The sequence below is a fragment of the Populus nigra genome, chromosome 6, assembly GCF_951802175.1.
Source record: "Populus nigra chromosome 6, ddPopNigr1.1, whole genome shotgun sequence".
Classification (NCBI taxonomy): Eukaryota; Viridiplantae; Streptophyta; class Magnoliopsida; order Malpighiales; family Salicaceae; genus Populus; species Populus nigra.
This window is the reverse complement of record NC_084857.1, coordinates 8,595,256-8,664,184: the sequence shown is the minus strand read 5'-3', so window position 1 is coordinate 8,664,184 and position 68,929 is coordinate 8,595,256. Positions and strand designations below refer to the sequence as shown.

Genomic DNA, 68,929 nt, shown 5'->3' with positions numbered 1-68,929 from the left:
GTTTTTCAATTTTATAATTTAATATTGAGTTAATTGAGAATTGAGTTTAATATTTTTTTTTAATTTACTTTATTCAGGGTTATTAAAGTCTTATGTTTTAGGTTAAAGATCTAACATGTTAACTTGAATTATTTCGAGTAAATTAAAGTCGGTCAAAGCAAATATATGTAAATTTAATATGTTATCATCTTAATATTTTTAAAAAGATGTTATTTTAATTTTTTTAGTTAATTATATTTTTATTAATTGTCCGAATTATTTTTTGAACTTACAAAGTTGGTTTTATCCTATCAATTTATTTTTATATAATTTTTTTTTTATTATTAAAAAATCATGTTAATATTAACTGAATATTATTTTACACTCAACAAAAATTATATCCAACTCACCGCATAGCGTAATTAATTATAGTGTTTCCTTATCACTCACGGTTTTACATTTTCCTTCCCGGCTTAAGAAAAAAAAAAGAGTAAATATAAATATTTCTTAATCAACGGCTACAAATAAGATTCCTAATCATCCAACGGTGGCTACTCAAACCATCAGCACTCTAAAACGACGTATTACCCGGGAAAACCCACATCTTTGCCCTCCCACACCTCAGCGCATTTTAGCACACATCAATTCTCAATTGTCATTACAAAAACACCCTCACACACCTAAAAAATCCCCACATCCCGAACGTTAAAACCGCCCTCTCCTCTGTTCCTCTTTTAAGTATCTATATCCTCGACTTCGTATATAAACTTCCTCTTCCCGGCGAATTCTAAACTTTTATTTTTCCGAGAAAATTCAAGATTCCTGAGAAACAAACAGAAAGTTAGGGGGAGAGAGCTTGTGATCGGAGCTCGTGAGAGATAGAACGATTTTTTTCGATCAATGGTGTATTCTGTTGAAAGAGAAGAGAGAGTTATGGCCATGGGACAAGAGAGATCAAAACCGCCGCTTCATAATTTTGATCTTCCTTTCTTGAAGTGGGGGAATCAAAGGCATCTCCGTTGCATGAAACTTCCCGACTCCAGTACCGCCGCCGCCGTTGTTCGGGACAACAAGAACGAGACCAGAGGAGGCAGGTTCCCAGTTGAGCGACACCGCAGCAGCAACCGATCTCCACCGACGAATTTTGGCAATTATGATGCCCGGCGGTCCAAGGCTCCGAGAGAGAGATTCGGCGGTGTGGAGGAAGGGATTGATGCAGTGAGGGAGAAGATCATGCTTGATCTGAAAACGGCGGCGAATAAGATGAAAGACAAGATTTTGAGGAAAGAAGTGTCCGATGATGATAGTGAAGTCGAAGAGGAACAATCTCTTCAATCTCAGTCTCAAACTCCGCCAGGGGCCGTGGTTACGGCGGCTGAGGAAGCACCGGCGGAGCAGGAAGTGAGGCCGTGGAACCTGAGGACGAGGAGAGCGGCGATTGGTGGAGGTGGGAATCCAATTTCAGGGAAAGTGAGTGGTAATAACTGTTCGCCTTTGAGAAGCGACAGTGCTAAATCGCCGAGATTAAGAGGAGATAAGAGGGATAGAGAGGAAGAGGAGAAGGAGAGAGTGGCGTTTTCGGTGCCGTTATCGAAGAAGGAGATCGAAGAGGATTTCATGGCGATGTTGGGCCATAGACCTTCTCGTAGGCCTAAGAAACGGCCCAGGATTGTGCAGAAGCAGATGGATGTAAGTAAATTCAGAGAATTTATTCTGTGAAGCATTTATTTTTGTTTTCGGGGATTACTAATTCGGTGTGTTTTTTATTTTGGCTGCAGGCTTTATTTCCTGGTTTGTGGCTATCGGAGGTTACTGTTGATAATTATAAGGTGCCGGAGTTGCCGGAGAGCGGAAAGGTACAGTCTTTGTGTTTAATTAGCATTTCCAGTGGTTGATTCTTTGATGAGAGAATGTAGGATGATGGAAGGCAGATTTTGAATTTTGTATCAATTTTTGAGTTTATTTGATTCTTGAAGACGAGGGTGGTGTTAAATCAGTCATTTTTTTTGTATAAGGCTCAATTGGTTGGTGGAATTTAGTTTTCTTAGCTCTGCAACAGTGAAATTCAAAAGTTTTGTTCTTGTCTGCCTTTTCCTGTTCTTTCTCAACTACCATTTTGAAGCTTGTAAATTTACACAGTTCTCGTGTTAATTAGTTTAAGAAGATGAAATTTGCTTTAAATCAGCTAATTAGTTGTTTAAATCTCAGTTTGGGTGGTGGGTTTAGTTTTGTCTTCACTGTTATTGGTGAAGTTCAAAACTTCTGTTCTTTTTTTCCGCCTTTTCCCATTCTTTCTCTACTACCAAACTGGGTATTTTGATTTTGCTACATTTAGAGTGTGTTTGACAGTGTAGCTGCGGGTGTTTTTTAAATAATTTTTCGTGCCAAAATATATGTCAACAATATTTTTTTATTTTTTAAAAATTATTTTTAATATCAGCACATCAAAACGTACAAATCATATTAAATTTTAGTAAAAAAAAAAAAAAAATTCAAATTTTTTAGAAACACGGCTCCCAAAAGGTGTCTTAGTGAATGATTATTTTGATTTTGCTTGCGTGATTTGATTGATTTCTTCAATTTATTAAGCTTAACACTTCTGTCCTTTTTTTTTTATTGCAGAGGTAGCAATGCTAGTGGTGGTCTTTTGCGAGGTTCAAATTTCAAGGCTTCTTTTGCTGACTACTCTGGGAACTTTATGAACCTAGCAAGTGGTATACAAGAGCAGCCTTCATCCTTGTGACTTGGGGATTTCATAATAGAGTTGATACTCCTGGTGACTCATTGAGATGTTAGATCAGTTGTTTTGAAATGCTAATATTGTTTTCATTAATTATAATCTTTTCTGTCGGAATAATGTCCTGTAAAGAAAGGGTAGTTGGATGTTCTAAAACGAAAGGAATGCCTTGTTCTGTGAGCTCCTTTTTGTTGAGTACACTTACAAGTTGATGATAATGAATGGGATTTTCATATTTTAACTATAGTGTTGCTGGTTTGCATTTTAATTTTGTGAACATGCACCTTTCCTGACATGCTCTCCATAGAAAGTTGACGTGGATGCAGCAAAATATGTCTGACGAATGAGGGCATTGTTGCTTGAGAGGAACGAGCTTGTTGTCAAAACGATTTTAGGGCTTGACGAAGCTCTCCTCACATGAACTGCTAGCCTCAGCAGCTGCTAGATTTGAAAATTGTATCTTGTCTTGAAAGCATGTTCAGTCAGCAGGTGCCCTTTTCTGCTGCATCGACCCTTGAACTGACAGCTGATTGTTACTTCGAAGTTTGATCCACTAATGTGTGTGCAGCTTTCTTGTTTTCACTAATTCGTTCAGCTTATATCTTGCTATTAGTTGTCGACCAACTCCGGTTTAGACTTGCGCTCTCATTTGATGGCCGATGGGGTCCTCCTTTCAGCCTAGGCAGCGAAGTTGTCGTTCCTTTTCTAATTGGAAATGAAGATTGCAGAATACGTGATGTGATGAAATTCGTCATTGTTTGATGTTTGATGTTTGATGTTGGATGCTCTGGTACTGTGACCTTATCTTATTTTTCTTCCCTTCCTCCCCGAAGATAGCGTGAAACCATCCTCGTCGTTCTTTCTACATTTTCCACAGTCTAGGAGTTGTCCAGGTGATTCTGAGGGGTTGTGCAGGTTTCCTCGTCCTCCTCCATTGAATCGAATGATTTCAAAATAAGCAGTTTTTAACTTTGGATTTCTTTTTTTAATGCTATATGATGCTTCTAAAAATGTGTTAGTTTATGAAACAATGTTCTTTGAATGAAAAGCAATACTCCTGCTATTTGAAATTATACTTGATAGATAGTCTACTGGTCTGGCCTGACGTGGGAGTAAGGATGCACGGGGTACAGATTCGTTTCTCGGCTAGGGTTACTTGTCCAGACCTCCTTGACCGTTAGTAAAACAAAGAAACTAGACAGGTTCTCTTTCTTTTCTTATTTGTTTGTTTATTTTGCTCTCTACTGTCGACTTTTTGGTATTAAAAAAAAAAAAAAGTCCCATGGTGAATTTATTGCACGACTAGATATAGAGACAGTGTTATGTTCCGGATATGCATTATTTTTTCTAGTAAAATATTTAAAACCTCATAGCCCAAGTTACAGTTTTGATTAATTAAATAAACTAATTTTATATGAATCATATTAAAAAAAAAGTAATGTTGGGATATATATATATATATATATATATATATATATATATATATATATATATGATAGCATGGAAAAAAATATTTGTCCAAGATTAAAAAGACGAATTATTTAACTTGTTGTATTTAATATATTTGTCTATGAAAATTCATTTGCAAAAAAAAATCAATACACATAAAATTTATTAATAAAATAAAAAAATATTATTGAATGTTGCACATATTAAAAATATCATAAAAATAAATATTTAATGTATATAAAATATAAAAAGATATTACAAATAAATTATATTAACCTCTTAAACAATTAAACGCACCAAATATAATAAAAATTAATTGCTATTTAAAAAAGGTTAGAAAAGAAAAAAAATCAAAGAGATATTAATTAAAACATAAGATTAAAAATTATTTAAAAAAAAATATTAACTAAAAGAAAATTTTTTAAAAAATGAAACAAGACCAGAAGTTATTGGGCCTGGTAAGCCAGGAAAAAACGGCTTGTGTGCACGAACATTTAATTTTTTTTTCAAATTAATAGGAGGAATGACATGTCATCTGTCCCATTTATTTTTTTAAAAAATATGTTATTTATCTCAACAAATGATGTATTATTTAGAGCTCCCCACCATCTAGCAATTGGGTTACCTAAAAATAGAGTTTCTGTTTTTCTCATTTACAAATTTATTTTTAACCTATTTTTACCTAAAACATCCTATAAATCTGATTAAAATCTATTTATGGCATTAAAAAACACAATGAACAGCCTCAAAACTCCACCAAGCTTGTTAAATATAATTGAATCAACAACCGAATATTATTTTAGCTTTATTAGAAATGCTGGTGTAGTCTCAGTATTTTTTTTTTTTTTGTATGTTAGGAAATTTAAGATGGCATGCGGCATAGCACTTGCCCATATTTTTTTATTTATTATTTTTGTGCTAAGCATGGCTGATGGACCGGCAGCAACAAGGGCGACTCATTGACTCTCTAGTTGACCATGAATACGCGGCTGTTAGATGTATTGGTATGGTTCTCTTTAATCTAGGGATCTGGTGGCAGTTAGCACATGGGCTTTAATTTTCAATCTGTATCCAAGAGTGGCCCACCTTTTTTCTGATTAAATATTTCTTGCGAATCTCATTTGGAGGAATTAGAATCCAGTTACGACGCTTTAAATTTTGAAGGACAACCGTGTCTGCTTTGAGTCTTTTAGATTTTTTCAGGTTTTCTTGGGCTATTTTTGCTTATTAGCATGCTATTTTAAAAATAATTAGTGAAATAATATAAATTCAAATTAGAAGAGATGATGGGGAATAAAAAAATATAAAAAAAGATCTTAGACACGTCAAAACTCTGATTATAATATATTCAATATCAATAAAAAGATTTCAACAAAACAAATACAGTAACAATAAGGAAAGTCACCAAATAGTGACTTATATGAGCCATATTTGCTATCAAAAAATGGTAAATGACTCACTTTCCTTTAACAACAAATGTGATCCGCTTCAGTCATCGTTGATGATCTTTTTTGAAGATGTTTAATTCGTTTTGTCAAATTTTTTTATTCTATCAATGATATCGTAATTAGAGTTTTGATGTATCTTCAGGGTCTTTCTTTTCTTTTTTATATGTCCCCTCTCCTCATTGTAATTTGAGAAAAGAGATGAGAGATCAAAATAAAGAAAAAAGAGAGAGAAAGACCATAGAGGCACATTAAAACTTCAATTACAACACCATCAATACCATAAAAAATTATTTTGATAAGATGAATCAAACGATACAAAAAAAATCACCAATTATGAATATAGTGGGTCGCACTTGCCACCAAAAGCAAGCAAATCACTCACCATCTTTGGAAGACATGTGTGACACAAGCGAGTCACCATTGGTAACCTTAATTGTTGTCATTGGATTCATCTCACTGAGATCTTTTTAATGATTATGGTGGTGTCTAGTCAGAGTTTCAATGTGCCTCTAATATCTATTTTTTTGTTTCTCTTTTCTCTCCTCTTTCCTCAAGTTAATTTGCACAACCCATTCATGTCAAGTTTCTGAATAATGACAAGTTAGATTATTTTATTATACTGATTACTTCAATATGTTTGTGTTGATCTTCGTGATAATAACTTTGTGTCATAGCTCAGTTGGTTAACGTACTTATTTAAGCCTAAAGACCATGAATTTGAGAGCTGATGAAGATAGTATTTTTTTCAAGATGACAAATTAAATGACACGTTATTTATGTTTTTTTTTCTTTAAAAAAATAAAGGATAGACAACATATTATACGTCCCTTTAATAATAAAAAAAATAGAGCAAGGTTAAATGTGCAAGCTTGCTACCACTGGTTCAAATGCTAGGTCTGACCCCTTTCTATCATATTTTTTTTCTTTGGTTATTTTTTGGCATCCCATTAAAAATTACCATATTTAATTACTTTTGAGTTTCAACATGATTCTTAAATACTATTATAAATTTTTATTTGAATTTTTTATATTATTATGTATATGATAGGAAAATAACAATACTAATAATAAAAATTTTAAATAAATTTTTAACATGATTTTTATCATATTTATGATTTTTTAAGTTTTTAATCGTATAAAATATAAATATATTATTTTGATATCTTTCTAACTTGTTGTAATAATTATTAAATATATTTTTTAAAATATTATTCTAGATTAAAAACCCTGCATTTGTTGAGATAAATAAGAGATATATTAATAAAAAAACTATCTTATGATTTTTTTTCCCAGAACCACTGTAGTTTTTTTATTTAAAAACAATGTAAAGAATTCTCTTAAACTTGGATATTTTTGCATATTTAAAAAATCCTGGTCCCAAGAGCATAGCAGGGATATACAAAGTTGTTCAGGGATAAAGAAAATAAAAGGCATTAAACCATTTAAGAATCACGGGAGATGACTTTGTAGGAATATTATTATTGTTATTTTCTCTATGAGACGACAGGACTCCTTATTGTTCCGTTATGAATTATGATTTTAATATATTTACGGGTTTTATGCGAGGGGGACTTAGGACACTTGCCTACGTCAGTTGATATCGTCCAATCATCATCATGAAGTCTACACGCGGATAAAATTAACTAGTCAACATGCCCAGCAATAAAATTAATTGCAAAGGCAAAACAGGAACCCATCTTCGAGGAAGAGGAGGAAGTTGGACCTGGAGGTTTTTTGTTTTTGCCTTGCATTGCCATTTTGATGAACGGCAAGGGTCAACTTATATAATCGTCTATTGTTTGACCTGAGATGAGCTACCTCCATTTGTAAAGGCGACGCCGTATAATTGAAAATGTTTGGAAATTAATGTGGTGCCGTGGTTTATCTCAAATATAATTTTAAAATTATTTAAATAATTAATAAATAATATTTTTATACGGATCTTTTGAAAACTTTATCTTGATATATTAATTAATTTTTTTATAATTTATATTTTATTATAATTTATTTTTTCAACCCATAACTATAAAAACTATCTTAATATTAAACATATACTTTACCGAAAGCTATACGGTGCTTGCTTGGACGTCGCAGTGGGTCTAAATTCCTATGCGCGAGAGAGAGAGAGAGAGAGCTTGAGGTCAGCGATTGGAAATGGTCGTGGTTTCTTCGTATTCAGTGCATGGAAGACTTCTGACTCGAGCCGAGCTTGCACAATTTGACCTAATCCTCGGGAGGTTATAAATTATATCATGAAATCACCGTATCCACTTCGCAAACCCATGTTTAACCTTGTGTTGGATTGCTTTTAGTTGTGATATTTTCTACGTGCTTTCCGTTTCAGGAAGGAAGACTATGCATCTCTACCAGACCAGAGAGTTGCCAGGAAGCAGAGAGGTCGGACCAAAAATGAAAAAAAGAAAATACTGAAACGATTTCTTCGTTTGAAAAATCCAAATCAAAGATGATTAGCTTCTATTGAAACTGGGCCTTTCTATCTAGGCCAGGCTGTATAATGGACCCTTGGTCTAAACATTGCTCTTGATTGAACCCCTGAGGCCCATGGGTTGTCCTCTCCTAGTGACATAAAAAATATGTAAAGTTTTTTTTTTTTTTTTGTATGGGTTGTTATGATACAGGAACATGTTTTAAGTTAGTTCACTGTAGAATTTTTATGTTTTAAAAGTATTTTTTTAAAATAATAAATTTTTATTTATTTTAAATTATTTTGATATGTTTATATCAAAAATAACTTTTTAAAAATAAAAAAATATTATTTTGATATATTTTCAAAGTAAAAATATTTTTAAAACAACCATTACCATACTCCTAAATATTATTTTCTTCTCTTTCATGTTGACTCTTAGTCAAGCCACAAACTAACATTACTAACATTATATGGGGATACCATAATAGAACTAATGTTAAGCAATTTAAGAGGGGTTAGAAGGAAAGGCAATTAAAGAGGAAAAAATAAAATAGAATGTTGGTACGTAGCGCTGGATCTCCAAGTATTTTCGAGAGCTCACTTGATCCTCCTGGCCGGGTGCGCGCGCGCTAAAGCTAGATAACATTTGCTGGAATGAGCAATATCCACTGCATTGACAACTAGATTTTCATTTTCAAATTCTCTGAAAACGATAGTGGAAGCCAAGTCCATGGAAGGGCGAAAAACTTCAAGAATTTCTGTATTAAAAGAGGAGAAAGTACACAAGTACGAGAGGAGGAGGTGGATTTACAAATGAAAGCTGAAATGTTCACCAATGAAATAACATCTACAGGGGTTAATTTTCAAAATACTTGCCAAATCCTTTTGACATATTTAGATAATGGTAGATTTAGATTTTATTAAAATTAAAAGGGTATTTGAAATTGTAATGAGGGTTATTTTTAAAATATTTTTTATTTAAAATTACATCAATATAATATTTTTATATTTTTTAAAAATTATTTTTATATCCGCATGTCAAAACAATTCAAAAATATAAAAAAATAATTATAAGTAAAAAAGAATTATTTTTTTTAAAATACTGTTTAAAACACAATTTCAATTAGCCGTTAATTGGCTTTAATAATTTTCTGAGCTGGTAGATAGAAAAATATCTAACAAAGTATATTATGGTACAGCAGATTCGATCCAAGAGGGGGACAGTGTTAAGGGTAGTTAAGAAAGCAAAGCCAAAACTAACAAGAGAAACAATTAATCATTAATTTTTAATTCCTGAAACCACTTCCTTGTAGCAGCTGTTTTGTCTTGAATCAATATATATACAGAGAGCGAACAAAAAGAGCAGAACGAATGGACCCAGTAATAGTGTGGTCAAATTCAAGCATCTCCTATATTTTTTACGCACATATGAAGAGACCTAAGGAGGACTCAAATCAAATTCAAAAGAACAAAAGAGAGCCACGATTAATTAAATTATTGAAAACCAAGAAAGAAAGAAAGAGAATCTCGAAGGATGAAAAGAAAGAAAATCATGGATATGGACAGCAATGAAAGAGAGGAACACCTTGTTCATGTCTCCCAAAATGACCGCCATGTTGATAGCTAGGCGTCAACAACAGTCACCATCATCCATTTCCAATATTACAACTCCTCCTCCTCCATAATACTGCTGTTTTCACTTTCCAAAAGTAATTAACCCATGTAGTAGTTGTATTTCTTCTTAAGATCTAATCATTTCTTTACTAGATTTTTCTTCCAATTTACAGACTAATCACATGCTAATCCATGAACCGGAATGATAGACAGCTAAAGACACCTGTACTTGAAAAGATTCAGTCATCAACAGAACAAAACAAACAAATAATTACCCCTTCTTCCTTTTAACCTTACCGTTACAAAACAGTGAGCCAAGACCAAAAGGATTGACAGCTCCTCTGGAAATGTAAGGTGGTGGTATATTCAAGACAGGACTGATTCTGAATCCATTCCCATGAGAACCACACTTCCTTAATAGAGGAGGCTTCTGCTGTGGATTGTAAGAATAAAATGCAGCAGAACTAGGCACCGATGGTTTTCGACTTGGAACGGAAGCTTGTTTCTGCAATTTAGGTTTTTGAGTCTCCTTGGATAACATTGCTTGTTTTGGAGGATTTGGAGCTGACCCAGTAGAGTTACTTCTGGAAAGAAACTGTAGCGATCGAATTAGGCCTTTGCTTCTAGTGCTATCGCAATTCAGACTACTGCTTCTCTTGAACTGCCAAAAAGATTTCGATGCAGGTTTTTCATCTGCATCAAGACTCTCTGACAAGAATTCTTTCAGTTGCTTCTTCTCTGTAGTCCCGGTACTGGTCTGATGCTGAGGTTGAGAGGTCAAAGACTTCGGCTGATGATTATTACCTTTAGAGGAAATGGAATGTTTCTTTATCTCAACAGGCAGGATCTTGCCATTAGAGAAGAGCTCATCAGCAGAGGACAATTCTTGAACGAAACTGTTGCCAATGCAGAAATCGAAATCAGAATCCAACAGAGATGAGTCTAGTCTGCGATGGTGATGATCTTCGATGGAAACAGCATCTGTTGTTTGGTTGAGATCATGGGAGAAGGAGATTCTTGGACTAATTCCTGCGCTTGAAATCTCTGAGCAGACATCTATAGCCATATTGGGATCAATTCACTTATTCTTTCTGAGGTAGCAAGGGGTTTTGCGAGTCTAGTTTCCCATTGCTTGAAAGCGGGCAAAAGGTTCAAAAAAAATACCAAGAAGCAATAAATGCGATCGATTTGGAGTCAAGAAAAAGCAAAGGAGAGAGAGGGAAGGAATTATGGGGATTCAAAGTCAGAAATAGCAGCTTTAGCTTTTGCTTTTTGTCAAAACTGAGAGCATCGCTTTTCAACAGCAGAGGATTGATCAATTATAGATGTGCTGAGCAAAATTGAAGCAGCAGTAAAACAATTGATCATGCCATGGAAGAATAAAGAGAGAGAAGGTAGAAGAATTTAAGCACCGAAAGGCTACAAAAGACTGCCTCTCTAGGATGGTTTCCAATGAGGCAAGAACACTTTTAGAATTGCCTTTAGCCCAAATGAGAGTGAGAGACCATCTTCTATACAGTAGAAACTTCTCTGTGGAGTACGATACATACACAATGGTACACTCACAATACAAGCCTGTATATTTGAACGTTTAGGTAACTACAAATTATGATTAAATATATATAAAAAAACAACTGTGGCAGCCATCTTGTTATCATAGATTTTTGTTTAATTGTTTACTGGGAAATTATGCCAGGGATTGACCTGGTAGCTGGATTCGTTAACAGTGAAACTGAAGTAGTTTATTTAAGATCAACTTATAATATTTGACCTTACAATCTGATAGTATTAATTCCCTCTTGTTGCAAGAACAGTTTACCACACCAGAATTCAATTTTTTTACCTAATTAGATCATTTCAGTTTTTTTTTTCTTTCTTTCTTTCCAAGCAGGTAGTATATCGAAGATGTAGTTGTGAAGTTACTGTCTAATGGTTGGAGACACGAGGAGGTGATACTTGAGAGGCTAACAAAATTATGTGGCACGCGAGGTAGGGTCGATTGGAAAAATAATTGACTTAGGGAAGCATTATATCCTTCAATATTTGGAATTGCTAGGTATGATTGTTACCCCCAACTTCTTTTTTCGGAGGTACTATCATGTTTTGCATCTTATATATATATAGACACACACACTCGATAGGGTACTCACCTGTGCATGGGTTAAACTCGTTTTTAATATAAAAAAATATATTCATGTGATAATAAGTTGATTTATTCCATGTTAATTTGACTAATACATGATCTGGAATATAAAATCAAAATAATCTTATATAAACAATCACAAAACTCAAAATCCAATAACTTAATGTTAAATGATAAAATTAAAAAAAAATCAATTTTAAAAAAAAACATTCGAGAAAAAACTCAAGTCAACCCGAGTTTACTTGGCTAACATGTGGTACGGGTCATAAGATTGAAATAAAAAAAATATTAAAAGGAAACTACAAAAAGGACTAAAGTTATATCAATTAAAAAAAGATCGCAAAAAAATACTCGAATAAACCCAGATTAGCTCGATGAAGTCATGACTCGTGATAACCCAACATAAAAGAAAACAAAATAAATCACAAAGCTCAAAGCCTAATAATCTAATATCAAATGATGAAATGAAAAAAAAAATGAGTTAACCCACATTAACTTGACTATCTTGTGACCTAAAATATGTTAAAAAAAATAAACAGACCTAGAAAAAAAACAAAGATAAATTAGAAAAAAAAATGAGTCAATTTGAGTTAATATCACTAACCCGCAACCCAAGATAAGCCCACATAAAGAGAGCGAGAAAAATAACAAATTTCTATACTCAATAATTTAATGTTAAAAGATGAAATTAAAAATAAAAATTAATTAAAAAAATCAAGTAAACCCGGGTTAACTTGGCTATCCCACAATCAGGAATATAAGATTGAGACAACCCAATATAAAAAAAGTGGAGCAAATAATGTCCAATGATGAAATTGAAAAAAAATATTTAAAAATGATCTAAAAAAGACTGATATTAAATTAAGATAATCTTCAAAATTAGTGATTCGGGTTACAAGACCAATACCTGTATAAAAACTAAATGAAAGAAAATAACCAGACACTATACTAGAAAATAAAATAAATTGAAAAAATGGTTAGGAAAATGAAAATAAAAAGATTAAGAAAAGGATTGAAAAAAATCAATTAAAAGAACGATGAAAAAATTAAATGAAATAAAATGTATAAGGAGAAAATCGAAAAAAAAATCTTCGAAAAACATTTAAAACAAAACAAATAACAATCAAAATAACGAGAATCAAAATTGAAATAAACAACAATTGGAGGACATATTTAACTTTTGGAAGGGTCAGCTTGAAAATCTAGGTTTGGAGAGAGAGAAAAGAATCAACCACGCCTCCACCATCAACAAACATCATACTATCATGTAAAGAACAACACGCTGCTTCCAATGCTGTCGTGGATAATAACATTTGAATACTAGGAGACGTTATACGCACCGTCCAAATAATTTGGGTACCTTCTATTTAGTAGCACGCGCCAACTATTTTTTAATTTTTTTTATATTTATTCAAAGATCTAATTGTATCTTATTTAAATACACAATAACAAAAAGAATTGTAAGGAGAATATCCAATTGACCCTAACTGCAAGTTTTATTTTTTATAAATGTAAGGGCAACATGGTCAGTTTACTATGCATTTGAAGCTTAAAAATACCAAATAGCCCTTATACATATCTTTATTTTATTTACTTTCAAGAATATATAAGTTATTACATTTCATTTAAAACGTAAAAGGGCCTTTTTAACCCAAATTAATCCGATGATAAAAAATAAATTCTATTGAAAATACTTTTATAACCTTAAGACCATGTTATTTAGGTTTTTTTAAACAGGATCAAAATAATATTTTTATCGCTTTAATATACAGTAAACTATGTCTACGTGGATATGACAGCCTCATAAGATCCAAATAAGTTTGTTTTTTCGCGAAGGCAGAAACGTGATGTGTCCCTAAAAATCACCAAAAACCCAACCAGAGTTCTTCCAGGAAAACACTTGTGCAACGCAGACAAATTATTTCCCATCAAAACTCATCCTCAGCAAAATAACATCATGTTACCGATACAGACGCTAAGGAGTTATTTTTTTTTAAAAAAATATTTTTATATCAATACATTAAAACAATTCAATAATATAAAATAACTTAATTTAAAATAAAAAAATTAACGCTGCAAAAATAAACTACTCCTTAGTAATATGCAGTATTAGAGAATAATATAAATCATATCTTGTGATATCATCTAACAATTTAAACTACTGGGTTGAGATGGTTCTTCGACATGGTATCAGAGCCCTAATGACCAAGCGGTCACGAGTTCAAATTTTAACATCCTCATTTATTTGATAAAAATTAAGCATATGGCTTGTGCAAGTTTCAAGCTGTGTTAAAAAATAATATAAATCATATACTGAGACTTCACCTATCAATTTAAACTATTAAGTTGAGATGATTCTTTAACATGTAATAATTGTGGATTCAAGTGCCCGTTTGAGGCTACAGTTCATCTTGTTTTTCATAAAAAATAATTGTACTACTTTTAATTAATTTTTTAAATATTTTTAAATTATTTTGATATATGTTGATATTAAAAATAAATTTAAAAAATTTAAAAAATATTATTCTATATATTTTTAAATAAAAATACTTTGAAAAACAACTTAAGAAACTTTCCAGTAATCCAAGCATCGAATATACCTTTTCAAAGTCCTTGTTTTATCCTACATTTTACTAAAAGGTCCTCTCTTTATTCTCTCCCATCACCGTTCATTTTCTCTTAATTTTCCTGCAAACAGGTTAATTTTGAGATCCAGAGGCAATGAAGTGCAGAGGGGCAAAGAGAGGCCCTTGTCAGCCTGTCCGAGTATTATTCATTCCTCTGCCACATGTTACATGTCCGATCAGGTCAGACTCTGCTTTCTGCACACATTTTGGCATCTCCTAGGAAGTTTTACACCCTGCAAGTGCAATTATAAGGGCCGGTCCTGTCTGCCCAGTGCCCTTTGCACGTCGACATAGCACGAGCAACATGTGACGTAAATAATAAAATTTGAGAGGTTGTTTCGAAAGATTTTTATATCTTTCTTTTTATTTAAATAATTTTTTTATTTTATATAAAAAACATAATTTTTTTTATTGTAGATATAAAATAAATATATTAATAGATTTCTAATTATACATTAAAAAAATAAGAATTTCTTCTAGTATTTGTACATTTAATTTTAATATTAATAATAAATAAAAAAATAGATTTGTGCACCAAAAAAAAACTTCTGATTGTCTTTTTATAATATTTATATTTTCTGAACCTTGTGTTTACACTTATAATTTATATTTGATTTTTAAATTAAAACTACTATTTTATATAAAAAACCATAAATTTTTTTATTGTGGATATAAAATAAATATATTAATAGATTTCTAATTATACATTAAAAAAATAAGAGTTTCTTCTAGTATTTATACATTTAATTTTAATATAAAATAATAACAAATAAAAAATAATAATTACACGCACATGAAAATTAAATCAACAAAAGAAAGACTTCTGATTGTCTCTCTATAATATCTATACTTTCTGAACCTTGTGTTTATAATAATAATTTGTATTTGATTTTTAAATTAAAACTATTATTTTTAAACACTTAAAATTAATTTTTTAACGGCCACATAACAACTATATTTTCCTAACTCTTGAAATAAATACACTTTTTTAATTATTTAATTTATTTTTCACCCTTGTTGTTATAGACTAACAGCTTGTATATACCATGCGTTTTTTGAATTAGAGAATAAATAAAGCCAAAATATCTTCTCACTCGTTTTAAACTTGCTAGGTATTTTCTTATGATTTTTATCTTGTTGTCTCTGCATCCCTGAAGGAAGAACCTATTGAACAATCTTATGTCGAGGAAATATTTTTGAGAATAGTATAGATCGCCTCAGGTTTTGTTTACTGTATTTTCTTTTGTTTCTGACCAACAATCAACAACAGGTATATCATCAGATTCCAATCACCAATGCTACTAGCTAGCCAGTGCCCTCTTGCTTGAAAAAGATTAAGGGACATCGAGGGAAGACCTGGGAAGTTTTATGCATTTCCAAGTGGTGAGAGTAGGAGAATATACATGATTAACAGGAATTAAAGTCCAAGATATATTGACACGAATTTTGAAAGTTCCAGAAACTGGGACTAATCGGAATTTATATAATTTTTTAAAACATTTCGAATTTGAACTCCCTTTTTATAAATTAAAAAAAAATGTTAAATGATGTAATTTTTTTAAATTATGCATCAATTAAGGCAGTTCAGTGACTGGAATAGATTTTTCATATCTTGAATGTCTAACTCTCGTAGACGGGAAGATTGCTTGTATTAAACTTGCCATTTAATTGGTAACCCTTCTTGAGATGTCATATCAAGAACTTTGGACTGGATTTCCACCTTCAGCAAAAATGGAACAAAGCCTTGTAGAAAAGAAGAGAAGATAACAGGTTTCATTATTTATTAGAAAATAATATAAATTATATTCTAAAATCTTATCTAATAATTTAAATAATTATATTTAATTAATTTTTCAATATAATATTAAAATTTTGATGATCAAACCATTATAAATTTAAATTTCACTATACTCATTTTTTTTAATTAACAATACAAAACAGTGTAAACATATATAAATATATAAACAATATAAATCACATCCTCCAACTAATAATTTAATTTAGGAATTGAATTAAATTTTTTATTTCATAAATGAATTAATTATATGACCTCAACAGGACGGGACTGACACATGATTATATGGCCTGGATGCCCTGCCCCATTTGTGGGACCTGATGCTTCGATCTCTGCCCTTTCATTTTTCTCTCTATTCTTTTTGCCAGCTGAGGAAAAAAAAATCTCAATCAAGAAGGAGAAAAGTACCCTTTTCAAACAGGTAGTTTTATTTTTGTGTATAGTTTTGGAAGGTAGATTTAATCTCAGATTTTCTTTTCAGAGAAGATGTGCAGTCGCCAATTAAATTGGAACCTTGATCACTGTATAATAGTTTTTTTAAAAATTCTTTTTGTCATTATAAATCAAAATTTACACGTGTCTAAATTAGGAATATTTCATATAATTATGATAATTATCAAAACATATGTATTTATATTAACAATGCTTTAAATCAAAGTTTAATGGGGCAACTTATTGTGTGATAATGTTTGCACTGCTGCTTGATTTTCAAGAAAATAACAACGTGATTGTCACAAAAGAAGAAGAAGAAGAAGAAGAATACGAGGATACTAGCTTTCTTTAAAAGGCATCAAATTTTATAAAATGAAACAAGCACGTCGTTACTGCATTATCTTTGCTGTAGGGAAATTACCTCGAAGATGGAATTTAAAATTTAAAATTTATTGTAATGCATTGGACTTGAGTTTATAAATTTAAAAATTATTGTAACGGCTAACCCACGGGTTAGGTTCACCTAATTATTATTTTTTAGTTATTTCAAATTCGAATATGTCCTTGTTCCTTCCCAAAAAATATGGTAGATATAGCTAGCACCTAGCTACATATGTCCTTCTCCCTCCCAGAAAAATACCTTCAAGCTCGAATCTATCCTTTACAGAACATAAATCAAACAAGGAGTAAATTACAATAATATAAACGCTTGCCTCTTTAATTTCTGCCGGGTTTGGAATAAAACATCTGGTGGTTACCTGCTATTTGCTTCGAGTGTGTGTGTGTGTGTGTGTGTGTATATATTTATTAAGATGTTTGTTCCTTCTAGCTGTAGTGCCATTTTTGTTGTGCATCTACGCCTATCTTTTAGTTTAGGTGTATCCTGCGATCATATCAGTCTCGACGGCGGGGTTTTTACTCGTATTTAATTTCAAGGTGTCGATGGAGGGTTGTAATGTGATTTTGGTTATTTTTAAAAATATGTTTTTTTAGAAATATATTAAAATAATATTTTTTATTTTTTAAAAATTATTTTTAATATCTGTACTTTAAAATGATTTAAAAATATCAAAAAAATATGAATTTAAAATAAAAAATTTCAAAATTTCAAAATTTTTAAAAATATAAAAATAAACAGACGACATTAAAAGCTTTATGACTCGCAATTACATTCTCTTTAAAACAAAAACAAGGCTACGAATTGCTTTCTTTTATTTTTTTTTTGTATTGAGTTGGCTATTAAAAAAATAAAATTCAAATCACATGGGGATGCATATTTGGCTCCAAAATGTGATTATGAAAAGTGAAGAATGTTCCAACTATATAAATAAATAAATAAATAAATAATGGTCTAATATATTCGTTAATCTTTTTTTTTCTTGTTTGTTATTGTGATATAAAATATTTTTTTTTAAAGTTTTATTTGATAATATATCAAAATATTTTTTTTATTTTTAATATCAGTACATTAAAATCATTGTAAAATATTAAAAAAATATCAATTTAAATTTAATAATTTTTCATGTTAAATATATTTTTAAAATATATCCAAATATACGCTGGAATACAGTGCAAAACATCCTATTCATTTGCTAACAACTTGAATCATGGCGTGATAAAACTTTGGATGAAAGGCAATAGGAAGGCTCATACCTTGACGTTTGTAATCTGCAAAGAAATTAAGAGGATGCACGACTCTAACCATGCGACTCTGCAATAAACAATTAAGAGGATGTATGTATACAAAATTATAAAATGAAGTCGTTAATTCGTTTTCTCCGGCGTATTGGATCCGCCAACAGTGACGTAAGGGCCCAACGGAAAACAATCGGTCGAAGCCCAAACGTCGCTTGAAACCAGTCCAAAGCTGACCAGTCCACTCCCTGTAGCCTGCCCTATAAGATATTTGCTTACTGTCCGAAAGGCAAAAGGATTTTAAAAAGAGAGGAGATAATCGTACCGTGCAACCACCCATACTTTATTGTTCTGCTATTTCAGTACACGCATTGGAAAATTGTTCCGTTAAAGTGTTTATAGTTTTAAAATTAATCAATCGAGTACTTCTATTTAAAACCGTTAGAAATTTAACGAGCTGTCCATCAAGCATCTATTTTACAGAGTAGTTGAAAATTCGAAATTTTATACTGTTTCTAATGCATCTTAATAGAATAACTCGATTAATCAATTTTGAAAGAATAAACACCCTGGAAAAAAATCATAAACTTTGGGTACTGATCTTGCCATTTTCTCGTAAGAAGTCAAGTCACTATCCAAAGGCAAAAGATTGATCGCAGCGCGAATGAATTATCTATTTCTATCGAAAAAGGCTACTTCCAATAGATATTGGTACTTGCGACCCAAAAATCTTAATTGGAAAATATCCAGAACCGCTAGAGAGCCAAGCAAATACAGCCCGCCCCAATTCCTTGAAAGGACAGGTAACTGATTCCCCTCTCATTCCATTTTCGACGGTGGAGATGAGACTCATAGAATCATCTAACGGTTTTCAAGTTTGCGCCATATGGGTAGTGGCATGAGCCCGTTTTACATGATATTTTTTGCCTTTTAAATTACTTTGCTTGAAAATATTAAGATACAATTTTTTAATTTTAGTATATTAATAAAAATAAAAAATATTAATTTAATATATTTTTAACTGAAAAACACTCGAATAGCGAATGCACTCCGTTACGAAGCACACACAAGGAGCAGCGGTCGTCCGCAGCGTGTCCCAAGCTAAAGAATCTAAAAAAATACCGAGAAAAGAAAAACGCGCACAGTCAGTCACAGTTTCCTCTCTTCAATCTTTCACTTCCCGGCTCCATTCCAGCCTTAAATCAGGGTTTTATCAATTTTCTATCTCTAAACTTAAAAAGAAAAAAAATAGTTTGAAATCCGGAACCTTACAAGGTTAATCCAAATCTTCCTCTTTAGCTCTCTATCTGGAAAAAAATAATTAAAGAATGGTGGCGAAGGAAGAAGAGAGATTGGAGCTGTTCTTGAAGACCGGTCTGGATGAAAGGACTGCTCGTAATACCATTGCTAACAACAAGGTTACCAACAATCTCACTGCTGTTATTCACGAGGTATTCGATTTCTTCTCCTTCTTCTTAACTGCATTCACTGGATTTATGTTTGAGGGATGCGTGGGTGGGTTAGAATGTGAAGATAGTCTTAACTTTGAGTTTCTGAAATAATCCAGAGCTTTATTCAAAGAGGAGCAACGACAAACCTCTGTGTGGTGTTTTCTTTTTTTCTTTTGAAATTTTGGTAAAATTACTTCTCTATTCTTTTTTTTTATTATTATTATATGTTTTCTTTTGTTGTTTTCAGGCTGGTGTCACAGGGGGGTGTAATCGAACAATTGGAAATCTTCTTTACACGGTACGATTAGATAATTTGAAGTGTACAAGCTGTACAATGGAGTAAAAGTAGAAACTGCTGTTTTCATCACAACTTCGTTAAATTTTTAGTTTCCTAGTGGTTGGTTTAATGGTTATGCCTTTGTTCATTCTTCTTTTCTCTTTTGGAAAGTACAATCTGGCTATCTGGGTTCCATGGATTTATTTGCTTTCAATCCAAAGCTCAAAGGGGTTTTCATTCTCTATATTATACTAATGTGAAGCACGGTTGCTTCCCGTGCGCTTAACAGGTTGCTACTAAGTACCCAGCAAATGCCCTCATTCATCGCCCTGCTTTGCTCGGATATATTGTCACCACAAAGGTATGGACTGCAATATCCTTGATCCTTTGTTTTTTTATGCTGTTAAGTTCGGGTTATATGTTGTTTCACCTTTTATGGTGACACTAGTTTTTTTAGCGATACTAGTTGGTTTCCTCTTAAGTTTTTCTTTCCTTTAATGCTTGCAAATTTTGAATCAGAATTTTAAATGAGAATATTTTGTTTGAAGTAATTAGGTCGATTCTTAGTACTTAGCTCTAATTTTTTTTTGCAGATTAAAACCCCGGCCCAGCTAGAAGCTGCATTTTCATTTTTATCCAGCACTGCTTCAGAGAGTTTTGAGTTGAAGGGATTTGAAGAAGTTTGTGGTGTTGGTAAGCTATCCTTTTGATAGAACATAACTGAGCTATGTCATATGCACCGGGATCATGTTATGTTTTTATGGTTTCCGTTTCCGTTGTGGCTGTATCTGTTTGTTCTACTTATATTTCATCGTTATTTCCTCATCTTTTTAAAATGAGGTACTCACCCGGAGTGGTTTTGCCACTATTAGTTGATTAATTTCTTTTTTGGAGTAATAGACATTAGTACCTTTGTTGTACTTGCAAGCAGGGGTTGAAGTGCCTGAAGAAGATATTGAGCGGACTGTTAATGAAGTATTTGAACAAAACAAGGGATCGATATTGGAGCTCCGTTATCGAACAAATGGTCAGTGTAACTGTGTTTATAATTTAAGTTACTTCTCCATGTTGTTTTTTACCTAGTTATCTACTTTGCTTTGAACAAGCAGACTGTTATTTTTATCTAGTGCTTCGGGCCACTGTTATTATTTCTTTAGTTCTTGGTTTTCCACATCATCATGACAATGTGGGATTATCACCTGGATTGATACTCATGCTTATTTGGGCTATAAGAGAATGAAAGTTGAAGCTGGCATTGGTATGCACTGTGACACGTGTAAATAACCCCTTTCCAGCAACCGAAAGGAGAAGGGAGTTGAGAAAGATGCTACCCCTTGGTTTTATCTTGCACAGAAATTTATGAATGCGGAGACAAACTCTATCCTCGTCCTTCACCTGTCCCCCTTTCATCTTTCTTGCATCTCAAGTTTAGGGTTTTATTGCAGCCTTTCTGTACTGAAACCTGCATTCTAGTTGGTGCTCTCTCTTGATGAAATTTTTTTTTTCAAACTTCAAGATATATTTCGATGTATATGATTTGTTAGTGATGTTCATTGGAGTCCATATTGTATACAGACTCCTTTCACATTTCACCATCCTTTGCTGACTGTAATCTCTTAATCTGGCATATACATTTTTGTTGCTAGTGGGAGATCTATTTGGGCATGTCTGCAAGATGCTTCCATGGGCTGATCCAAAGATTGTCAAGGTGAATACTTTTTTGTTTCTGAAAGAATTTACTGCAATGTCGGTGCCTTAGGTAGAGTTTTTGCTAATTTTTAGAAAGGAATTTATCACATTGTTGTTGAAAGCACGCTGTAGGCTGTGAGGCACAAGGAACAAGTCACTAGGCCCCAGAATTGATCTACTTTTGAGTCCTTAGGAAAGGTCTTACATCTTGGTGCAATAGAGACACAGAAGATATTAGCATATACTTAGGTTTTGGAATATTATATTTTACATCTTATATATTTTCTTATAAAAAAAATACATGTTTTATCTTAAGATAAAGGAGTTAATTTTCAATTTAAATTTTTTAAAAATCCCAAAATATCTTTTTTTCAAAGAAGCTGAACAGAATTGCACTTTTATTTTATAAATCAGATTCCCTCTTCTGAAAAAAAATCTTATGTTTTTATTTGGAATTCCGTGACATTTATTCATTAAATGTGTATTCAAACTTTTCATGAAAAATATGATGCTCCTTGTAACAATTTAGCTTCAAATTTATGTGACCTTCAGTTTGTACTTACACTGATCGCAATGATTAAGCCAAAATCTAACACCCAAGTAAAAAAAAAACCCTTAAAAACTAAGAAAACTGATTATTTTCTTGTAACATCTACATAATAGCTGTTTTGGCTGTGGGAATGTAATGGGCCATTAAACATTTGAAGCCATGAGGTGAACTCAATTATTTTCATGTACTAAAGAATTATTACCATATCATGCTTATTGTTCCCTAATATGTGTTATAAGAACTCATATAAAATATGATACATTCAATTTTGAAGATGTGCCTTTGCTACGGCACTTGCCTACACTCTGCGTCCTGAGGGAAGGGTTCAGTTTTTTGGAACATGGTCCTAGGATTTTAACAACTCTGGTTTATCAATTGCTGGAGTATGTTATTTCTTATTTGTCAACACTTTTTGCTTCCCATGTCTTGTTTGTCAGAAACTCATTGATGCAAAATTATATGAATTGCTTGGTGGAAGGACTGCAGCAGATAACGAGAAGCCTTCAAAACAGAAAAAAGAAAAGCCTGCTAAAGTCGAAGTGAGGGAATGACATGGATGTTATATTTACCTGAATCTGCCTTGATATAAGAGTTCTGATTGTTTTCCATTTTTGATTGTGTATAATGTACTTGTGGAGGATAAAGAAGTTGCTGATGACAATCCAGTACAGCCACCTGAAGAACTTAATCCATTCTTGATATTTCCCAATCCCGAGGAAAATTTCAAGGTATGTGTTTATGGGGATGCATGATTTTCTGATTTTGATGTTAAAAAATATTGCTATTCATTTTTTTAACCTTTCATGTTGTGCCTTTTTATATCCTTTCTGTGGAGTTATCGACATTATACTTTTTTTTGTCTATGAAGTTTAAACTTTCTTGTACGAGACTGTTAGTTAGGAAAAAAAGATATATCAGCACCGCTCTTAGCTTCACTGCTGGTGACATGATGATTATATATGAGATAGTGGAAAGAAAAGGATGGAGAAGTCGGGTGTGTGAAATATGGATTGTGGCAAACTGTATTAACCATTGTTTTCAATGGTTGTATTTGGGAAGGTGGTGGTAATAAGACCAAGATTATGATATTAGCATTTTTATAAATTGTTTGATTGGTACATCCATCTGGGTTGAGTCGATAACTGCCACCATTACTTTGTGTTTATCCATGCCATACTTTAGAATGAAGATGAAAACTTGTGCTGTTCAAGATCATACTTTTTAAATCAAACATGCTATGTGCACCATGTTTGCTATAAATTTTCATCTCCCTACTTGATGTCATCCCATATGCAGCTTTATAGAAGTTTTTTCATTACATGGAAACACCTGATTAATTGCTGTGGATTATCAGGTGCATACTGAAATATTCTTCAGTGATCGATCTGTTCTGCAATGCTGCAACACAAAGGAGGTGCTTGATAAGCACCTCAAAAGAACCAGCAGGAAAGTTTATACCCGCTTCCCCCCTGAGCCAAATGGACATCTACACATTGGTCATGCCAAAAGTATTTCATTTTTTATTCATGTTGATCTTTGAGGTTATTGATTAAAAAGGAACTATGACAGGGTTTGAGATTTATTATTTGCCTTGCCTGTGGAGCTCCTCATTTTATAAACATTTCTCAGGCAATGTTTGTTAGCTTTGGCCTTGCAAAGGAACAAGGTGGATGCTGCTACCTTAGGTGAGGAGTGCTGTCATTTTTATTATGAAGACACAGTTGCTACTGGCACATCTATATCCAATGCTTATCTTCTAATCCTTCTAGAATTCTAAGTGCAGCTTTATTATGTTACCTGCTCTGTCAAACATGATGGTCTGCACAAAATAGTGACAATCCTTATAAGTTCTAACATTGATCATGCAGCATGATTTTTCCATAAACTTCCCAGTTTATTTAATCAAGGATCTGGTGTTATTTAAATCTCAATAATACATGTTCTCCAAAACCTTTATCCATCAAGAACACACTTCCCTTTTCCTTTTGTATAACCACATGCACAGACTCCCATGCCTGCCTGCCTACCTCATCTCCGCCCGCCCACACGTGTGTGGGCATGCATGCACATGCTGTGTTTAAAAATGGGAATGAAGGAGCATCTTGGTTTTAAGCCATACTTGATTGACCTTCATCTGTATTCATGATAAATAAAATGGACGGGTTTTTTTTATCTGCCGTTGCTTTGAAGTCTAACTTGCCATCTTTATTCTTTTAGGTATGATGATACAAACCCTGAAGCTGAAAAGAAAGAATACATTGATCATATTGAGGAGATTGTTGAGTGGATGGGTTGGAAACCATTCAAGGTTATATTGTTGGTTTGTTTCTTTTTTTACTGTCTTTCTATGTCCGCTCTATGCACCTCTTTGACATCTAATATCTGCTGGAGTTTTGCAGATCACTTACACTAGTGATTATTTTCAAGAGCTTTATGAATTAGCAGTTGAGCTGATACAAAGGGGTCATGCTAATGTTGATCACCAGGTTGCTTCAAATTTTTTGACTTTTGAATCAATATGAGAGAGGGAGGGAGGGATCCATTAATGCTTTAATTGATATTATCTAGTACCAGAGTTTTTATCGTAATGAGTGATTTACATGATATGGCTACTTTCCTGAGCATAGCAGTTCCACCTTGCATTCATGGCACTTATATTTTTGAATTGACTGACTTCAAATTCAAAGAGGTAATTTTGTAAATGCTGTTCATAGACACCGGAAGAGATCAAGGAGTATAGAGAAAAGAAGATGAACAGTCCTTGGAGGGATAGACCTATTGCAGAATCTTTGAAACTTTTTGAATTTGAAACTTGACATGGCATGGCTTGATTGAAACTTTCCTTGGAGGGGATAGACCTATTGCAGAATCTTTGAAACTTTTTGAAGAAATGAGATGGCATGATTGAAGAAGGCAAAGCGACACTCAGAATGAAGCAAGACATGCAGAGTGATAATGGGAACATGTATGACCTCATTGCTTATCGAATCAAGACAAGTGTAATTGGATGAATATCATCAATGACCCAACTTGTTCATTATCACATGTATTGGTGGTCTGATTTTTCTGTCCTTCAGTTTACTCCACATCCACATTCCGGGAGACAAGTGGTGTATCCATCCTAGTTATGACTATGCTCACTGCATTGTGGATTCTCTGGAGGACATCACACATTCGGTATGTTATATTTTTTTTATAGGAACCTGTTTTCTCTTGTTTCACTTTGCTAGTATTAACTTTGAAGATGTTGGTTGTTCATATTTTTCTGCTAGCTATCTGACATGTCTTTGAATGCTGTTTCTGAAATGTTAGAAAGGTTATTGTTTCGCTACTGTCTATTTTGGTGCATGGAAAAAGGACCAAGATATCTGATTGGTATCTTCTTCTTTTTTTCTGTTTCTAGTTTGTTTGAGATAATCTTGAGGATGAATTTCCAAGACATGCCAAGTTTGACATTGGCCTATCAATTGGATGCCGGTGGCTGGTGAAAAAGTGTTACTTTTACTTCTGTATGGAGGTCTTTGTTTATAATCGTCTTATGTATCTTGGTAACGGCTTTTTAAAAATCTTAAGCTTGATTTTAATGCATTTGAAGTAACTTAGTTTTGATCTCGAGCAATTTCTGGAGAAGGAATTTCCTTACTAACAATAATCTGAAGTTGCCATTCTCGCACTAAGGCTTTCAATTTCATATCTGGATTCGTAATTTCCTAACTGACAATAATCTGAAATTGTCATTCTCACACTAAGGCTCTCAATTACATTTCCAAGTGAGCTTGAATGTCATTTATTCAAGACAATTCTTTAAGTTCGAGTACTGATAAACGGTCAACTTTTGTATATTTTTAGCAAGTTGGAATGCTGTTTGGATTTTTGTTTTTCAACTTCATTAATATCTTGGTCAGCTCTGCACCCTGGAATTTGAGACCCGGCGTGCTGCATACTACTGGCTGTTACATGTATTGGATCTTTATCAGCCTTATGTGTGGGAATACTCACGACTCAATGTTACCAACAATGTGATGTCAAAGCAGAAGACAAGCAATCATATTATACCATTTTGTTGAACTCTTGAAATATGATCAGCTGGTTCTGTTTTATGATAAATCTAATCGCTTTTAAGTTTTGCTGTTGCAGTTAAATTTCTTGGTTACAAAGAAGCTTGTTGATGGTTGGGATGACCCTCGATTGATGACTCTAGCTGGTTTAAGGCGTAGAGGTGTAACTTCAACTGCAATCAATGCTTTTGTCTGAGGAATTGGCATTACTAGAAGGTTGTGATGATATATTTAGACAAGTAGTCAGAGATTCCCAATTAATCAGATTTATTTTGCTGCTTTTCTAAAAAATTGTCATACCTCTCTAGTGATTGTTGTACGATACGTTTGGAACGGCTTGAGTATCACATAAGAGAAGAATTAAACAGAACAGCACCCTGTACAATGGTTGTGCTGCAGCCTCTAAAGGTGTGTTTTGTACGTGTTCTTTCCTTGTGAACATTTTTCTTCTCGCTTCCATCTCAGCTTTTCTATCTTTCCAGGTAGTCATTACCAACCTGGACTCTGGGTTGGTTATGGATCTTGATGCTAAAAAATGGCCCGATGCCTCAAAAGAAGATTCTTCTGCTTTCTACAAGGTAAATATAGTTTTCTGGCTGAAATCTGATTTTATGTATTTGGTGAAGGTGCAAAGTAGACTTCTTGGTTTGGGATTGAGCTCAGCGTTTGTTATGAAACTGTCAACTCTAAGCATCACGAGTTCAAGTTTCACCTGGTGCCACTTTTACCAGGTTTAACCTCCATACACTGGATTGGGTTTAGCTTGTGAAGGACTAGCTGGACCAAGTTCAACTGACTGCCAAGAAATTTGCAATTTAATGTTAAGCAGTTCCTAAAGATCAAAATTCACCTTGAAATGATGATTAAAATACGCCAAACACCAATGCTTTTATAAGTGCAGTGACATATATAACACATTCTAATTAGAGAAGCAGAGTTTTCTCTTGAAATTACAAGTTTTTTTTATCTTCATTTTTATGCCTTGTTGCCTTCTGGCCTTCCAACTGGAAAACGGTAAAGAATATGAGATGATGAAATTGACTGTTTTTATGTCACTAGCGATTTTCTAACTTCATATCTTTCCAATATTTTGATATTCTATTTTTTTTATTTTATATTATTTCCTGTTATCCAGGTTCCATTTTCCAGAGTTGTATACATTGAACAATCTGATTTTCGGATGAAAGACTCGAAGGACTACTATGGGCTCGCTCCTGGTAAATCTGTCCTGCTCAGGTATGCAGGAGTTTGGCACACTGTCACACTCCTTTCCCCTTCATAGAATTACATGGGCAGATTTTGTGCTCAGTATGCAAATCCTTTTCTAGAAAGTTGCCACAACATGGAAGGTGTTTTTTTGTGGGCAGGTATGCATTCCCGACAAAGTGCACAGAAGTAGTCCTTGCTGATGATAATGAGACTATTGTTGAGATCTGGGCCCAGTATGATCATTCCAAGAAGACAAAACCAAAGGTTTTTTATTTTTTCCATACCGTATTTTGCTAATTCTTGTGTATCAAAATGATGTGCAATGCCTATTGTGCATGATGTTGTGAATGGCATTCTTTTGAGATTGCTACTATTATTGCTGCTTGTTGGTGACCCTTTGCAATATAACTTGTCTATACACGGGGTTGTACACTGGGTTGCTGAACCTTCACGGGAAGCTGATCCACTAAGCATAGAAGTTAGATTGTTTGATAAACTATTTAATTCTGAGGTTGGCAGTTCTTTATTTTCTGTGGATTTGTTCATATTCTTTCCCTCATCCCTGCCACAGCAAAACAGAATGATATCTCATGACTTTTGCATTTATTTTGTCAGAATCCTGCAGAACTTGAAGATTGGCTTGCAGATGTGAACCTGAAGTCCAAAGTGGTGATATCTGGGGCAAATGCTGTACCATCACTGAGATATGCTGCCATTGGAGACAGATTCCAGTTCGAACGCCTTGGTAAATTTCACATCTCTTAGTTTTAGATTGTCTGAATATCTTTGGAAAGTGAGATATATTGGTGGACGCTGTGGGTGGAGTTGAATTTTTTTTGTTAATGTGATGTTTAAGTTTAGCATAAAAAGTTGCAATTGTTGCTTTGGAGTCACTAATTTTGTGCAACTCTGCTTCTTAATTGGTGTTAAAACACATGCAACTACCCCTTTCCATTCCATTTGATATTTTTCCAAGCTAGATGTCCAATGCAACTGGTTTTGCTATGGTAGTTTTGTTTCTTACATGTTTGACATTAATGCTGTTCCACTCCGTCTAATATTTGTGTTTTCCATTCACAATCCAGGCTACTTTGTGGTTGATAAGGACTCTACTTCTGAGAGGCTCGTCTTCAATCGAACTGTAACACTTAGAGACAGCTATGGTAAGAGCGGGAAGTAGGTTATTACCAAAGGAACCTGGTATCTGAAAGGGATACGAGCAATTGAAGCAACAAAACCTTTGTTATATGTAAATGAAACATTCAAGTTAGTTATTTACCTGAAGTCATGCATGAATGTTACTTTGTGTTTAGTGAGGCTTCAATTTTGTACATCTTATACGTGGAGAGCCATATTGGAAATTTGTCTTTTCTATGCATATATAATGTGCTAGGTTTAATCAGATGTGCTCGAAACTTTTCGATTGATGATTGATGTGGCTCATGAAGTTTCACCTTTTCCCGATCGGCATGGTATGGTAAAGCTTGAGGGCATGTTTCATCGGGGATAGGGAACAGGAAGTCAGGTTTAGTCCTTGCTTTGGGAGTTCATGGGGATAGAAGGCAATAATTCCCCCCCCACACAAAAAAGAGAGGGTGAAGTAGCCAAGTTAGCTTAATGTTTGTTCCGTGGCACAGCAGTGGAGATCAACCTGGACTGTGGAGAATCGAATGTAACGTTTGATGCCAAATAATGCTGTTCTTTTTCCTGGAGAGTATTGAGTACTAGTTTCATTGTTAGAACAGTGTTTTCTAGTATGCCCCTGTGATTTTTAGTTGTGCGGTCGCATGCAAGGCAAATGAGGTCTGCGCGCGTTTGTCTCGCGGGAATGGATGAAGTTGGAAATTGAACTGTTGTATTAGTCATGCTTGCTATAAATTTTTCTATGTTCAGACGCATCTCTCTTGCACTGCATCTTGAGGGCCTACCAGCGCGTGGCAGTGTGGTAGGTGTCAAATGCTAAAACTTGGATGGCAACCAAATGATGACGGTGCATGCTGATCTGGTTCTGAGGCGGGGGATCGTAACGACGAGACAGTAAATAGGAGCGAAATAACGCATGCCTCTTTCAAGTTATCATCAGAAAATGGCCTTCCCTTTCTTTGCAGCCTGTTATTCTGAAGAATGAGAACCTTGTTTCCTTGCCTCTTAAATGTCCTTGTCATATTCTAAGTTCTTTCAGCATCCCCAGCCACATAAACTGAACAGTCACAAACCCCCGGCATCTTATCATTAGTACTTCATCTCGGGGTAGCTTGGTAGGTGGCATTTTGGTAGGGCATCTTGAAATCCAATCTCCAAGGCTTTTAACTGTTGACTAGTTGCCTTTCACTTCGTTGGACCCACCACCATTTGCAAAGCCCTTAGTTCATGCATCATCATCTTGAAATTTTTGGCACAGGGGATAGGTGAAGTGCCCAAGATAACAGTTGTTTGGAAGTGTTCTATATCAAAATAATTTAAAAATATATATAAAAAATAATTTAAAGTAAAAAAAAGTAAAAAATCTTTAATTTTTTTTAAAATATTTTTAAAACGTAAAAATAAACAGACCCATAAAAGGACAGATAAAAGAGATTAATTAATGTTTGAGAATGTATTTATATGCATTTTAAAATTGTATTTATTTAAAAAAGATATCAAATTAAACTTTTAATTTTTTCTATATATTAATATTAAAAAATATATTTTAATATATTTTTAAATTAAAATTATTTTAAAACACTTGTCAAAAAACTATCTTAATCTAATAACTTAAGTTGTTAGGTAATGTTCAAAAATATAATTTATATTATTCTCCAACACGTCTATTCAAGTGAAAATCTTTTGGACTTGAAATTTACACAGGCTCTAAATATTCTGTGTTTATTTTTTATCAAATAATTAGGGATAGTGAGATTTAAACTTGTGACCATTTGGTCATCAAAATTTTGATATTATATTAAAAAATTATCTTAACTCAATGATTTAGGTTGTGAAATAAAATTAAATATGATTTATATTAATATTTAAGGTGTAATAATTCTAAAAACACGTTTACGTGTAAGAAAACGGAAAGGCCCAATCATATGAGAGTTTAGGATGAAGTGATTGAGAATTGAAAGAATGATATGTAAGCATCGAGGATTCCACTTCCCTCACATGAAATTAAACCCAAAGAATTTCTTTTGTTCACATGATAAAGCCTAGCTTTTGCCGAGGATAACGATCTAATCCGACTTCGTACTTCCAGAAAGAATCATCACATCAGAACAAGATACTACTGACACAGTGGGCCATATCAAGGGAGGACCATCCATGATCTTGCAGCTTTATATATCAGCACGTGTAGAATAGTACTGCAATTCTCATGATTGCTTCATCTTCACCTTTAATTCCCTATCTTTTTTTTTCTTCTCCTTTTCCCTTCCTAGATCCCGGGCTACATGCCACCATCACGCAAGCGAAAGGCAACCTTTTAATATTCTGTTACTGTTGCAAATCAAGCCCCCATGGGGTGTTTCGTAAAATCGTCGAAATTTTTTTTTCCTTTTTAATTTGTTGTCTTTGCACAGTTTTTATATAGAGAGGTTAGAATCATGTATAAAAGAAGATAAGTAAAAATCAATTCAGTTTTATTATTTAATATGGTTGCAATTACTTTTCAAATAATTTTTTATAATAATAAAATATATGTCAATAATTTTTTTATTTTCAAAAATTATTTTAACCTCAGTACATCAAAATAATTTGAAAATAATAAAAACATATTAATTTGAAGTAAATAAAAAAAAATTTAAACTTTTTCAAAAATATTTTTAAAATATAAAAATAAACAGGCAAAAACGCGGTGTGGTCTCTTTAGTATTTTTTTTAAAAATCAAATCTATCTATCCTTCTACTATAATAAACACGGTGAGATTTACAACATGCACGCATGTGTTGAGAATTAATAAAAGCACGTTGAAAACTACAATTAAATATGCTAAATACATAACCACTCATAAATGAATTAAATATATTTTATACAATAAATATTCCTATTTTAAAATAAAAAGAAATACATTAGAGAAAAGAAAATCTAATCTAAAGAACTTATTGTGAAAAATCAGAAGTTCTAACTAAATTTTTTATGTGTAGTTTTTATTATGAGGAAATTATATTTTATATATTTCAGTTTTTTGTGTTTATGAATTATTATTCGGTATGTATATCTATAACTTTCAACATGTCTTTATTAATTTTTATCATCCACGTGTCTCACGATGTCGAGAATTTGAATATTTTACCAAACTAATTGATAAATTTTTTGAGAATATAGAATAAGATATAAAAATTATTGAGAAATAACATACTTTCACCGGTTTTATAATTAATAAATTAACCACTACTATAAATAGTGATTATATAACAAAACCGCCATTCCCTTTGGTGTAGCACGCATAGCAAGCCATTGAGCATCAGTCATTTCGAAAGCTATACAGAATAGTACATCGATCAAAGGCAGATTCATCTTGCTGTGATTATAAACATGCTATTATTGTTAATTATATCAAAGAAGAAGCTTAAAATCCAAATTCATTTTCGTATATCGAAGAGCACCTGAGCATAATATAGTCGGAGCTATGATCTGATCATTACCTCCGATTGAGTAATTTAACAAAAGTGACTCCTGGAAGACATCTTGGTTTTTCTGCAAAAGAGATGACGGGAGAGATAAGTGGGAAACGAACAGTACCGCTGCATCAAAAGAACTATGTGCTTATTTAAACTGGATGCAATTATTCATGCCCAGAAAAGGAGACAATGAGCTAATTAAAATATGGTGCTGTTTCCACCATCCTCGCCTATAAGATTTTAAGCTAAGATTTAAAAACTAAGATCCCGTTGTTCTTAGACAGACCTTCACTTTGTTACAGATCCCACGTGAAACAAAGCTCAGGGAAAGTAAGGTTTCACGAAAACTGTAAGATATAAGCCAAGCTGTAGCAAATTTTTCATATTAAAGCTGAACAACGTTTCATATTTTAATTAGATCCGTTATTTTAGTTGTATAAAACCCATTATTCTAAATCGTGTTTTTTATTAAAGCTTTGGTTCCGAATCCTAATTTTTATTAAAAACATGATTTTGAATAATAATTTCTTTCAAGCTATACTATTTTTTCAAAAAAAAAATTCAAACTATATTATTCTCTAAAATTTTTCCTGTAATTGTGATATTTTAAAAAAAAAAACTCCCCGAATATCACACGCCCTTTATTTATAGATTTTGTTGAAAGAATGATTGATAACTAGCTAATTAATAACGAAAACTTTAAAATCTCATCGTACCAAATTTCATAAATCATAGTCCAGAACTAACCAAAATATCCAATCATGAGATGAGACCACGCATGTTTTTATCCCTGGAAGTCTCAATAAAGTTAAATGTCTTGACGTCCTTATTCTTTAGTGATTGTTTTAAAGAAAAAGTGAAGTTTGTGTTTTAAAATATTTTTTAAAATAAATTAAATAATATTTTTTATTATTTTTAAATTTTATTTTTTATATCAATATATCAAAACAAATAATAAATAAATAAAATAATAAAACAACAATTCAACCAAAACGCGAAACATTCTCTTAAATAGAAAAAGGTGGTCTCTCGTAAATCCATAAAACAGTTGACGGTCCCAGTCCATCGTGGATTAGATGTTTTAGCATGTGAAACGTACGTACTGGTGAATTGATATGGATGTAATATTGGTGAGTGCATTAGTGCATGGGGATGATAAAGATTGAAACAACTCATCTGCTAACATCATATAGGAAACGTGGGTGTTTTTTAAGATTTTTTAAAAAAATTAACATGTTTTTTTTTAAATAAAACAATTTAAATTTTTTATTAAAATAGCATAATTTATACTTGTTCTTATTTAAAAACGTCACATTTAAAAAAAAAAAACGAGTTGCATTTTAAGAGAGAAGAAAGAGAAAAAAACAAATAAAATAAACATTAGATGCACAACAAATCTTCAAATTACAACATTAACAATTTCATCATAAGTATTTTAATGAGAATAATATAATGACTTTAATAAATGTGATCAATGTTGACCTGAGCAGGTCATACTTGTAGTCTAAAAGCGACGGATGATTTATTTGCCTTTTAATGAAAAGTATGACGTCCCACTCTATTTATCATCGTTTATGATCTAAGTTGTTGGGAATTTTGACCGGTGGTGTACTGATATTTGCTCAAAATGAGGGTAAGCACACTGACATAATATTTAATGTGGTTTGGCAAAACCGCCTACATCCACGGGAGAGTCAATATTATTAGAAATAGATAGATAAAGGGTTACAACACACATGGAGGAGGAGGCTCACATCACTTAAACTCAACTCCCATTGCTCTGACACACTGCTGCATAAGGCAGCAGGGTTGCTGCCCTTGGCAGCTACTCCCTCTTTCTCTCCTCACATATCTCTCTCTTGTTCTCTACAACCCTCTCATTTGCTCTCATAAAATCATGCCTCTTGCATCCATGACATCTTCTCAACAATGACTGCACATGGGTTAATACATTTGTCAATGATGGGTGCAACTACCATTGACAAATGATAACCCTACTTCTTAGGGTAGGTTGTCCATTAATGGCAAATCCCAACATAAGTTGATATTGTTTGATAAGTTTCATTGAAATCCTTCCGATGATACTGATAGTGTTATAGTTGAATCTCTATTTCATTTCTTTTTTCATTTTCATTTCTTCTCGTGAGTAGTTAATTTCATAATTTTTTTGAAATATCATGTTTATGAATAGCAACAAACTTGAATGTTGTTATTTTTAATTGCTACATGAATCTACCATGTTATTTAACTATTTTTTTTTCAAACTCTATTATTTTGCTGAAATTTAAAAAAATACATTAATAAGTAAAAAATATACTTCTTTTCATGGTGGATTTTTTTAAAAAAAATAGTACAGTTAAAAAATTTTTAAAAATAGGAAAAAAAACACTGTTGAGACTGTCGTTTTCTTAAAAAAAATGTTTCTGGGACCAGAGTTTTTTCAAAATAAACGGTAGCGTCTGCATCATAGTTCATATGACTGAAATATATATATATATAAAGAGACAGGTTTTTTTTTGTCATCTTAAGATTAAAAGTTTAAATGGCCCTACCAATAGGCCTTCTGAAAACAAAAACGAGAGAGAGAGAGAGGGGGGGGGGTATAAATGCATCATTGACAAATTAGCCGACATTGAAGTGGAAAACTGATGACAGCTAGGAAGCCAAGATCGGGAGAGGGAGAGTCAAAAGTGAAGAAGGGATCGTTTTACAATTCTCCACGTTCTTCCCTGGCCCGTAAGAGTTTGATAAAGTTGCAAGAACACAATTAATGTTGAAAACGTGCCGTTTGGAGCAGGTGATGGAAGCTACAAGGTCTTTTCAACTTAAAAAAATTAATATATTAGAATAAATTTTTAATTTTTTTTAGCCCAAACACATTAATTTTACCCGAACGCGTCTTCTTATGGTTCTTCTATTATTAACAAATCTTTTTACAATAATTTTAGACATACATTAGCAGTAAACAGAAAACAACTACGTGCTAATTAAAATTTCAAATGAAAATATAGAAAAACTACGTTAATTAATATATAGAAAGAATATTGATCATTTTCTTTGTGCAATGGGTTAATGCTAACCTTTCCGACCAGGAAAAATATTTTTATTCTTAGCAGCCCTGCTTCCACTTTAAGCCCAAATTATCGAAGCTTAATTAACTAGTATAATCTCATATCATCTCCTTAAGATTCCAAATTATATGAATTAATTCTACTTTAATTCCCACGGTGGAAATTAATTAGGAGTATATATGGGTTCCAATTGCACGACGCATATCATCTTGTTATTTGTTAAAGTGCCGCGCGCGCAGAGAGATGTATAAGAGATGTATAAGCTCCGGGATCAGATTTAATTAAAAGATACCTTTTGTCTCTATATTCTATTTTCTTTGAATTTCTTTATTGTAATAATTCAATCCAGTACATATATAGAATTTAGAAATTTCATCTCGTGCTATTTCTAAAAATTAACTTTATGTTGAAATGACGTGTAGGTACCAGCACCACAATCTTTCAGCTAGTAGTTTGTTTTTATAGTAATGTAATTGTTTTTTTAATTTAAAAATATATTAAAATATTTTTTTTTATTTTTTAAAATATATTTTTAATCTTGGTAAATCAAATCAATCCAAAAAACTAAAGAAAGTTTCATTTAAAATAATTTTTTAAAAAAATTAACAAAAAAAAATCAACCTCAATTCAAAATAAAATGAACAAATGCCACCCTCTTACCAATAGTTTTACAGGAGAGAAGTAGTTCGTGAAGGAAAATTGATTGTTTGGGGCTTCGGCATCATCAGCACCCCCTCCTGCTAATTTAGCCCCACGCACACTCCCTTTTCTATTCCAATTTCCAGCCCTCCCCTAGTTCAAACGATAGTGTCCAGTACATTGAATATGTCAAGAGATCTAGATGTGATTGTGATCTAATCCTATGTGTAGTCACTTCTGTCCATTATTTCATCGGAATATTCATGACCACCACCTTTAAAGGTTCCCTTGATCTGTTATCATTGGAGGTCAAGGAGCAAATGATTTGATAAAAAAATAAAGGCAATTGTCGTTTTAATTAAAGAAAAATGACCCCCACAATATGCAAGTGATCACCTTTGATTTTATCTTAAAAGAAAATTCACTTTATTTCAAAGCAAAAACTGTTTTGTTTTCAAATCAAAAATAAATAAATAAAATGATATTCAAACACTATTTTAATATGAAAAATAATTAAAATAAGATGTCATTCATAATTAAACATGAAAATACCAAACACCATAAAAAAAAATACATATACAGTCTTCTTCAACAACAAATCACTTGAACTCTAAAATACTCAACATAATAACTACAATATTCACCAATAATGCTGGAGTTTTATATATATATATATATATATATATGAAGTCTGGGTCAAGATGATTAATAGAAAAGATCCTAATCATCGACAGGGACCACTCTAGATGCCTGTTTCTCTCAAGTCCCTAAACTGCCACATGTCATCCATATCCCATAAAGTATCTACCATGCTATCAAGCACCCAATTGCCTCCAGCCATCTGGCATTCCAATGGTGAATTGTCATAAGTGCCCATTCCAGCAGAAGCCTGATTGAATCCATCTAGGTCATAGCAGGTGTCACTCAAAATTAAGTTGTTGTAGAAAGTATCACCATGGAGAGGCGAACAAGTTGGGTTTTCAAGAATTTCAGGCTGCGGTGAGATTGTATCGGAATTTGCAGAAAGAACGTGAGGGCTTGTGAGTGGACTTGAATTTTCACCGCCAAGATTTGAATAGTGTGCCAATTTGCTTTCAGGAGGACACAACAACGTTGACAATGAACTAGGAACTGTGGAATTGGATGATGGAGACCTGACTCCACGATCAGCTTGTGATTGTGAGTCAATTGTTGTCGAGGAAGAAGAATAAGAAGCCTGCTCCATTTTTTGAGGCAATCTCGGCATCCAAAAACTCCTAACAGCATCAAGAAACTTCGTACTACTAGCCTCAATGTTAAGTTGGCGCGCCTCTTTCTGCACCTTTGTCCTCCAATAGTTCTTGATTTCGTTGTCTGTTCTTCCAGGCAGATGTTGTGCAATCTTTGACCACCTGGAATTTAATTTCAAAAGAAAGCAAATATTAGGATCTAGGAGTATAAGACAATAAGTCCATAACCCATAAGATTTAACAGCAACCTTAATTATTAGGACTTGATTTGATGATGAGATTGTATACCTGTTACCCAACTTGGAGTGCAGTTCAAGAATCAAAAGCTGTTCTTGTGGAGTAAGATTTCCACGCTTGACGTCAGGTTTTAGGTAATTCAGCCATCTCAATCTGCAACTCTTTCCGGTTCTCTTCAGTCCTGTAAAGTTAGAGCATGACTAATTGGGCAACCAAAACAAATTAAGAAATTAGTCAATTATTTTAACGTTTTGGAGTTGATACATGGTTTCGTCATGGGGTCTTTAATTTACCTGCACATTTTGCTAACATGTTCCAACGACCTTCACCGTTACGAGCAATGTAACGAGTAAGCAAAGTGTCTTCTTCAAGAGTCCATGGACCTCTTCTTGGCTCACCTTCCTCTTCCCTAGAATTGCAAATCCTCCTTGTAACACCAAGCATTGATGCTCTCATATTTTTTTAGATGATATCGGTATTTAATATTTATTGTGCGTGAAAGAGAGAGGGAGAGGGAGAGATCAGAGGTACTGGTCAAGGGTCTAATTAGTGCGTTTGAGTAGTCGTACTAAAGTGAAACTACAGAGAAGTGCCAGAAGTTTATATAGACCACCATAGCATGGCTCTAGCTATCTCTACTAACCTAGAGAGAGTTTACAAATGAACTTCATTCGCAGTTTCTTTCGCCAAATGCTCTTTGCCTTTATATACAAATGAATGGAATGGAATTTTTTGTGGTGGGGTGGTCATTTCCGACGAGTGATGTGCAATGGGTTATGAATAGACTGAAAATGTTTCATCCAAAAAAAAAAAAAAGGAGGGGGTGGGGAGGTACTGTAGATTGAAAGGTGCCAAAGATAGAAGGCAAGTCCCACTTAAAGGACCCTATCTAGCAGTACTACAAAACACCAATAATTAACGAGATCCTTCAAAACTCTTGACGAGCATGAATATATTTCAAAGCTATTTTCTTTTAGCTACGTAATCAGTTAATCTTAAGGAATAGATCTGATGGATAGAAAAGATATAAATAATTACCAATTGATCTGAAAATATTTTTTACTGTAGAAAATAAAACTATATAAGAGATTAGGTCACATCTGTTCTTTGTTTTTAATTAATCATCCGAAATAGAGAAAGAAGCCGCATTATGTCAGTCTTCCAATAAACCAAAAATATAAAGAGGCCTCACATTAGCATGTACAAAGTGGGATCTTCCTTTCCATCCCATCAACTATGTAATGGCAGACTTGTATGAAAACAGTAGTCAATGACCTAGCAGAGTACTGCAATTAAAGAGAAATCTATCCTATTCATCTACTCTTTCTATTTAATCAAACAATTAAGTGATATACAGATCGAGCTGGTACGTACGTAAAGGCGTGAGGAAGTTAACTCGAAATTAAATGAATCTTACTTGTTTCTCTTGCGAATGATTCCTACCATTTTCTTATGTTGATTTCTTCTGCTTCCTCCTTGCCAGAAACGTGATTGACTAGACAAAATATATTATTCGACAGCACACACAATTATTGTTAGAGGTTGCCAATTGTTAATGGAAGTCTTGAGGACTTCGTATAAAGTGATGCACTTTTCATTCTACAGCTCTTTAAGAAAAATCAAAGAAAGAAGCAAAAATCTTTCAGATTTCTTAAATTTCTTGTCTTGCCAAAGTCATCGAAGTTATTTAAAGACTTGGACAACAAGGGCTAGAAGGTTAGAAAAGAGAGAGTTCTCTTGTTAACTTTTAATTTCTTTAATTACAAGTTATAAATAATTAATGATGCAGGAGGAAGATACATCAAATAATTAATTTCTCCCAAATTCATCAATACAAAGCTAACAAGAAAAATTTCCTTTTCACATGAATTCCTTTACCGCGCGTCCTGGAGGAGAGAGCCCTTTTTGTTGTCTAAATCTTTAACTTTGATGAATTTGGCGAAACAAAGATATTCATGGAAACGCATAATTTTGTCACTGTGGAAAGAATATTGCATTACTTTATACGAGTACAAGTACAGCACTCACTCTTAGAACTTAATAGGAGTATCATTTTAACGTTTATTAACGGACAACAATGCCTAATTAAAAAGTTGAATGAATAACGTGTGATTCATAATTAAGTGACGCGAAAGGTTTTTTTTGAAAAATAATTATTTTGTTTAATAATTTTATTTTTTTATTCTTTATTTTTTTATTTTTTAATATTTTATTTTTTTATTTAGTATTACTAGGGTTTTTTTAGTTGTTTTTATATATAAGGAGTTGTAATAATTTATTGATAAGTGAGTCATGGATAAATAAAATTAATTATTATGATTATTTTTATTTTTATTTTTATTTTATCGATTGCAATGGGTCTAGTTTATATATATATATATATATTAAAATAAAAAAAAAATCTAAACAGTATCAATTTAAATTTTTTTATGAAAAATAATTTGAAAAATAAGTTAAATTACCAAAACAAACAACACATTTACAATGAGAATCAATTACTGGCAGTTAAGATGAAATTAATAAAGGATAAATATTTCGATAGTTGTGAGTTGGGAGTACTCTGCAGCTTTTATAATTAGTGATTCGATGCCTTGAGCATGTGTTTATTTTTAATTTGTGAATATTTTCAAGATCTCACGTGACTTGTGTTAAGACTGTTTGAATAGAAATCCTCACATTCGTATTCCAATAATAATAATAACTGTGAGACGTGAAAATGACAAATATTGATATTATTTATCATGCGCGTGTTTGGGCGGTGGGGGACCGGATAAAATTTCATACTTATCCGTCCGATGAGAGAAAGGAAAGGGTATTAAATTATTGTTCATGCATCTCTTAAAACACTTAACATGACTAAATGTTCACTCGTGGAATCTTGTGTTCTAAACTTTATATTCAATTGAAGTTAATATATATAGACTCTAGATAAGATGGGCCGGGGAAGTTTGAAAGAAATTTTCTATGATTGGTGGCAGGGGCAAATCCTACAATATTCAAGTGGAAGTGCTTCTGTTAATTTTACCCAACGAGAGATTTCATTTTTAATGACAACTAAGATTTATCAAAATGTTCCTGCACATTTTTAGCTTCTTTTTACTAGATTTGTGGCAAGAGGATAAATAAATAAAGCGTACAACCAACTCATTACAATCAAAAAGGTGTCAGCAATGTCTGTCCGATAAGAGTTCCTCGTGGGAAAAACAAAACAAGAGAGTAGCCGCACATAATTTGTCAGAGGGGCTAATGGCGGAGACCGAGATCCTTTTTCTCCCTGGCCGGAAAATACATGCTTCCTCAAGAGAAAGCTGCTATTGTTTAGTTCGCCATGCAGCTATTGTTTAGTAACTGTAAAGCTTACGAAATCACATTCCAAATGGCCCCTATAGCTCAGTGGTAGAGCGTCAGTCTTGTAAACTGAAGGTCTCAAACGGGATCAATGAGCAGAACACCACCATCTTGCCCGCAACCCCCCCCCCCCCCCCCCCCCCATATCTACGTATAGACATTCAATTATCTGGGTCATTGTAATATCTTTCTGATGGTGATACCTAAACAACCCCAATACCATCCAAAGCTTTTCTTTTCTTTTTCTTTAACAATTTCATGCGAAGTTCCCAGCCCTTCTCTTAAACTAGATACACTAAGGCCCAGTAAGATAGCCCAGTGTATAAAGGTAACGAGTAATAGGGTGGAGGCCCATTAGGGGGGGTTAGACTCTTAAACCTGGCATGTGATAGGCTCAATTAAAGGAAGATGGAGCTCCTACTGTGCAATGGACATGCGCATGGAAAAGAACTCTTGGAAATAATATGCCTCTTGACGAATGGTTTTCTTGTTTAATTTGATCAAGGCTGGAACTCAGAAATACTCTTCTACTAGTTTGTAATTATCTAATACATACAGTATATCATGACATGGAAATATTTATGCATCCTAAGTCATTTGTTTTGTGCTCTGACAGGTTTAATAGCTACGGGATATTTCAAGTTATGTGGGCTTTCATCCCATTTTTTAAACTATTATTGACAATCTTATCGATAGATTAAATTCGTTAGTATATTTTAAAAAGTTAATAAAAAATTACTGTAAATACTATTGTGCAACTGTTTAATCATGATGATTTCATTCCATCAATAATATTTAAAAAAATCACCAATAAAATTATATACGGTTTTTTATTAATGATATGTTATATTTATTAATAAAAATACTAATAGAATAAAAAAACACCAATAGAATAACTTATTACAGTGTTTTTGTTGTAGGTAATACTAACATATTAAAGTAGATAAATATTTTTTATTTAGTGTGTTTTTACTATTTATTATCTATGTGTAATTTTATTATTGTCTAACTCACCAAAGTACCATAGATCACCTTCCCTTAGTTTTCTTTAGCCTAATTTTATTAAATCTATCTTACACCAGCTAGTATGTACTGTGACTACAACTTAGAGGAGAGAGACACAAAGGGAACAATGCAGGTGGTTAATTTGTTAATTCCTGTCTTTGAGCACCATTTACCTTTTCCTTTAGCATAATTTTCTTTCCCATTAACATTTTAATTGTGTGTATAAATGCACCTTAAGATCAGTCTTCGTAAACATAGCACGCGATGGCTTAATTATGTTGGAGGGGACAGGTGTGTGTGAGGTTCAAGAAACGGGGACGATGGTGAGAGATCAAGGTTATGGAGGGCCTAATTTTACTTCCACTCAACTTGGCCTCCTTCACTCCGATGCTTAGTCACGTACTGTTCAGTCTCTTCTCTTTCATCATAGGTGATGATCCTCCAAAATTATTGCAGGGACAAAATTAAAAAAAAAACATGGATGAAATTTGAAATTAACAATAATTAGCGGCCTTTTTTAACTTCTTTCTTTTTCCCTCAAGTTATTTTTCTTTTGCTTTGATCTCCCAGCTATGTTTTCTTTCAATTTAGTCCTTGAAAATCATTTTTTTTGTTGTCCTGGATTTTTTTGGTCTCTTTATATTTCATTATTGTGAGCACCTGAGGTGTCAAGGATTGTTTCTGAGTTTAATAACGTGTTGATTTTGCATTAAAAATTTTAAAATTATTGCATAGGAGAATTTTAAAAGAGAACGGACTAAATTTGACATTAACAACAATTGTCAACCTTTTTTTCATGTTCATTGTTTAAACTTTAAAGGTTGTGTAAATATACACTCTGGTCTTGTAGTTTTCACTTTCTTTTATGTCTAGTCCCTTATGTTTTTGAATTTTTCATTTCTATCCCAAACTTTATTTGTCTTACTTTTTATAAGTATCATGGATTATTTGTTTTGCTTTGTCTGATGATGATAATTTTTGAATTGTTATTTAATTTTATTGGTTTTAAAAAATATAATATTCTGAAAGATTATGAAATGCTGTGAATTTTTTATATAATTTTTTTATGATATATATGTTCTAAGACTTAGCATAGGTAGGGTATCCTTACAACACCGTCCTTCCATTGCTAGTCATAAATCCAGAATTTAGATCATGACACTTTTAATCCCCAAGCCCTGAGAGACTAGAAAAAAAATCGTTGAAAGTTGGAAATTTTTAAAAGAGAGAAAACTTGTGGGTGGTCGATTTTTGACCATCAAATACTTTGATCTTGATGTTTATGGATTCATCTTTTAGATAAAAAAACTTAGTATAGATGATTTTCACCTTTATTAATATTAAAAATGGTAGATCAAAGCTCTAATTTTGTTATTTGATTTGATTTTGAGGATTTGGGCAATTAAAAAATGTTTTGTTGTTAGAAACAATGGTATAAAGGTTCATGTTTTTATTTTTCATGTTTTGGAGTGAAAAATGGTTAGAATATGGGTTTTATACGTATAAAATCTAAGATTTTGATTTTCTAGTCACTCGAGCCACCTCCAATAATTGAAAAGGTAATAACAAATAACGCGTTGTTTGCTCAGGACAAGACACGACATCTATAAAAATAAAATAACTCTTGATGTGAGCGATAAATCATTTATTTTTTTTAGAAAAAAAAGTGTGCAAACCTGAATTTCAAGGTCGAAACATGCCCGAGTCTGCTTACGGCTAAATGCGTATACCCAACGTATGAATGCCTGGACTTTCAAATTTTTCTCATCTCTTTTTTTTTTCCTTTAACATTTTATAATGAAGTTCTTTTTAAATAAATGTTGTTTAAATGATTATCTAATTATGACATAATTATAATTATATAATGTCTAATAATGGAATCAAGGAAGTACTACGAGCGAACTACATGACACTGAGTAGTCAGCGAGAACTACAGTTTGCAATTAAATCATAGATTCTAACGCCCAAAAAAAAATCCGAAAAGAAAGAGATCGTGTATATACATATGCAATTTCCCACTCATTCACCCCCAACTAGATAGATAGCAATTAGCAATTTAGCTTAGCAGGGTGACTGTGTCCTATGAGTATGATTTTGCAGGCATTGGCAATAACCCCCCCGCCACACGTGACGTTTCCTACCACCTCACGTGCCTGCGCAAAATGGATGATCTATCTTCCCCGTCAATCCTCATCTGCTCCGTTTCCAACATCCCGGCCGCCACATGTGCGGTCACTGCCCCCCATCAGAAACTGCACGTCGTTACCATTTATCGATCTCAAAGCTGGCAAAGGGTAATGTTTCATCTTTCTTTCTTCAGGGACTAATTATCTTGGTGTTAATTATTTGTATTTATGTGGGAAGCAAATGGGTTTTGTAGAATGAGTGGGTTAGTGGAAGTGGAGCTAAAAGTGCGTGATTACGAGCTGGATCAATTCGGAGTTGTCAACAATGCTGTTTACGCCAGTTATTGCCAACATGGTACTTATATTTCTTCTTTTATTCAACATTTCTGTTGCATTTGATTAGATGAGAGTAAAACTGGAAACAAGAAATTGTTAAATTCATTTTCCTTTATCACCAATTTTAATTTTAATCAGGTCGTCATGAGCTTCTGGAGAGGATTGGTGTCAGTGCTGATGTGGTTGCTCGCACTGGCGATGCTTTGGCACTGTCAGAATTGTCACTCAAATTCCTCGCCCCGCTAAGAGTATGTCCTTGCTTCTTCTTTTTAATCAACTATACTAATCCTTTTTGTGTTTTTCCCTGTATATTTTGGTAATGCCAAGCTTATTTTCTAACAAACTAAATGGGGAAGAGAACGGGGAAAACTGGCGAACGTAGTTGGTTTAGCTGTTCTTGAAAGTAGAACGATTTCTAATTGTCAAAAAAGGGTTTTAAACTTGAAACTTCTTTGTATTCTCGAGCGCCTCACTCGCATTTCACTTTAATCTTTATCCAAGTTAAGGTCTAGGAAGGTAATGGCTGCTTCTTCGTGGAAGGGTGGAAGGGTTTTAACATAAACTTTTGTCCTAACTCTATTCCTATTAGTATAGTACTGGGCATCTGTAGATACTTTCATGTGCATCTGTTACAATGCAACTATGATAAAACACTTGCTCCGTGCTTGATTGGAAAGTTTGGTCAGTGTGTTTTGCAATATGTGTGCTGCCACTAGTAAATGCAACATCTAAAACTTGTTTCTGGTAAATTTTAGTAATATTCCTTTCTTGTTGGTGCGCCTCTAGAGTGGAGACAGGTTTGTTGTAAAGGTAAGGATCTCTGGTTCCTCTGCTGCTCGCCTATACTTTGAACACTTCATTTTCAGACTGCCAAATGAAGAGGTAATTTATTATCATCCTTACAATTAGGGTACATGTCTTAAGGATTTGTCCTGTATATTCTCAAAATCTCAGTAGCTCTAATTGCATTTTCTGCAGCCTATTCTGGAAGCAAAAGCAACGGCTGTCTGGCTTGACAAAAAATATCATCCAGTTCGCATTCCACCTGAATTCAGATCTAAATTTGTTCAGTTCCTTCGGCATGAGGAGTCTTAAGTAAATTTATTGTGACAAGAAATCAGACAAATTTGTTATTCATTACCAATTGTAATTGGTAAGATAATTCTCGGTTTCACTTGCAATTGACTAAGAATAATTAGAGGATGAACTTAACCAAAAAGAACAAAAAATGATGAAGGTAATAGGATAGTACTCATAGAATTACATCTAGTATACCTTGGAAACCTCTTGACCACGAATGGAAAGTAATGTTGCTTGTAATTTATCAAATTTGTACACCTCTTTCGCGTCTCTGATTAATTATGTTAGTTCGCATCGAAGAGAATGTTAGCACTTTTAATATATAATTTCTGATTATGTTCACGTTCTTAGTTGTAAACAGGCTTTTTTCTTCGTTATTAGTAAGTTGCAAACATTTTTATCACTCATCTTAGAGAATTAAATCCATTGCTTGATTGAATTAAGCATAGAAAATACCACACAAAATTTTCATTTATTTTTTGTTCTTTTAGTGAAAAAGATTCAGTTAATTAAGGTGTAAAATGAAGAGCTGAGTTGTTGTCATAGATTTGAATTTCAGTAGATGGGAAAAACGATGGATATCAAATATTTAGAGGCTAGGAGCATGGTATAGTCCAGCTATGAATGTTTGTCATGGCAATCATTCTCGGTTCTGGCTATACCATGCTTGTAGTCATGTGTATTACACAATTTTACAGGAACAAAGCGTATTCTCCTTCGAAGGAACATTATTTCAGGAGTCACTTAAATTGCTATACTTTTTCAGAGCTCGAAAGTTGGAGGACAATAAATTGACCCCCATTTTTTTCCTGGAAAAGAAAAGGAGGTATCATCAATCTTAGCGGTCCATCCATGCACGTTGTGGAGATAAATGGTGTGAGGAGGCCCAAAAGGACTATAATCTTCAAATGGGTGGGATCTTCTTTCTGTGTTGTATTCCCATCAGAGGATAGATTTGGGTTAGACCTCTAAAGTAAGGGAAAGCGCTAGAAAGTTTGTGCCACCGTTATTCCCAAACGACATGTCAAAAGCCGACCGTATTTTCTTTTTCTTATGATAGAGATGGAGGCGACGGAGGAGGATGTGGGCAGCAAATTTCTGTGTTTAATACATCATTATCCAAACTCAACTAACTGGCGTAACTATTGTCAACTGCAACACCAGTTTGGTTTGATTGTTTGGTAAGACCCAAAAAACAAAACTGTATTCAACTACAATTCTACATTTCAACCAAAAAAAAAACTACAATTCTACAAAATATTGCAGTGTAATCGAATTAGTCCAAAAATATCCCACCATTGTGGTCAGTGAAGCACATGATCATAACCACCAGCCTTTAATATATTACTGGGAACCTATAGCTAGAGAGACTTCATTGCCTTAAATAAAGAGAGAACTAGAGCGCTGTTCTGCTATAATAGAATAATGGAACAGGGAAAAGATAGTGAAAAGAAGAAGGTGATGGTGGCAATAGATGATAGTGAGAGCAGCCACTATACACTTGAATGGTTTCTTGATAAGCTAAGAGGTTCCATCGCTGACTCTAATGTTATCATCTTCACTGCACAGCCTAATTCTGATCTGGGTTATCTCCATGCTTCCACTTTTGGCACTGCTCGTAAGTTCCTTCTTATTTCCTTAATGAACATTCATTTCTTTTAGCAGTAATCATAAAAAAAGCGAACAAGTTTATTTTAAAAAAAAGAGTTTAAAGCATATTTCAACCCATTTAGATTAACTTAATTGCAACAATAATAATCTCTCTTTATTTTGTTTTTCATTTGTATGATACTTCAGAGTATAGTTTTTTTTTCTTTTTTGCAGCTGCGGATTTGGTTGCATCCATACAAGAGAATAAAAAAAAGATTGCATTAATTCTGTTGGATAAAGCTAAAGATATTTGTGCCAGACATAGGGTAATGGTTTCTTACATTTATTAACTGTTCGTTATTAAAGCATTCTGCTTGTAGAATGAATTTGTTGATGGTTATTGTACATGATTTATACAACATGTTGATTGAGTGAGTAAATTGAAGCCCCTGTAGTTGAGAAATAAATTGAAATTCCTTCATACACACATAAAAAAGCATGCAAGTACAAGCAGGCTGCACATCAAGTATTTATGCCTGTTGTTATAAGCAGAAATGTTGATACTCTTTTGTCTTCCTAAAGGTCGATGTAGAGATAATGACAGAAATTGGGGATCCTAAAGAGGCAATATGTGAAGCTGTAGAAAAGCTCAACATCCAACTACTTGTTTTAGGTAGCCATAATCGGGGACCTGTGCAGAGGTTAGTTTTTTCTTCTGAAATGGTATACGCATCCTTCTTTTTTCATGTATCCTTACAGAATAAAAAAGAAGAAAAAGAAAAGGTATGTCATTCATTTCAAAATGTAATTGAATGCAAAACAAGTCTTGTATCTTTAACTTGTAGAGCTGTGTAGCAGGTTTATTTTTATAAACTATCATTGTGCTATTGTGTGCAAACACGGGTGCCTCTGCAGTCTGCACTGCACCAAGATAGACTAAAACTTACAAATGACTTATTTAACTCAAGTTTTTTGGGGCAGGGCTTTTCTGGGAAGTGTCAGCAACTACTGTGTGCACAATGCCAAGTGCCCTGTTCTTGTTGTGAAGAAACCTGCAGTTTGAGGACTTCACCGTCATAGTGCTGCTATCATGTGAAGCAAAATGCTGAGTTCTGGTTATACGGAGGCCAGTAAGTCTCAGTTTTCTGTCATAACAAACTTACAGCATATCAATGTTCCTATGCTGTTTGATAAGTTTGATATTTGGGTCTTGTCAAAAGGCGTTGTGTTTGTAAGTTATTACATAAAATAAATTCATCTCAGCTGGTTTGGCTTCTGTTAACATGGGTTATCTTCAGCTCTATTATTTCAGATCGTTCTCAGATATGACGCGAATCTGGCAACACTAGCTACATTTTCATAACCAGCTCATATAAAAAGAAAAGGAAGAGGAATTTTTGGTAAACTGTGCTTGCTTATCTGTGTTAGCTTGCCACCTCTCTGAATGAACATCCCAATAACATTTGTCTAAGTGCCCTCCGGCGACCATTAGTATCCTCAACTTCGTTGTTCAGAATTTCAAAATTCCATTGCTTGCTCAATGCATTGATACCCATCAGCATGCAAATCACCAAAATTTCTCTACTGTTTTTGGTCCTTTTCATTTCCAGATACACCAAAACAAACAAGTCTCTCCTTGATCTACTTGACCATGGTATCTTCCCACCACTGCATGTGAAGTCCATTCCTCTTTATCTTTCAAAAATTCCCGATCAAATGTTTAGAATATTATCAACGCTAAATTTTATTGAGCACATCAATGGCCTATCTACGAAAGAGGAACAGATTACCAGCAAATTCTGTTCAGGTGAGGGAAAACCTATAACTGTCAAACACATTCTGGTGAATACAGACGATAAATTATCCTCCCATAGATGGGATAACCACGGATGCTTAGAGCTTACACACATTGAAAAAAATCAGTCAAGATGTATAAAAACTATATTCAGGGGACTATCTTGATTCTAATCCACTTGGATAGAATTTTCATGCTGGGATTCTGCTGATGGAGGATTTTGATGACCATGACTCTATGTTTCTGCCACGAACTTTTTATCAAGGAGAAACAAACAAAACAAAAATGAGAGGATGAAAAGGAAATTGCCGCAAATACATGAAGGCAAAGAAAATGTTGTAATTTGCTGGTGAGACTAATCCACCAGAAAAATTGATGACGGGGCCAAAGCATCTAGTCTCTATCCTTCTATCCTAGGTAAAACTGTCACGTCTCACGTCAAAAAAACGCGGTGTGTATCAAGTTACCCTCTTCCTTTTCATGAATGAAAGATTTTCATAAATCAAAAGCAACGAAAGAAGGACCCCACCTTCCTACGTCTAATCACAAAAGATTTCGTAAAGAAAACTGAGATCTACAATTAGGAAAGATTCCAATTGCTACGTCAACTTAACTTGCAAGAGCAGAAAGTAATCTTTTCACACACCCCGAAATATAGAGACAATAGAAAAAGCTTCTACAATCTTTAATGACCAATTTGGGACGTCATTACGTGGAAATACAGTAAAACAAAAATTCCCATCTCAGCTAGGGAAGTCCTAAAGAGGGCTCCAATTCTAATCTGGGCATATCATTATTTGGACTGCTAACTGCGCTAACCTAGCCTAAAAGTTTCACTCCGCACTGAAAAGAGCAAAGCACCCTGAAGCACTGAAGAAAAAAAATGGCTGTTATCCAAAGCATATTAATTTTAGATAAGAGAAAGAGAACTCTTGGTTACTTATTGAGGGAAATTTACTGTTGAGGTACAACACAGGGCTCAACTAACACCCTCGTGAATTCAAAACAATGTCCTGTACATTTGCAGACTTTTGGTGATATAAATTAGACACAGCTTTCTGTAGATATATGGAGTTTAAGTTTTATTTTGGCCTTTAATTAATACTGAATCATGCCTGAAAAAAAATTGAATATCAAATCAATTTTTATTTTTTTTTATAGTTCATCCACAATAATATGTAAAATTATTAACAATAAAGTCTTGCACAATAAATAAATAAAACTCATACCTTTTAAAGTTATATTTAATGTTGCTCTCGTGCAAATTAACCTGATCCGCCGGAAAATATTATTTAACCCCATTGATTTGATAGTATTCTCGCGCTAACTTGTGCACATAGAGAATTTGAGACTAGATTAGATTTCATTTGTTGTGATTTATAACAAAAGGTCTGAAATTACACAAAATAACAGCAATATGTCGTTCTTAGTAATAAAAACGAATACTTAAATGTTTATTCAATGGCTAGAAACTCTAGATCGAGTTAAAATGTTGCATCACATGCATAGGCGGAGGTATGGCAAAGGCTGGGGTGGGTTTTAGCCCAAGTTAAGATTTTATCAATACTTTTTAACTAGTTTGATGTAAAATAAATTTTTAATTTTTAATTAAATTATTAAAAAATTCTGAAAATTTGCATGGAGCCTTCTAATATAATGCTTTAGTTTGGGTTAAAATTTCAGAATTTTTCGAGAAATTTAGAAATTTGATGAAAAATCACAATTTGACCAGTTTTACATTATTGGACGTAATTTTCAATCCGACCATCAGATCGAGCTGAAATTTTACGAGAGATCTTAAAATATGTTGAATAAAATCTGGTTAAAATTTTAGAATAAATGGAGCTTGGTAGTGCTAACAAAAAAAAGGACCGTCAAATAAAAGCAAAATGACTCATTAAGAGTAAAATGGTTATTTGCCATTAAAAAATAAAATAAATAAGCTCCTCCTTTCTTTTATATGTTGCCGACTGGGCAGAAGCAGAATAGAAAAAAAAAAGCGAGAGAGAAATAGAAAAGAGTAAGGGAAAAACATAAAAAAAATCTAAAAAAAAAATAAAAAAAGTGAAAGAATAACCTCATAAACTTACAAAGTCCAACTTATAAAACACTAATCTAGGGAAGAATCAAGTGAAGAAGGGAGGAAATGAAAGAGGGAAAAAATTTATTTAGTTTGTTTTTCTGTTAACATGAGATTGTTATTTTATCCCGGTTGAGGGGTTGTTACAATATCGATTCAGATTCGATTATAGATGAATTATATTTCACAAAACATCAAAGAATATAACTTTAATAGTGAGTTTATTTTTACTTTTACTTTAATTGTATGTACATGAGTTAATAACCAATCTTAAAAAATATTTATATATTTATTTAATAGCCTAGAATAAAAAAAATTCCTGCCTCCGTCCTTGATCACATGCCTAAGAAAACCCAATCTCCACCCCTACAGCATGTTATTAATTGATTTGAAAAAAATAGGATTGCAGTGGGCACAATCTAGTCATGCTTGGGAAGCGAGTCAGCGACCGCCCTTTTTGTAAGAAAGTCCTCCAAGCTGTCATGTCTTGTGTTCATAGATCATCTTGACTTCTACCAGATGATCGTTGCTGTCAAGGTTACTTAATACTTGAAGGGGCATAAACAAAATTAAAATTCAATGATAAAATTATGAAGTTGAAAAAAAGAAAGGATTAACTGTATATTAATAGTATTATATACATTATCTGAAATCATGATTTATTTGAAATCCGTGTTTCTATTAAACTGATTAAAATAAAACATTTTCAACATATGTATTTTCTCCTCTCTTTAAAATAACAAGTCAGCAGCAAATCAAGCAATGGTTATCAGCACATTGGAGAGGTGCGGGCGAGATGTATTTTAGCTCTTGTAAGCTATAATTAAAAAGAAAATTTTAAATGATGTAAAGTCAGGGTTTTCAAGTTTCTTTTTTCTCTATAAACAGAAATAGTCTGAAGTTGAGGTGGTGCATAGCAAGAAAGTCTTTCCTGCTCTGAAAATCTGGAGTTGCTTCTCTCTTGCGAAAAATGGAGAAACAAATAGAAGGGTCTAATCAGAAGGCGATGGTGATCATAGATGAGAGTGAGTGCAGTTATCATGCACTCATGTGGGTGCTTGACAATCTCAAAGGATTCATTACTGACTCACCGCTTGTCATGTTTGCTGCACTACCTACTCCTAACTGTAACTTTGCATATGGGGCACAACTTGGCACCACTGCGTTGTATTGTACAGTCTCACCCAGTTAGTTTTCTTTATCTTCTTTGTTCTTCTTCTGGTTTACATTCCTGTTTCTAAATTTGGTAGCTTGCTGTGTTAATATTTAATTCTTCTCTTTTGGTATATTTAGTATTTTGATCTGAAAAGTTTGTTTCCAATTTTTTTTTTTATGTCTGAGTTGTGTTTTTAGTATCGTTTTGACTACAGAGTTACAGATTATTTACAAGCGTATATTTTTTCACCGCAGCCCTAGGTTTGATTTGTTCCATGCAAGAAAGAAGCAAGAAAATCTTATTGGGTGTCTTGGAGAAAGCTGTGGATATCTGTGATAGTCGAGGGGTATGGCCACTGGATCACTTTCTTCCAGGTTATATCTGACTTGGCAATATGAAGACGAAACTAATATATATAGAAGAATCGCTTTCTTTTTTGTTCCTGCTGACAAAATCAGCGAATAAATTTCAGTTCAGGAATTTACACTAGCATTAAAATCTGAATTTCATCTGAACAATAAATCAAGTAAAGCTGAGTTCATGTCTCCATGCGTATTCACTTGTTTTCAGCAATCTTGCAGTCAACAGTGCAGGATATGTGTGTGTGTTCCTCAATTCATGTCATTTTTGTCTCCACAGGTGAAAGCAGAGACAATCACAGAAGCTGGGGAGCCTTATGAGCTCATAAGCAGTGCTGTTCAAAAGAATAAGATTGATCTACTAGTGATCGGTAACACACTCGTTAATGGAACCCTTAAAAGGTTGGTTTTCTTCAAACTTTTTTTTTTTTAGAAAAAAATCAGCAATTTGGTTAAATTGTCCAGTTATCAAAGGGTACTTTCTTATCTGTCTAAATCACATAAATCACTTGAAAATGTCTTCTCGTACGATTATGACATACTAATTCATATTTACATGATATCAATTGCCAGTCACATGTCTCTTGATACTGGAATGGTTACAGTGACGTTAACCTGTTACCCAAAACCTCATCCTACTCAAAATATAGATTATCATTCAGATGGGTACCAATACAAATGAACTTTTGCAATAAACTTCACCACAGGCTCTAAAATTAGATTTTGTTTTGATCCAGGGATTTTCTGGGGAGTCAGAGCAACTGTTGCCTACTTAAAGCCAATTGTTCTGTCCTTGTTGTCAAGAAACCAGAATGAAAAGGCATTACTTCTATTTCTACGTGGGATTACTTGGTAATTATTAAGTTTTTTGGACATCATTTGTATGGTACTCTTGTTGTCATTACATGTATGCCATGGTTATGTAAGAAATTAAGCTGCAACAGTGATTGGTAGTTATATCCATATGATTAGATTTAATTTGCTTTCAGATCTGTTCAAGAAATGGGTTTAAGTTAGACTAACAACCAATATTTCCCTGACAATTTCCTTGAAGAACAAGAATGACAATTTAAGCAAGCAAATTAACTGTCTTTTTTGTACAGTTCGCGACCCAACTAGATGTCTTTTTATCCTAAGAAACACTAGCTAGATTTTGACACGAGCACTCAGATGCTGTGATCACCTAGGAACAACAAAGAAAGGTATTGGTAGAGTTGCTGGCAATAAATAGCTGAAGATATAAAAGAATCTGGTACTAGTTTCATAATTCGAAGCAGGATTGCTGTTGCAGAGACTAAATTCTGCTAAGCTTTACTATTGTGTCCAAGTTATCTTAGCATGCTTGTTTGGCCGGAACAAAATGCCCAGCCCTCAATATATTGTGCACGGAAAAACATTGGAAGGAGTGAATCCGGCAGTTAGGCTGTCCTCTGGACGGCAGTTAGGAATGATGTTCTTGTGGGCCAATTAATTTGTATAAACTACGTTGACTTCCTTGCTCGGCAATGCTGAATTATTGTCCTTGTTCAACCGACGATGACAACGCAAAATATTAATAACATACACCAAGCTCAGAGAGGTCAAGGCAGTATAGAATGCCACATTCATAAAAAACGAATCTTTTTTTTTTATCGTTTTGCATAATAATTCACATCTAATTATTACAATTTACAACAGCCAATTGTTCATCTTAGCTGTGAGGAAATTTTTGTTGATTATCTATATATTTTCCTTATTTCTATTTTTCGTTTCTGATCACCTGAGACTCGGTCTGTCTACAACCAAGCGTTGACTATTAGCTGGGCACGAGCCTGAACAAAACAGAACGTTGTAATTTCAGAAATATCTGTCCATTAGTAAAAATATACAGATAAAGGATTCAGAAACCGAAAGTAGATGAAAAGGACATGGCGATTTGCATGGTCACAAAGAGAAAAAGCATCCGCATTCCTTTGTTTCGAAAATTCATTGGCCTGGACTGTTTCGAAAAAGCATATGCATCCCATTACATTTTATATTTTGTTGAGTAATTTCCAAATTTGCAATGTAATAAACCATTATAATTCGATCGTGACTCATTACATTATAAGTATAATATAAAAACATTATGTGATGAACAAATTACATGATTGAGAGTAATTGCATAGGGACTTGATTGCAAAGAAATTTATCATCAAGACTAAAATGTGATTTTAAAGAAATTCAAGGACAAAACAACTTTCAAATAAAGACCAATTTGTAAATAAATATAAAATATCAAGCCTAAGATCGATATTTTTTAAAAACTCAAGGACTGAAATGAAACCCTTAAAAAATCTCCATTACAATACTAAAAATATTTGTAACCAAATAAAAAAAATATAATTCACAGATGATTAGATGACATTATATTATCGTGTTGAGCACGTGATTGATAATTTGATCCCCACGTCTTTGTCATCATTATTACATATTCTATATTTCTAGCGTTTGGGATAAGACAAAAAATTAATTATCCGACTCTGCCCTTATTTTGGGATAAGATTGATTTACAGGTAACAAAAAGTAAACTATGGCGCTACAAAAGGATTCTTTCTTGCAGTTTTTTTCAGTGACTTTATCGGTTTGATGGGTCTAAAAATAACCTGAATAATTAATAAAATGTTGTTTGATTTACAAAAATTAAAGATAATATCTTTTAAAAAAAATATATTGAAACGGTAACATATTAAATTGATTTGAGCCAATTTAGGATAAATTGTCAAATCTTTAACTTAAATCATGAGACTATGATAATTCTATATAAAACAAATTAAAATAAAAAAGAAATTGAAAAAAATTAATATATATATATATATGTGAGTTAACAGTCAAACTCATGATTAAGGTTATGAGACCGAGATAACCTCATAAAAAAACAAAAAAAAACATGAGTTAACTGGTCAAACTCGTGACTAAGATCAGAGGATTATGATAACCTCGTAGAAAACAAATCAAAAAAATTTATGAAATTTAATTTTTAATAAACTCATTGTTAAATATTGAAATTTTAAGAAAAATTTAATCTAAAACATGATACAATAAAACGACATGAGTCTATCCAAGTTAACTCGCAAAACACATGACCCGAGTCATAAAATTGGGATAACCTCATAGAAAGCAAGCAGCGATAAATCATGAAACTTGATTCATGGTCAACTTGATGCTGAAGGATGAAAATGAAAAGGTATCAATTAAAAAAAGATAAAAAAAAAACTTGAGTCAACTAAGTTAACCCGCAACTCAAGTCATAAGATCGAAATAACCTTATAGAAAGCAAACCAAAAATAATCATGAAGTCTAATTCATAATCAATCAAATGCTGAAAGATAAAATTAAACAAACTCAATTTAAAAAGATTAAAAAAAACTCGAGTCAACTGAGTCAACTCGTAAAACTTGTGATCTGGGTTATGAAACTGAGGTAACCACCTATAAAACAAACCATAATAATTATAAAGGTCAATTTCCAATAAACTAAATGTTGATGTATCAAATTAGAGAAAGAAATATAGTTTTTTTTTTTAAAAAAAAGGCAAAGAAAAAAAATACTATTGAAATAACTAGTGTTTCATGAGATGGTACATAGTAAACGCATTACCTTTTTTAGTGTATATATACTACTAGTTATGTGACAAGTGCTTTGCTGCGATCCATTTTTTTTCAACAAAAAAATTATATATACAAGCTATCTCGACTTGTTTTTGTAGAAAATAAAAACATTTATGCATGCATGTAATTAAATAAATCCAAAATTATGTGTGTTAATAATTTTTTTAAAAAAGAGTCACAAACGACAACTAGGAATAAAATTGAAAAAATCAAGAGACGGATATAAATCAAGATCTTTTATCTTGCAAGACGAGACATTTACCTGGTTGTGTTTGCTAAATTTATTTATTAAAATAATGTTTTTTATTCAAACAAATGATAATATAAATAGATAAATATATTAAATTAATTGATTAAAATAAAAGGAAAAAAATATCATGTAAGGCTGAACATATTATAAATATTATCAAAAAATAAAAAACATTATTTGAAAATATAAAGGTTACACACACACACACACACATAAAAGAAAAATCGCTTAAGAAATTAAATATATACAAAATAACAAAAAATATCAATATTTTAAAAGAGACTCCACAAACAAAATAAAAGAGATAAGTTATATTAATTTAAATATAAATAAAAAAGAATAATTTTTAAAAATAAAAAGCATAAGGCAAGGTGTTGCTAGGCTTGACAAATTTTGTTAGGCCCCGCATGCTTGGGTCTTTTTTTTTTATATGGGGTGGATGACATATCATCTACCCAACGTTTTTGAAAAAAAATAAAAAGACACGTTGTGTGATTTTGCTAAGATTTCAGCCATTATAGTGTCCGAAAAATCAGGATTTAAGGTGTTTTTTACACAAGAACTTGTTTTTTAACCCATTTTCATCCAAAACACTATAGAAAACCATGATAAACCTATCAATAACCTAAAAACCTCAAAAAATCAAAAATCAAAATCAACCTAAAATAAAAAAATCATTTCGGGCTCGGATCTATGTTTTTACCAACTTTAAAGTTAAAAAAATACTTAATATGAACTCTCCTCATTAAATTGAATCATTTGGTACAAATATCGATCATTTTGGTAGCTTAAATCGTCGTTAACGATATTTTTCTCTCTCTATCATCAAAGTTTAACCACTTCTTTATCTTTTTTCTCGAATCAGAGACTAAAAAATAAATTTTTATATCAAAATTAAATGGAGAAAATATTGAGGTACCGAATATGTATAATTTTTAAAGTACAAGGACTAAATTAAATTTTTTATTTGAATTTTGAAAACATCACCTATTTATGATATATTTTCTATTCTAATCCTTGTTTTTTAATTTTATATTTAGTTAACAAATTTTACTCGATTGCTCTTGAACTTGGCTTAAAAAGGATGTAATCACACACAAAAAAAAAGTTTAAAAAGTTAATTGGAAAACAAATATGAATAATAAATCCATGGTAAAATATAAAAGGATGCATAATATTATCCGAACAATACTTATCCCACATATTTTAGTGTTTTTACTTGATAATAAGAAAAAGAAACCGGACAATCTTCCATATGTCTCATGCTCAATTTTTTTTAAAGCCATATACAGCACTCATTAAAAAAGATATCATTAATATTTTAAACAATAAGTATATTTCGTACATTTTAGAGTAATATGTTGTGAGCACGTGGAAATAGCAATCCTAAAATAAAAAAAAAAGAGAGAGAGAGTGAAAGCGTCATATTTCAAAAGTAAAGGTAATAAATACCATGACCGAATGTTTAAAACGTCCGATTAAATAAATGGTGACATATTTTAACATTCAGCCTTAAGGCTCCCTTTATCTAGACGGTAGTGTTTGTGTTTTTTAAAATTTAAAAAACATAGTGATACATATGTTTGGTTATCACATGTTACAAAAATTTAAAATGCAGGTCACACCAGTAAAATGAAGCAGGACCATGATTTTAGAGAAGCAGTAAAATATTGTTTTTTTGCAAGTTTAACCACAGGTTCAACTTTTCTAGAGATAGCAGAGATAAGAAATTACCAGCTTATCCTCTTCCTGGCTGGCCCCCCCTCCAATCCCTCGGTTGAACCTTCTGAGGTTGTGACGACTTTCTGCGGGTCTCTTGTCGAAATGAGAAGCTAGCAAAACAACAGTTGGTGTGCAGTCCATTAACGACGCCTCACTTTGTCCCTTACAGTGAAACGTAAATGTAGAAAGTGATGTTTATTGCAGTGACCAATCTTTAGACAAACGGATCTGTGTATTTCCCTTGATAAATCAACTGTTTTTACTCTTGAAAGTTTAAATTGCAATTGTTTCATTTATTTCTCTTTATTAACAGAAACAGAAGAAGAATAGCAAACTATCTGTAATTATTAATATTATGAATGAATTCCTTTTAGGTAATTGTATTATAATATTAAATTGAACTATAATTTTTAATCAAACACAATAAATTATTTTTTATTTAACCTCAATTTTAACCACAGTTTTCACCAAACATATATTTTTCAAACCAACCACAACTAAAAATACTTTTTATAAAACTATTTTTTCCAAACCACAACCACAACAGCCATCGCAATACCAAACTGACTTGTCTACCAAAACAACACTGAATCACATCTTAAGACGAATATTTTGAATATCCTCCTCCTATTTCTGGGGACCATGTCCAAAAGGTCTTCTGGATAAATTTTGTGGTGTCATACGTTTGGATATCTATGTTGTTTGCTATTGCGGTGTCATGTTTTTGAATTTTTTTTAAAAAATTTTAAATTATTTTTTAAATATTCTTAGATTTTTTTACATACTAATATAAAAAATAAATTATTAAAAATAAAATTATTTTAATATATTTCTTTACTTCCAAAGAAACCTAATAAAAAAGTCCTAGGAAAGCAGGATTTATGAAGAAAAGTAGTTTTTTTTCACGTGTCTAATGCACAGAACTTCTTGATATTTGACTGGCCGTTTTGACCTTGTTAAAACCGCCACTTGTTTCTCTTTACCACCATTTCACAACCCACAAGGCAGAAGCTACTGGCAGCTGCTGTCTTCAACAAACAGACACGACCATTTGGCTCCTGCATCTTTTATCTCCAAACCAGAAGTGAACTTTTGCATCTCTCTGTGCTTCATTACTTCAAACCCTAGAAAATGGCGGAGCACGTGACGGAAAATGGAGGGGTACCACTTGAGAGGAAAGTGATGGTTGCCGTTGATGATGGTGAGTATAGCCACTATGCTCTCATGTGGGTGCTTGACAATCTTGAGGAATCTATCACTAAATCACCTCTAGTTATCTTCACGGCACAGCCTCCTCCCAGCAATAACCATTCTTTTACTGCCGCTGCTCTCAGTTCTGCTCGCATGTACTGCTCGGTTTCAGCCAGTAAGTGCTCCTTTTTTCCTCTATTTCTTATATATACAAAATCTGAAGTTACAGGATTTGATTTCTATTGGAGTTGTAATTCTTTTTTTTGCGGAACCAAAGCATATTGTTGAGAAATCAAAAGGAGATTCGTATTTCATTCAAATCCTTAGTGAACCAAAACATGTCCAAGGAGTTTGCAGTGTCCACATAAAAAGTTTTTTTTTTTTCTCTAAAAGTAGAGGAAAAGGATCCTTCGAATCTACTATTCCTCGGTCCGTCCGAGTGTGTTTTTGTGCAAAGATCCTCTATTTTCTTTTTGTTACTAAAATTTTGATTGACTGGTATAGAATCTTAGGAGAAATAGACCAACATCTGGATTCTGGATGTTGGAAATTGTACGCTCAAATTATTTATGTTGTGTGTGACAGATCCGGAGTATACTTACACTATCCAAGAGCAGAATAAGAAGATCGCGTTTGCTTTGCTGGAGAAAGCTAAAGAAATTTGTGCTGGTCGAGGAGTACGCTCACGTTTCTCTGTTCTATACTGATTAGCATGAAATTCAATTGTTTCACAACCGTCCAAGATATTAAAGCCCTAATTTGCATTTGATTTTATGGGGCATGCCAATGTGTGTAAAAGAGGACTTACATTTATTACTTTGTTTTTCAAAGGTTGATGCTGAGACATTAACAGAGGTGGGTGATCCTCAAACAGCCATATGCGATGCAGTTCAAAGGCTCAATATTAGCCTGCTTGTTCTAGGGGAGCGCGGCATTGGCAAAATCAAAAGGTTAATCCTCTCCTATCTACAAAAGGGTTTACAAATTTATATCTGTTTCGATGCTCAGTAGCTTAAGTAAAAACTATCTCTCTGATGCTGTTACATACAAATTTTACAATTCATCGACTGTAGCTGGGATGATGGTGCAAGTTAAAAAAAATAAAAATACAAAGCACTCATTTTTCATCAATTCATCAACTTGAAGCCTAACATCAGAAATGTTCGGTGTCATTGAGACCAAGATAAAACAGAATTGTTTTGTTGTTTATGAAAATTGGTACTGTTAAAAGTTGCTTGAGAAAATGTGACAAGGATATGAAAATATTTATTGATGACTCATGAGTCAGTAGGTTTAGTTCTTGCATTTAGACGCAGAATGTATTATAGTTCGAGTTACGATCATATACCTTTCAACCATCCACAGTCTTCCTTGCTGTTTTAAAGAAGGATGTGAAAACTTATTAGAATGTTTTCTACTAGTCCAAATCTTCACGAGAAGCAACAGATAGAAGAAACATTTTCACTTGGTTTATCCAGTTATGCTTTCCTAGTTTTTTCCCTCTTTCTTTTTATTTGACAAATGACGATCACAGTTAACATTTTACTTATTCTGCCAGTTAGAGCCTGTTTGGGAACGCGGCTGCGGCTGCGTTCCCAAAAAATTTGAATTTTTTTTTTTTTTGCTAAAATTTAATATGGTTTGTACGTTTTGGATCGTTTTGATGTGCTGATGTCAAAAATGATTTTTAAAAAATGAAAAAACATCGTTGGCATGCATTTTGGCATGAAAAGTTATTTGAAAAGCACCCGCAACCACACTGCTAAACACGCTTTTAAGTTATTATACTAACTTCAAATAGCATTTCTGGGTTCTGATTCCAATATCTTTACACAGAGCTATCCAAGGAAGTGTGAGCAGTTACTGTCTTCACAATGCAAAGTGCCCCGTTCTGGTAGTGAAGAAACCTTAAAAAAAGAAAAGTATGCTATGTTGTAAACTTGGATTTAGACTACATTTCTCTATTTCTTGTATAGATATTTGAGCTGATCCAGCTGTAAATAATTTGTGTTAAAAAAAAGGTGGTGTTGCAATGAATTCCCCACAAAGTTCAACCTCTCGATGTTTTGTTAAATGCATTGAATGATCTGTATTCTGTAGTTTCTCAAAAACTTGTTATTTTCATGGAATGTATGTTGAAAGTACTGCTTTTTCCTTGTACCACCATTGCTTGTAACAGTATCTACAATTATATGTCTATCTGTACTTGTTTGATTTAAACTAAATTTTAAGAAAAATCAGAGTGCTTGAGTTTTTAGAAGACAATATGTAGTATTACATTTGCAAACAATGCCTCAAAGTTTGGGATACATTGCATAGATAAGGCTTCAGGATGCTCTATTTAATTCCAGAACCAAATATTCGTCACTGAAAAATGCGGTTGAGCGTGGCTGCCAGACGAACCCCACCTTGAGCTAACCGCAATTTCACAATCGGTAAACGGGATAGGAAATAATCATCTGCAATGCAAAAGAGATGGTCTTATTTTTTCTGATTAATCGAATAACAAGTGCATGCACTCAAACCAGTAAACCTCAGAAGGATATCTTGCATCTTTCCAACCTTCTAACACGGTCCCTTCAGTCGCCCCTTTATATGCCCAATCGCATGCTGCTTTGATACCTTCAGATGCGTATCTATAAAACAAACAATTTTATTTTTAAGATTAATGTATGAATTATTGTAATAATAAAATCCAGAATCAAGTTAATCAACGTCCATCCTAGCTGTTTGAATTAAGTTTAATTACATGCAAGGGTTGAAAATATAGAAAACAGGCAGGAAAAAAAATTACAGGCGTGACTAGGGTTGAACAGACATCGATATTGTCGCAAAATAATCTTATGGTGAGAAAGAAATTCCTTATAAATTGTTCGTCTCCTAATAAATCGAGGATGTTAAACATACATGTCCGGGCAGGCTGTCTTGTTAAGGCTGCAGGTCTCCCATCCTGGAATTAAATCTGCCCAGTCATTCTGTTGTTTGGTTATTGCCAAAGGCAACAGAGAATAAAAAAAAAAGAAAGTTATGTCAGAAAGGGTGAAGAAAACGAACAGATTTATTGGGCCAAACGTATTTCATTTGGTTCAAATCTTTGAAGAAGAGTACCGTGATATTTTTCTGAACGGCATCAACCAAGTCATCCACGTTTGAGTTGTACAATCTTTCCTCTGCTGTCTCTATTATACTGGCATCCCAAATCTGTAAGCATTGACATTAGCACAACGTTAAGCTTTTTTGTTAAAGGCCGAGGCATTTTCGACAACGTTTGGCAGTTGGACTGACATGGTGAAGGACTTGTTTCCTTCTGTACCAATGGACATCAATGGTGTTGCCTCCTTTGTCTGAAGCAAAACCCACATGTAGAGGCTGCATTGAAAAAACATTACTATCATCTACAAAGGCGAAAAGCATTGACTCGACAATGAACACAATATTGCGGAATAAAAAGTGCAATTTTCTCACACCTGATGGATGTCTCCCATAAAATGAGAAAGGAAGAGAAGGGCTTCTGTCAGGTTATCTGATAAATCAACTCATTTCGTTAGCAAGATTTATGATGACAGGCAGGGAAGATTGATGAATAACAATTTGTTTTCATTACAATCAGCTTGCGAGGAACCACTGTTGTAGGTAAGAAGCTGGGTAGTGTAATTGTTAATTGCCCCAGCAACACACCTTCCTTTTTCACCAGTATCATCCTCGCAATCCCCTGAGCATAAAAAAGAAAAAGTAAACACCTGCAGCAATGGCTAATTAAAGCAGAACCACCAAATTCGGCTTTCGTCTTTCTACGGGCAGTTAACACCAGAAAAAAAAAAAAAAAAAACTGGTCTGACTTAGAAGCAATACAAACAGGGAAGGGAAAAAGGGACAGAGAGAAAACGGGGATGGTATTTCATATACAAGCAGAAGAGCAACTTACTAGTGTATTTGTAGTTGCAAACATCTGGGGTATTGATGAAATGAAGAGGGGCTGACCAATGATAACGGAACCTAACCTCGTCTGCCCATGAGCACACACTCCCTAAGTCATTCCCTGCATATTCTGGCAGCAGTTGCTTGACAGCATCTGCAGCAGCTTCACTTAAGCGGGACTGTTACAGCACAAAAGCACAAGCACAAAATAGATATTGATCCCTAAAAGAAGAAAAACACACATCGATCGCACATAACGATATAAGAGCAAAAGAGAAGCTTAAAGACCTGAGCAATTCTGCATACTGTGAGGTGTCCATCAATTCCCCAACCATTAATCACTGGAAACAGAAGCAGAAGTGAAACAATTGTCAAAAGATTGATACACCAATACCCCATTGTCAATTTTGGACAGACAACTCTCGCTGAGCTCTCAGTATTTATGCAGAGGTACCATTGCCGACGTGGGAGAAAAAAGAGGAAAGAATCTAAAACGTATAGACTCTGGGTAGGTGTGAACTGTATGAGCACCCAACCTTTTTGCCAGTGTATTTGTTCCATTTCATGTGAATACTAACTATATCTATATGGTTATTTTATTTTTAAATTTAATTTATGATTGGGATATGCAGTGACGGCTTAGGATCCAAATTTTTGTTCACACTTGGAAGTTCGAATTGCCATTTGACTAGAGTGTCTGTGTTTAATTAAATTTATTTCGGCGGAATATACTCATTGTTTATGCAGGCAGGTGCGTGCTTGGAAAGGAAAGGACCCCAAAACGGACAGCATAATGGCTGAGATGGAGGTGGTAGGATGGTGATTGAGAGATATCCTGTTCATTTCCTTCTTGAAAGGCAGAATCTTTTTAATTAAATAAAAACGGATTCTGTATAGAATTCATGGAAAGGATAATACCTTATGTGACATTATACAATATCATAGGAGTGAATTACAACAATCCTCTGCTGTGAAATTACTGAGATCAAACAAAATTTAAAATTTATTTAGCATACCCAAATTTTGAGATTGCATATGGCTATATTAGTATATCATTGAAATCCGAAAATATACATGGAAACACCTTTTTTATTAAAATTAATCAATTATTGCTTTTGCGGCCATGTTTGCTACAAGGCTACGATAAATTATTGAATGTTTGAGTTTAAAGCCAGTTAGCTTGTTTTTATGTTTTATGAGTATTTTTTAAAATAATATTTTTTTTGTTTTTAATTGTTTTGATATGCTGATGTAAAAATAATATTTTAAAAATATATATATATATTATTTTAATTTATTTTCAAAAAAAACTGAAAAAAAAACAACACTGCCACTTTTTTGCATCCTATTATTCCTCGAGTCTCTCACAACGATTTAACCGAACCAATTCGGGTTCGGCTGCAATGGCTCCATTCCTCATTTTTTTACTGTGCAGGTCCGCTAGAGCCCACGTAAATCTGTATCCGGCCTACAAATCAGAAAACGGTTCATAAAATACTTCTAGTCTCATGGGCCTTCTGGCCTGCTCAGAAGCCCAAGTCCTGCAGTCCATCTCATGTTCCATACCACCATGTGCTAGTGCTCCTTCTTCTTGTATATATTTTTTCCTGGTTCACGAATGACGGAACTTCTGTTATTCTAAGCTGGAATCGTAAATCTGCTATAGATGACCTTTTATATGCAGGATAATCCCGTGTTTTAATTTCTTTTTTATTATCGAAATCTTATTCATACTATTTTTCTCTCAGCGTTTCCATTAAGTGTATGCGAAAGAATAATATCAGTTTTTTTCAATGAAATTATATTATTTTAAATAAGCAATGCATACAGCTTAATTATACAACATTTTATATGATTCTAATCAAAACATCTAATAATTGTTTTCTCAAATGTATAATTTCATAGGAACTGTCTTTTTCACATGGTCATGTCTTGTCCAGTTTCTAAGCTAAAAAAACCCTTCGGGGATTTGGTGCTTTTTTTCTCCCTTCCTTTCCCTGATAGAGTTGATCTAGTGCGTAACCAAGATGGTTAATAACTTATCGATCATCCATCAGACAATTATGCAGGTGATGGTGATCAGTTGAGCCTGCTTAAACTCTTACCCGACACTGAACGAAAAGATAGAAACCCTCCTTCAATGACCTTTCTGCTGCTTTTTTCTTCTTTTCTCAACGAGTCATGACATCTCCTGTTCCTCTTTTGAATCTGGGGCATATGTCACCAACAGAGTCACAGTCCGAAGAAGAACCCTTTCCGTAGTATGATATTAGCCATTAAAAAGTCGGCATGCATTGCTCTATTTGCTCCGCCGACCACTCGATCAAGACTAATCATAATGTTTTTTTCGTTTACTCCAAAAAATCATATGCCATGCCTGGTATATAATATATACCATGTAGCCGTGTGACTTGCACGGACAAATAGACAAGGACTTCTGCATTGCCGTTGAGGTCGGGTGTATGATTAGGCTCGAAGGCACTATATAAAATCCTGTCTCAATCATAGGGATCACAAGCTCAAAGGGTTATTTTCTAGTATAATTATGTCTACAGGGCTAAAGCACGGTTGAGAGTTATGAAACTTGGCCACAGGGAAAAGAAAAGAGAAAAAAGGAGCACATGAACTCTTAATTTCTAGTGCCACGTTTAAATCTTTGGTGCAATGAGGATATATCCTTGCGGGTTTCGCCGATCATCATGTTGTATCAATATAATATCTCCGGCAAGCAACCTTGTATATATCTTCTAATTATATGGCAATCCATTACATCTTTGCTATATATAAGTACTGAAACTTGAGATCATCTTAAAAACTAACATGAATATATCATTTGATCAATTGATTATTTTGAGATTTAAATCCAGAACCGCAAATAAATTAAACGACTCTTTATCATCTTCAATGAAGCAATGTATGTATGCTTAAACACGTTATTGAACCATCTAGGTGGTGGTCTAGTGGTAAGAGTTTGGGACTAAGGGGTTTGCTCCCTCTTAGGTCTCAGGTTCAAACCCTATGACTGCTCATATGATGGCCACTGGAGGCTTATATGGTCGTTAACTTCAGGGCCCGTGGGATTAGTCGAGGTGCGCGCAAGCTGGCCCGGACACCCACGATAATCAAAAAAAAAAAAAAAAAAAAACACGTTATTGATTTGAATATAAGAATTTAGGTAAACCTGAACGAAGACCTTTTAAATTACAGGAAGTTTGGATAATTAAAGACTCTTTATTTATTTTTATCTTTTTTATTTATTTATTCCCTCTTCTTTGAAAGAATTGTCAATGTAACTCTTTTTTGTTTGCTTTCGTAAAAACAAAAATAGCACCGATCAATTTTTTTTAAAAAAAGTAGCACATGTGAAAAAACAATTCTCTGAGAAAAAACACATTTAACATGTTGAGAACATCGCAACCACATAAATTAGCAATTCCAGAGGCTATGTTGTTGAAAACTACGTAACTCATTGATTTTTTTTAATTTAAGATTTTAAATAATACTTATTCTCTATAATTCAAGATAGCTGCAATCCATTTAAATTTCAATGGGATTACTTGACTTGTTAGGCTAATTATGATAATTAATAATTAGTTGTAGTCAATTTAAAATTCAATAATATTTATAATCAATTTAAGTTTCAATAGAATTCCTTAACAATTGGTATGTGACTAGCAATCAATAATAAAATTTTGAGAATAAAATGACATTAGTAAATTAGTTGTTTTAACAACTAAAAATTTTGAGCAATATTTCTAATAAGGAACTGATTAAAAATAGATAGATATTGAGATTAGAAAAAACATATAAAACAAATTTTTTATTTGGTACATCATTAATACATGAAAAAATAATTTTATTTAGAAAAGATGATGATGAAATTCAGGTTCATGTTTATTTGACAAGGAACTGATTAGAAAATAAATAAATGTTAAGAAAAAAATATGAAACAATTTTTTTATTTAGTATATCATTAACATATAAGAAAATAATTTTGTTAAGGAAAGTTTGAATTCATGTTTATTTTAAAGAGAACTTATTAATAAATAAATAAATATTGAGAATAAAAACAAATAAAAAAAGTCTTTTATCCGGTATATCATTAACATATAAGGAAATAATTTTATTTAGGAGAATTAAGGAAGAGATTTTGGTTTATGTCATATAAGGAAATAATTTTATTTAGGAGAATTAAGGAAGAGATTTTGGTTTATGTTTTGATACATCATTAGTTTTTTTTCTTTTTACGCAAACTAGTGTTATATTTTTCTAATAAAGTTTTTAGGATTGTGTTAGTTTTCTTAAATATCTTTTGAAAGATATTATTTTCAAAAAACATTGCTTTCTCTTGCTATATATTTTATTTAAAAAAAATTATATGTAATGAACCAAGATTTTATTATTATATCTTTATAAAAAAATATTAGATCAAAAAAAAATTACGAATATAAATTTTTTAAAATATAAACATATTTTAGTGAAAACTCATGGAATTTAACACTGACTAGATCCAACCATGATTGGACCCTACAATCACATGTAATTAGATCAACACTAAATTTTGAAAAACAATTATCAAATCTTGTGTTTTTAAGACTAGCATTTAGAAAATAATTTTTCAGTTTTCATCTTCAATTCTCTTGTTTATTCTAAAAAAATTAAAAATATAAAAAAATATATTATTAAGCATATATTTTTAAAAAATAAAAAACAAAAGGCTCGTCTGATTTATCTTCAAACAAAAAAAATAGAAAAAACATGTTGAATTTTGTTGAATTTAATTTCTAAAATACATGTAAATATAACATAAATGAAAGATCCTATGATTTGTTACAATAATTTCCCCTGGAATTTATATTAAAAATAATATTTAAAATAATACCCTTAAAAATACAAACACCCCCACCAAGATGCTGTAAACAGCACATACACAAGAGCAGGTGTTGGGACCTTGTGACCATTCAGGCTTTCGTTCAACTGGCATGTATTAACTTAGGGAGCGTTTGTTCATGTTTTCATATTTTTTTTTTGTTAAAAATTATATATATATATATATATATATATATATATATATTGGATCGTTTTTATATGTTAATATTAAAAATATTTTTTTAAAAAATAAATATATTATTTTAATATATTTTAACATAAAAAATATTTTAAAAAACAATTATACTCTTAAATAAACCCTGCAAGTCCTTTCACCTTTGTCCTCTTCCAAGATGGATGGATTTTATTTATAAAACAAATTTGTAAATGTTGTACCTTAGAAGTCACGGGACTTGTAGAAATCATACATGTTTTTCATGTAGTTTGTTTATTTATTATTAATGGTTATTTTTTAATCCATTATTTTATTAAAAATATATATAAATAATTTTTTTATTTTTAAAATTTATTTTTGATATTAATATGTTAAAATAATCTAAAAATATAAAAAATTAATTTAAAATAAATAAATAAAATAATTTTAATTTTTTTCAAAAATATTTTTAAAACATAAAAGCAAATAAGCTACTAGTGATGTTGGGTGGAGAAATATGCAGCATCTGCCACAAATTTATTCACACAGCTGTCAAAAACTTATTTTCTATGGTGATATATTTTGAATTATTATAACTAGAAATTGTGGTATCTTTATGATTTACTAAAATTATCAAAGTTGCATTAGTTAAATTGGCTAGTTTATTTAGTAACGTTGGTTTGATATTTATTTTATTTAAGTTTGATTTGAGTAAAATGTTTGGAATTTTATTGGAATATTTCTAGAATTTTTTTTCTCAACATTTTAATAGAAATATTAATTTGATCAAAATTTTTTTATGAAAAATATATATTTTTTGAATTTTATTAATAAATAATTAATATGAGACAAGTACATTTATATTTTCTTTAAGATTCTTACATATTATGTTATTTTATATAAATGCAGGGGTCATTGTAACAACAAAAAATGTTTTTTCATAGCAAAAATAAATAATTTTTGAATTAAAGACAAAATAGTCGAGATTGATAATTCAATTTATTTTTCACATGTATTTTAAATAGTAT

At 32.8% G+C, this 68,929-nt stretch overlaps 8 protein-coding genes and 1 pseudogene across 8 annotated transcripts; 6 read left to right on the top strand and 3 right to left on the bottom strand.

Annotated features, from left to right (window-relative positions):
* Positions 1-664: 664 nt before the first annotated feature.
* On the top strand, positions 665-2,957 carry LOC133696305 (uncharacterized). Its single transcript, XM_062118462.1, has 3 exons — positions 665-1,668; positions 1,758-1,835; positions 2,602-2,957. Exons 1-3 carry the CDS (start codon positions 880-882, stop codon positions 2,605-2,607), a joined length of 873 nt encoding a protein of 290 aa, XP_061974446.1. The 5' UTR covers positions 665-879; the 3' UTR covers positions 2,608-2,957.
* A 6,448-nt stretch (positions 2,958-9,405) lies between these two features.
* LOC133696760 (uncharacterized) lies at positions 9,406-11,221 on the bottom strand. Its single transcript, XM_062119036.1, has one exon. The coding sequence runs from the start codon at positions 10,719-10,721 to the stop codon at positions 9,927-9,929; it is 795 nt and encodes a 264-aa protein (XP_061975020.1). The 5' UTR covers positions 10,722-11,221; the 3' UTR covers positions 9,406-9,926.
* Positions 11,222-19,331: 8,110 nt separating this feature from the next.
* On the top strand, positions 19,332-28,893 carry LOC133696116 (glutamine--tRNA ligase, cytoplasmic-like; annotated as a pseudogene).
* A 7,605-nt stretch (positions 28,894-36,498) lies between these two features.
* Positions 36,499-37,737, bottom strand: LOC133695846 (transcription factor MYB62). Its single transcript, XM_062117811.1, has 3 exons — positions 37,587-37,737; positions 37,345-37,474; positions 36,499-37,218 (listed from the first exon to the last, which is right to left on the bottom strand). The coding sequence occupies exons 1-3, from the start codon at positions 37,735-37,737 to the stop codon at positions 36,570-36,572; spliced, it is 930 nt and encodes a 309-aa protein (XP_061973795.1). The 3' UTR covers positions 36,499-36,569.
* Positions 37,738-43,567: 5,830 nt separating this feature from the next.
* Positions 43,568-45,530, top strand: LOC133695657 (acyl-acyl carrier protein thioesterase TE3, chloroplastic-like). Its single transcript, XM_062117573.1, has 5 exons — positions 43,568-43,940; positions 44,027-44,127; positions 44,247-44,356; positions 44,895-44,990; positions 45,087-45,530. Exons 1-5 carry the CDS (start codon positions 43,729-43,731, stop codon positions 45,201-45,203), a joined length of 636 nt encoding a protein of 211 aa, XP_061973557.1. The 5' UTR covers positions 43,568-43,728; the 3' UTR covers positions 45,204-45,530.
* Positions 45,531-46,477: 947 nt separating this feature from the next.
* On the top strand, positions 46,478-48,060 carry LOC133695658 (universal stress protein A-like protein). Its single transcript, XM_062117574.1, has 4 exons — positions 46,478-46,806; positions 47,013-47,104; positions 47,361-47,479; positions 47,760-48,060. The coding sequence occupies exons 1-4, from the start codon at positions 46,614-46,616 to the stop codon at positions 47,839-47,841; spliced, it is 486 nt and encodes a 161-aa protein (XP_061973558.1). The 5' UTR covers positions 46,478-46,613; the 3' UTR covers positions 47,842-48,060.
* Positions 48,061-51,419: 3,359 nt separating this feature from the next.
* Positions 51,420-53,156, top strand: LOC133695764 (uncharacterized). Its single transcript, XM_062117707.1, has 4 exons — positions 51,420-51,840; positions 52,064-52,155; positions 52,449-52,570; positions 52,906-53,156. The coding sequence occupies exons 1-4, from the start codon at positions 51,624-51,626 to the stop codon at positions 52,982-52,984; spliced, it is 510 nt and encodes a 169-aa protein (XP_061973691.1). The 5' UTR covers positions 51,420-51,623; the 3' UTR covers positions 52,985-53,156.
* A 5,586-nt stretch (positions 53,157-58,742) lies between these two features.
* LOC133696295 (uncharacterized) lies at positions 58,743-61,123 on the top strand. Its single transcript, XM_062118447.1, has 4 exons — positions 58,743-59,135; positions 59,546-59,637; positions 59,792-59,910; positions 60,797-61,123. Exons 1-4 carry the CDS (start codon positions 58,901-58,903, stop codon positions 60,870-60,872), a joined length of 522 nt encoding a protein of 173 aa, XP_061974431.1. The 5' UTR covers positions 58,743-58,900; the 3' UTR covers positions 60,873-61,123.
* An 88-nt stretch (positions 61,124-61,211) lies between these two features.
* LOC133696294 (endonuclease 2) lies at positions 61,212-63,412 on the bottom strand. The gene is made up of 9 exons (XM_062118446.1): positions 63,167-63,412; positions 62,886-63,057; positions 62,565-62,672; positions 62,428-62,483; positions 62,246-62,329; positions 62,069-62,161; positions 61,868-61,935; positions 61,523-61,596; positions 61,212-61,419 (listed from the first exon to the last, which is right to left on the bottom strand). Exons 1-9 carry the CDS (start codon positions 63,275-63,277, stop codon positions 61,325-61,327), a joined length of 861 nt encoding a protein of 286 aa, XP_061974430.1. The 5' UTR covers positions 63,278-63,412; the 3' UTR covers positions 61,212-61,324.
* Between the last annotated feature and the right edge of the window lie 5,517 nt (positions 63,413-68,929).

What these genes read in the sequence shown, in the direction of transcription:
- LOC133695764 (XM_062117707.1), top strand. Translation starts at nt 51,624, where the DNA reads ATGGAGAAACAAATAGAAGGGTCTAATCAGAAGGCGATGGTGATCATA. An exon ending in GTATTGTACAGTCTCACCCA is followed by an intron (nt 51,841 to 52,063) that starts GTTAGTTTTCTT and finishes TTTTCACCGCAG; the next exon opens with CCCTAGGTTTGATTTGTTCC. An exon ending in GTTAATGGAACCCTTAAAAG is followed by an intron (nt 52,571 to 52,905) that starts GTTGGTTTTCTT and finishes GTTTTGATCCAG; the next exon opens with GGATTTTCTGGGGAGTCAGA.
- LOC133695846 (XM_062117811.1), bottom strand. Translation starts at nt 37,737, where the DNA reads ATGCTTGGTGTTACAAGGAGGATTTGCAATTCTAGGGAAGAGGAAGGT. An exon ending in CATGTTAGCAAAATGTGCAG is followed by an intron (nt 37,475 to 37,586) that starts GTAAATTAAAGA and finishes CTAACTTTACAG; the next exon opens with GACTGAAGAGAACCGGAAAG. An exon ending in CACTCCAAGTTGGGTAACAG is followed by an intron (nt 37,219 to 37,344) that starts GTATACAATCTC and finishes ATTAAATTCCAG; the next exon opens with GTGGTCAAAGATTGCACAAC.
- LOC133696294 (XM_062118446.1), bottom strand. Translation starts at nt 63,277, where the DNA reads ATGGGGTATTGGTGTATCAATCTTTTGACAATTGTTTCACTTCTGCTT. An exon ending in CAGTATGCAGAATTGCTCAG is followed by an intron (nt 63,058 to 63,166) that starts GTCTTTAAGCTT and finishes GTGCTGTAACAG; the next exon opens with TCCCGCTTAAGTGAAGCTGC. An exon ending in TGAAGGGACCGTGTTAGAAG is followed by an intron (nt 61,420 to 61,522) that starts GTTGGAAAGATG and finishes TTTGCATTGCAG; the next exon opens with ATGATTATTTCCTATCCCGT.
- LOC133696295 (XM_062118447.1), top strand. Translation starts at nt 58,901, where the DNA reads ATGGCGGAGCACGTGACGGAAAATGGAGGGGTACCACTTGAGAGGAAA. An exon ending in GTACTGCTCGGTTTCAGCCA is followed by an intron (nt 59,136 to 59,545) that starts GTAAGTGCTCCT and finishes TGTGTGTGACAG; the next exon opens with ATCCGGAGTATACTTACACT. An exon ending in GGCATTGGCAAAATCAAAAG is followed by an intron (nt 59,911 to 60,796) that starts GTTAATCCTCTC and finishes ATCTTTACACAG; the next exon opens with AGCTATCCAAGGAAGTGTGA.
- LOC133696305 (XM_062118462.1), top strand. Translation starts at nt 880, where the DNA reads ATGGTGTATTCTGTTGAAAGAGAAGAGAGAGTTATGGCCATGGGACAA. An exon ending in TTGTGCAGAAGCAGATGGAT is followed by an intron (nt 1,669 to 1,757) that starts GTAAGTAAATTC and finishes TTTTGGCTGCAG; the next exon opens with GCTTTATTTCCTGGTTTGTG.
- LOC133695658 (XM_062117574.1), top strand. Translation starts at nt 46,614, where the DNA reads ATGGAACAGGGAAAAGATAGTGAAAAGAAGAAGGTGATGGTGGCAATA. An exon ending in ATATTTGTGCCAGACATAGG is followed by an intron (nt 47,105 to 47,360) that starts GTAATGGTTTCT and finishes GTCTTCCTAAAG; the next exon opens with GTCGATGTAGAGATAATGAC. An exon ending in AATCGGGGACCTGTGCAGAG is followed by an intron (nt 47,480 to 47,759) that starts GTTAGTTTTTTC and finishes TTTTTGGGGCAG; the next exon opens with GGCTTTTCTGGGAAGTGTCA.
- LOC133695657 (XM_062117573.1), top strand. Translation starts at nt 43,729, where the DNA reads ATGAGTATGATTTTGCAGGCATTGGCAATAACCCCCCCGCCACACGTG. An exon ending in GATCTCAAAGCTGGCAAAGG is followed by an intron (nt 43,941 to 44,026) that starts GTAATGTTTCAT and finishes TGGGTTTTGTAG; the next exon opens with AATGAGTGGGTTAGTGGAAG. An exon ending in CGCCAGTTATTGCCAACATG is followed by an intron (nt 44,128 to 44,246) that starts GTACTTATATTT and finishes AATTTTAATCAG; the next exon opens with GTCGTCATGAGCTTCTGGAG.
- LOC133696760 (XM_062119036.1), bottom strand. Translation starts at nt 10,721, where the DNA reads ATGGCTATAGATGTCTGCTCAGAGATTTCAAGCGCAGGAATTAGTCCA.